Source organism: Arachis hypogaea, chromosome 12 (assembly GCF_003086295.3).
Source record: "Arachis hypogaea cultivar Tifrunner chromosome 12, arahy.Tifrunner.gnm2.J5K5, whole genome shotgun sequence".
Classification (NCBI taxonomy): Eukaryota; Viridiplantae; Streptophyta; class Magnoliopsida; order Fabales; family Fabaceae; genus Arachis; species Arachis hypogaea.
The window spans coordinates 74359904-74431992 of record NC_092047.1 but is presented as its reverse complement, the minus strand read 5'-3'; the positions used below and the strand labels follow the sequence as shown (position 1 = coordinate 74431992).

General features: G+C 33.9%; 1 protein-coding gene across 9 annotated transcripts; it reads left to right on the top strand.

Moving 5' to 3' along the window:
- Positions 1–41270: 41270 nt before the first annotated feature.
- LOC112727533 (probable 2-isopropylmalate synthase) lies at positions 41271–65009 on the top strand. Of its 9 annotated transcripts, none has more exons than XM_072209384.1 (12): positions 41273–43137; positions 49737–49950; positions 50043–50123; positions 53069–53161; positions 53275–53361; positions 58302–58414; positions 62799–62832; positions 62911–62985; positions 63206–63289; positions 63426–63560; positions 64515–64675; positions 64790–65009. In XM_072209384.1, exons 1-12 carry the CDS (start codon positions 42587–42589, stop codon positions 64875–64877), a joined length of 1716 nt encoding a protein of 571 aa, XP_072065485.1. In that variant the 5' UTR covers positions 41273–42586; the 3' UTR covers positions 64878–65009. The 9 variants fall into 9 exon arrangements, with proteins under 9 accessions (XP_072065488.1, XP_072065490.1, XP_072065485.1 ...); XM_072209390.1 differs by having other exon boundaries at positions 41274–43137; positions 64613–64675; XM_072209386.1 differs by having other exon boundaries at positions 41274–43137; positions 64527–64675.
- Positions 65010–72089: the final 7080 nt, after the last annotated feature.

Sequence of the window (72089 nt, the reverse complement as noted above, 5' to 3'; positions counted from 1 at the left end):
TTGGGATTCACGTCCTCTCCTTCCCTTACAGGTTCGGCCATGGTGATCAATTCAATGGCCTTGCACTCTCCTTTTGGATTCTCTTCTGTATTGCTTGGGAGAGTACTAGGAGGGATTTCAGTGATCCTTTTACTCAGCTGACCCACTTGTGCTTCCAAATTTCTAATGGAAGACCTTGTTTCATTCATGAAACTTACAGTGGCCTTGGATAGATCAGAGACTAAGTTTGCTAAATTAGAGGTATTTTGTTCAGAGTTCTCTGTCTGTTGCTGAGTGGGTGATGGAAAAGGCTTGCTATTGCTAAACCTGTATCTTCCACCATTACTAAAGCCTTGTTGAGGCTTTTGTTGATCCTTCCATGAGAGATTTGGATGATTTCTCCATGATGGATTATAGGTGTTTTCCATAAGGTTCACCTAAGTAATTCACCTCTGCTATTGCAGGGTTCTCAGGATCATAAGCTTCTTCTTCTGAAGATGCCTCTTGAGTACTGTTGGATGTAGCTTGCATTCCATTCAGACTTTGAGAAATTATATTGACTTGCTGAGTCAATATTTTGTTCTGAGCCAATATGGCATTCAGAGTATCAATTTCAAGAACTCCCTTCTTCATAGGCGTCCCATTACTCACAGGATTCCTCTCAGAAGTGTACATGAACTGGTTATTAGCAACCATGTCAATGAGTTCTTGAGCTTCTGTAGGCATTTTCTTTAGGTGAATGGATCCACCTGCAGAAGTATCCAATGACATCTTTGATAGCTCAGATAAACCATCATAGAATATATCCAGGATGGTCCATTCTAAAAGCATGTCAGAAGGACACTTTTTTGGTCAACTGCTTGTATCTTTCCCAAGCTTCATAGAGGGATTCACCTTCCTTCTGTCTGAAGGTCTGAACATCCACTCTAAGCTTGCTCAGCTTTTGAGGAGGAAAGAACTTGGCTAAGAAAGTCGTGACCAACTTATCCCAAGAGTTTAGGCTGTCTTTGGGTTGAGAGTCCAACCACACTCTAGCTCTGTCTCTTACAGCAAAAGGGAAAAGCATGAGCCTGTAGACTTTAGGATCTACTCCATTAGTCTTAACAGTATCACTGATCTGCAAGAATTCAGTTAAGAACTGAAAAGGATCTTCAGATGGAAGTCCATGAAACTTGCAGTTCTGCTGCATCAGAGAAACTAGCTGAGATTTCAGCTCAAAATTGTTTGCTCCAATAGCAGGAATGGAGATGCTTCTTCCATGTAAATTGGAATTTGGTGTAGCAAAGTCACCAAGCATCCTCCTTGCATTATTATTATTTTCGGCTGCCATCTCCTCTTCCTGTTCGAAAATTTCTGAAAGGTTATCTCTGGATTGTTGTAATTTAGCTTCTCTTAGTTTCCTCTTCAGAGTCCTTTCAGGTTCTGGATCTGCTTCAACAAGAATATTCTTGTCCTTGCTCCTACTCATATGACAAAGAAGAGGGCACAGAAAAAATAATAATAATAATAATAGGGATCCTTTATACCATAGTATAGAGGTCCCTGTGTGAGTAGAAGAAAAGAAGAAGAAAATCTGAACTCAGAAAGAGAGAGGGAGTTCGGATTTTTGGTGAGGAAGAGATGTTAGTGAATGAATAAATAAATAGAATAAGATGAGAGAGGAAAAATTTTGAAAATAATTTTAGAAAAAGAGTTAGTGATTTTTGAAAATAGTTTTTGAAAAAGGTTAGTAATTTTCGAAAATTAAAATAAAATAAAAAAATAAAAATAATTAGTTAATTAAAAAAAATTTTGAAAAAGAGGGAAGATATTTTCGAAAATTAGAGAGAGAGGGTTAGTTAGGTGGTTTTGAAAAAGATAGGAAACAAACAAAGAGTTAGTTAGTTAGTTGAAACAAATTTGAAAATCAATTTTGAAAAGATAAGAAGATAAGAAGTTAGAGAAGATATTTTGAAATCAAATTTTGAAAAAGATAAGATAAGGAGATATTTTTGAAAAGATATGATTGAAATTAGTTTTGAAAAAGATTTGATTTTTTTAAATCACAATTAATGACTTGATTCACAAGAAATCACAAGATATGATTCTAGAACTTAAAGTTTGAACCTTTCTTAACAAGTAAGTAACAAACTTGAAATTTTTGAATCAAAACATTAATTGGTAGTGTTATTTTCGAAAATTATGTGATAAAGTTAAGAAAAAGATTTTTAAAAAATATTTTTAAAATTTTCGAAAATAACTAAGAAAAATGAAAAAGATTTTATTTTTGAAAAAGATTTTGAAAAATATAAGATTTTTTTAAATTGAAAATTTGATTTGACTCATGAAAACATCTAGATTTTAAAAATTTTTGAAAAAGTCAAATCTAATTTTCGAAATTTTAAGAGAAGAAAAAGGAAAAGATATTTTTTTAATTTTTTTGAATTTTTATGATGAGAGAGAAAAACACTAAAATGATGCAATGCATGAAATTTTTAGATCAAAACAATGAATGTATGCAAGAATGCTATGAATGTCAAGATGAACACCAAGAACACTTTGAATGTCAAGATGAACATCAAGAACATATTTTTGAAAAAATTTTTAATGCAAAAAAACATGCAAGACACCAAACTTAAAAATTTTTCATGTATAGACACTATGAATGCAAGAATGCATATGAAAAACAAGAAAAGACACAAAACATGAAAACATCAAGATCAAATAAGAAGACTTACCAAGAACAACTTGAAGATCATGAAGAACACTATGAATGCATGAATTTTTGAAAAATGTAAGATGAATATGCAATTGACACCAAACCTTAAATCTGACTCAAGACTCAAACAAGAAATACAAAATATTTTTTTATTTTTATGATTTTATGATTTTTTTTGTATTTTCTTTTAATTTTTTTTTCGAAAATCATTTTGAAAAAGAAAAATAAGGATTCCAAATTTTTTAATATGAATTCCAGGAATCTTATGCTCTTTAATCTAAAGCTCCAATCAAAGGGTCAGGCATGGCTTAATAGCCAGCCAAGCTTTAATATGTAACTCAGACATGACACGCCTAACATGCCCTATCCAGAAGAATTAGACATGGCTTTACAGCCAGCCAGGCTTCAATATGCTTCATGAAACACTAGAATTCATTCTTAAAAATTCTGAAGAAAAAATATATTTTTTTTGAAAACATTTTTATTTTAAAATTTTTTTCGAAAACAAAGGAGAAATTTTTGAAAGATTTTTTTTTTTGAAAAATTTTTTTTTTGAAAACTTTTTGAAAATAAGAAGAAAATTACCCAATCTAAGCAACAAGATGAACCGTCAGTTGTCCAAACTCGAACAATCCCCGGCAACGGCGCCAAAAACTTGGTGCACGAAATTGTGATCTCTGGTAATGGCTCCGAAAACTTGGTGCTCTAATCTCAATTCATAATTTGTCACAACTTCGATACAACTAACCAGCAAGTGCACTGGGTCGTCCAAGTAATAAACCTTACGTGAGTAAGGGTCGATCCCACGGAGATTGTTGGTATGAAGCAAGCTATGGTCACCTTGTAAATCTCAGTCAGGCGGATATAAAATAGTTATGGAGTTTTCGAAAATAATATAATAAAATAAGGATAGAAATACTTATGTAAATCATTGGTGAGAATTTCAGGTAAGCGCATAGAGATGCTTTCGTTCCTCTGAACCTCTGCTTTCCTGCTGTCTTCATCCAATCAGTCTTACTCCTTTCTATGGCTGGCTTTATGTAAGGACATCACCATTGTCAATGGCTACTTTTGATCCTCTCTGGAAAATGGTCCGATGCACTGTCACTGCATGGCTAATCGTCTGGAGGCATCACCGTTGTCAAGGGCTGCGTTCCATCCTCTCTGTGAAAATGGTCCGATGCGCTGTCACTGCATGGCTAATCATCTGGAGGTTCTCGATCATACTGGAATAGGATTTACTATCCTTTTGCGTCTGTCACTATGCCCAGCACTCGCGAGTTTGAAGTTCGTCACAGTCATTCAATCCCAGAGTCCTACTCGGAATACCACAGACAAGGTTTAGACTTTCCGGACTCTCATGAATGCCGCCATCAATCTAGCTTATACCACGAAGATTCTGATTAAGAGATCCAAGAGATAATCATTCAATCGAAGGTAGAACAGAAGTGGTTGTCAGGCACGCGTTCATAGGGAATGATGATGATTGTCACGTTCATCACATTCATGTTGAAGTGCGAATGAATATCTTAGAAGCGGAATAAGTTGAGTTGAATAGAAAAACAGTAGTACTTTGCATTAATTCATGAGGAACAGCAGAGCTCCACACCTTAATCTATGGAGTGTAGAAACTCTACCGTTGAAAATACATAAGTGATAATGGAGTTCATTGGTCTCGGCCCCAGAGGGGAACCGGAGTAACCAAGACTACTATGATCCAAAGATAAAACTCAGGATGTCTAATACAATAGTAAAAAGTCCTATGTATACTAAACTAGTTACTAGGGTTTACAGAAATAAGTAATTGATGCATAAATCCACTTCCGGGGCCCACTTGGTGTGTGCTTGGGCTAAGCTTGAAGTCTACACGTGGAGAGGTCATTGTTGGAGTTGAACGCCAGCTTTTGTGCCAGTTTGGGCGTTGAACTCCACTTTGCAACTTGTATCTGGCGCTGAACGCCAGAATTGGGTAGAGAGCTGGCGTTGAACGCCTGTTTGCGTCGTCTAAACTCGGCCAAAGTATAGACTATTATACATTGCTGGAAAGCCCTGGATGTCTACTTTCCAACGCAATTAGAATCGCGCCATTTTGAGTTCTGTAGCTCCCGAAAATCCACTTTGAGTGCAGGGAGGTCAGAATCCAACAGCATTAGCAGTCCTTCTTTAACCTCTGAATCTGATTTTTGCTCAAGTCCCTCAATTTCAGCCAGAAAATACCTGAAATCACAGAAAAACACACAAACTCATAGTAAAGTCCAGAAATGTAAATTTAACATAAAAACTAATGAAAACATCCCTAAAAGTAACTAGATTCTACTAAAAACATACTAAAAACAATGCCAAAAAGCGTATAAATTATCCGCTCATCAGGCGACAAAGGAGGAGTTAGAAGTGTAAGAGCAAGATCAAGAGACCCCTGTACCAAGTGGAATTCCAATGAAGAATGAGGTAGTGGAGGAATACAAGCCTAGTATTTCATATCCACAGAGGCTACAAGAGGTGGCAAAAGAATATGCAAAGTCCCTCTCAAAAGAATCAATGCAAACTCATACAAAAAGGGAGGAGAGTAACTAAGGGAATCCATACTCCAATTAATCAGGGAAGTACATGGTAGTTAATTTAATTAAACCATCAATCTAAGAAGTTCTTGATGAAGGGGACACTCTAACTATTACACAACACCAAAGTCCTAAAATCAGAGAGGTGAAAGCCATCAAGGAAAGCACTGAAAAGGGGATTGTGACCAAGAAACAAAAGACAATATCCATGAAAAAGAGAAGGTTAGCAAAAAGTAATCCAACCCTTACCCCAACAAACAAAGTGGATCAAGCTAATAACAATAAAAGAAAGCTTGTTAGGAGGAATTTAAATCCGATGCACTAATTTTCTCCTATCCTCTCTTGGAGTCATTTCTTTTAACAACCTGGAAGAAGAGGAAGAAAATTTAAGAATAGCCCTCAAGCTAGTGACGTTGTAAAGAAGCGTTTGTTGGGAGGCAACCCAATGTTTGGTATTTTCTTTTAATTCTCTTTTTTGTTTTGCTTAAGATTGTATATGTGTTCATGGATTAAGTTTGGTGTGCTACACCAAATTTGCATCCCACTGGGTACTTGTTCTAGTTTTACATAGATTGTATCACACTAAGTTTGGTGTCCTCACACCAAGTTTGGTGTTGCCACAATCACATGAAACACATGAGCAATCTAGCTATTTTATACTATTTTAGTTTTCCATGAGTTTTCTTTTAATTTGATTCGTTTCTTTTGAATAAGCCTCTGCATTGCTTGATTTATTCTCACTTGCTAGTCCTATTTACTCTTATTTCCATCACCATTATTTCTCTTTTTTGTTATTTGAGAATAAGCAACCATTCTAAGTTTGATGTTGGAAGCTATGATCTACATAGCTTAAAAGGGGATACAGAAGAAGATGATGAAGAGAAAGGCAAAGAGAACTAAGGTTGTTTTCTTCTTTTTTAATTATATGCATGTGTATTTTTCCTTTTAGATAAGCATAATATAATTTTGAATTGTAACATATTGCCTTTACATCATAATTATTATCTTGAAATTTGTGAGTCAAAGCAATTAAGCATCATAATCTTCAACAAACAGGGTAATTAAAGAAGAAGCTAGCATGAGCATATGAGTATTAGAAGGCTGGCATGACTATATTTGCTCAAACACATTTGAATTTTGTTTGATTGAAATTTTTATCTAGAACACTTTATAAAATCTTTGAAATTTTGAAAACGTTGAAGAATCTTGTCAATTAATGATCAAATAAAAAAAGAGAGAAAGTGGAAAATGAAAAAGTTGAAGGCTCTGAGTACCAATGACAACTCATTAGTCAAGTACTTGTGGTGTTTATATATCAAGCAAAAAGCTTGAAAACAAAACACTTAGAGTCAAGGCTAGGCTCAAGTGCAAAGCACTTCCTCAAAGCTTAAGGCTCTGAGCATCAATGATTAGAGAGTAAAGAAAAGAAACAAAAGCAAAGCTTAAAAAGTTCTATAGTTATATGCTTTTGATGCTTATGTATTAGGTGGTAATACCTGAAAATAAAATATTTAGAGTCGAAGCTATAAAAACAAATGGTGCAAAGCACCCAAGAAGCTAACAAGAAACAAATGAAAAGCTTGTTTCAAGAAAGGAATATAAGAAAAGATTTCATAAAATTATTAAGATAAAATCATCAATCATTTGAAATTCTTTTGTGAGTGTTGCATGCATAATAAACTAGCCAACCATGAACATTAAAATTACTATTCTTCTCACCTTGGATTGTCAATTTATATTGCATGATTCTTTGTTTGCTTGAGGACAAGCAAAGTTTAAGTTTGGTGTTATGATGCATGCGCATCATGTTGTGTTTTTCTATGCTTTTTAAAGTTTTAAGTTCGGAATTGGACACACTCAATCAAGTTCGAGGAAAAAGAATTAACAACAAAATTCCCAGGAGTACGGTTCTAATAAAAAAGAAAATGCTTAAAAGTAACTATGACAAAAAAACCAATTCTTCCTAACAAATTTCATCGAAGAAACTCCCGTCCTTGTGTCACATCCTATTCTTGGTCAGGACCCTTCAGTCTTTCATGATTCGGGGCACTAGTAGTCCTCTTCCAACACTTTTCCATGGGATGAAGAACCGGTTCTGTTGTGCGGGGTGAACTAAGATCTGACGGGGTGCTGAAGTGGGAGAATAGGGCACATACTCCACCTTTGGACTTTTACAAGAGGTTAACTCTTCCTCTGGATCCTCCTCCATTGGGCCCTCCTCCTGGCTACGGCTGTCGGACTCCTCTTCCTCTGTCTCAGAATCTGATTTGAGGTAGACCACCTCGTGTGACTATTTCTTGGGTGCTGAAATGTTCGTATCTAGGAATGTTATGACAGGCAATTGAAGATCTCCTTCTACGAAATCTTGACCTAAGTAGATAGTTTGGAGCACGGTAGTAGTGGTCATAACTACCCACGCGTGCTTCGAGGGGTCATGCTCAGAAGTTACCTTCGGGGGGAGCTGTGTCGTCTCTATCCACTGTGCCATGTTTCTCTGGAGATAGTATGGGTTAAAGAAGGGATCAGAACTTAAAAGATTTGAGTAGGAGTGCTATGTAACACCGCCATATCTATCCCCAGCCCACATATGGAATTTAAAAAGATTATATGGCATGGCATGTATTATAGACTTTTCTTGTAAAACATAAAACACGATAGACATAAAATAAAAGTATGTAACGTTGACATAGGCAAGTCAAATAGAAAGGATAATAACTTATGAAAAATCAACATAATCATAACTTAAGAAAATAACCTTAAAAATATAATTATAATCAAATTTTTCTTTATACTTTTTCTTTCTTAACTTGTAGCCTTTATTGGAAGGTATTAAGCTCAAACCAGTATAAAGATGGGAGTTTCTTCCCTTATCGAAGGTTCTTATCCCGAACGTTTTGGTGATCACCTTCCCTTACCGAAAGATCATCTCGCTCGATCACCCTCCTTTACCGATGGGTCGTATCGATATCTTGTCTTTCGGGGTCACCTTCCTTTATCGAAGGATCATTCCCTCAATTCAATTTACAAATAGGGTTGTTTAGGCATACACAAGAAGAAAATCATGCAAGAAGATGGACAAATATGATGATGAAAGGGACATGTGAAATAATGATACCATAGTTATATGGCACAAGATATGCATGTACTCTCTAAAGAGATATTAGTAACATAATGGCATAAAATAAAAGATCATGTTAAAGCACATAAAAATAGGACATATTAAATAATTGAACAAAGTTTATAAAAGGGTATGTACTCTTGACCTAAAGGGATATTAGTAACATAATCGCATAAATTAAAGGATCATATTAATGCACATAATGAAAATAAGACATATTAAATAATTGAACAAAGCTTATAAAAGGGTATGTACTATTAACTTAAAGGAATATTAATAACATAATGACATAAATTAAAGGATCATATTAATGCATATAATGAAAATAGGGCATATTAAATAATTGAACAAAACTTATAAAAAGGCATATACTCTTGACTTTAAATTGTTGCTCTGTTGTGCTTTATTTGCACTATGTACTCATTGTTAATTTCACTAAATTGACTAAGATTGAGTAAAATTGTTGGTCTGTTGTGTTTCTTTAACTTAAAAATTAAAGTTTAATCTATTATAATTGTACTAATCTTTGTGTTGGATGTAATAAAATGAAGATGTTATTATCTCTGTTGTTGCAATATAAATATGAAGTGTTATTTTTACTACCATGAGAAGTTTAAGTTTATGCTAAAATTTTTCAAAAAGAATGAAAAAGTTTGGAACTTCTCATTTTGATGTCCATTATAAATGTTTAAAGTTGATAACAAATGACACTGTGTGAATATAGTAGACAAAGCATAAGTGATATTTACTCAAATAAAGTTCTAGCATTAAGCTTATGTTACTACTAATAAGCCATACGCCATACATCAGTAGTAATATCGATAATCAAAATGAGTATCAACACATAAGTTTTAACATAAGTATCAACACATGACCTCAGTTAAAGCCAATATGAACACAATAATACCAATAGACTATAAATAATTTCCAGAAACCAAGTTAGCTGCACATGGTCTATATAATATCCATGTACACTAAGCAAAAGAACAAAAAATCTTTAATCCCCATGTTCAAAATATATCAAAATTTCAATCCATCCTATATCCTAATTAGGTGTGAAATTGCTACTGCCACTAAAGAGTCCATTTATTCGTGCTCCAAGTCGTGGAGTTGGCATAACTTGCATGAATCTTGCAACAGTTTCATCACTAACACCGTGCATGGTTTCTTGGCTAATAATAGGCTTAATTAAAGGGTTGTTTATTGAAGGAAGCCTTGCATTATTGAATAAAGTTGGTTAAGGTCTCTTTGTGTTCTTCTTTTTTGTCAGATTCTTTCTATTGGATGGCCTAATCTACATTAGAGGTCTGATTGTCAGTAGCTTTATTAGTTTTGGTTGTTGGCGGCTAATTGACTTGAGGATGTTGCTATGGAGCAACATTTATAGGAGGGTTCATAGTTGGTATCAACTGTTTAGAGATAATTAAATGAAATAAAGTTACGAACTAATTAAATCTGATAAAGTAAAACCAAACAATCCTAGTTGTTAAATTAGAACAACACTTGAGGATAATATATTGTTTGTTCATTCTAATTTATTGTTGTGGATGCTGGATGAGTTTTCATATTCTCTTCTAATTCATCCACTACCCACTTTCCATCAACTGATTTGCACTTGTTGTCTCTTAATCAAGTGTGTTGATCAACAAAGGTCTTTACTTGATAGGTAGGGGATGAGTTCTTCGTGCATAATAAACTATTATGGATAGCTTTTGTAATAACAAATTGCTTTTGATTGCTTCGGATCAACTCTGGGGAAGAAAATGCTCCTTCCAATGGCGATGTTATACTTTCTCACATATTTCTTGAATAATTCCATGCTCTCAAACTCCATTCCTACCTACAAATGATCTTGTCCAACTGGAGCATCTGTATTTCCTTGTGTCTATGTTGTTGGCTGGTCATCTTCTTTATCATTGGAAATGCTATCAGAACATTCAAACTCATAACCGTGATATCTAAGATCATCTAATGAATATTCTTCTTCGTCAAGTGGTAAAAACATGCATAGAACTTTCATTAGATCTGGGTTTTGAATAAAGGTTTGACCCATGGGAAGAGGCCTTCTAACATTTCTAACACTTTTCTTACTCCTATCCACTCCCTCCTTTGGAGTGCTATCTGTTCCAGGTTGAGGTTGCTTTCAGAAACTAAGGCTGAACTTAAAGCAAACCTATCTTGTTAATGCAGTCCAACTAAAGGTTCAGGCACATATTGTGTAAGCAACTCATTTGTGTCATTGGATGTATTTGCATACTGCTGAAGGTTAAGTTAATAGTGTTGCTTGATCCCGGTTCAATTTTGGGAGGTATATGGAATGTAGGAGATGTAGCATATTGTGTAGTTGGTGCTTTAGTGTGGGTTGTAGTGGATTCTTAAGATATTGGGTTAGAAGGATTAATGGGTGTAAGTGATACTTTAGTGGGCTGTGTGTGGGATTTTATGGTCTTAGACACACATATATTGGACTAGGATAAAGCTTTTTGGTGCACTTAGGCCTCCTTCTTAACATATCCATTATCATCATTTTTCTCTTCTATTCTGCTCTTTATCTCCTCTACAGTGACATTTTAACTTCAACTACTACAACAACATCTTCACTTGATGTTACATCTTCATCCTTAGGTAGAACATAAAGACCAATTGGGTGCTCAGTAAACACATCCATTTGCCTACCATGACTGATGGCAGCTTCATACATCTCAACTATGCCATTGTTAGACCTTAGTAGCTTCAACCCATCTTTAAGCTCCTTACCAAATTAGAGCCAATAACATTTATTCACAATAGTGTACCCAATATCCTGTAGGAGACCCTTCATTTAAAAGTTGTTTAGTGTGTCAATGTTAACATGTTTGACTTCGTTAAAACCACCTCCAACATAATCAACATTTTTATCAGTATATCTTAGAAACCTTCCACCATGGTGTATGAACAAAGTTATCTGATTGTTGCTAACATCTAAACTTAAATAATAGAATAGTAAAACTTATGTAAGACAAAAATTCATCATTAATTATTATTCATTGAATCACCCATATTCAAGCTAAAGACTTTAACAAAATCAAATCAAAGTAGTCAAACAAGCCCCATATTCAAAACAACCATAAAAATCATCAACATCCACATAAAATTCTAGACAAATATAAATACTATCTCAAAAAAGATGAGTAAATTTCTAACTAACTAGAATATTACAATCTTCCAAAGAATTTCAAACCAAGACTTCAACATAGTAATGGTTGGGGGAAGAAAAAACAAAAAATGAATGAGTAAATTAACCAAAAACGATATTTGCATGATCAATGTGAATAGAGAGAAAATAAGAGCATCTAAGAGAGAAATGAAAAGAGAAATATGTTGATTATTCTAATTGGTTTTCATTGTACAATATCATAGTTGTGATTCAAAGCTAGAAATATCATATTGTTAGTGTATCCTTAAGGCAAATTCAGAAGAACTATTAAATGTGTTTAATGTTGATTTTTATCCTACAAATTTAAAAATTCAATTAGCTAGAGCTAGAAGAAGTTAATGCTTTATTCCGTTAAGCAATTTACATTTTTTTTTTGACAACGTACCACAATGTTGTTAGTTGCAACAATTGCAATAGTAGCAATAGTTAGGACCTTTTAAAATTTTATGAACTATTTGTTTCTTGGTATTTTTATTTGGAAAAAACAACTGATGTTAGGATCCCAAGTTTTATGACCCACAAATTTTTTTTAAAATCAGAACAACTCTAACAATTTCTTACTTCAAATATAACATAGATCATCAACCAAATCACAAATTAAAAATAAAATATATATATATATATATATAATAAAAACTAACAAGAGCAGTAACAACGCAAATCCTAACCCCAATTATATGCACAGGAGAACAGATGAAAAGCATTCAACGAATCACTTAAACTAACTACAAAATCAAGTGAGAATAAAGTTTTAGACCTTACCTTATGTAACACCCTACCACACAAAACTTTACACTTAAGTCGTAAAATATAGGTGGTGAGGTATTATGACCTTTAAAAATAATTAATTAATATATATATAGCAATAGTGGGAAGAAAATTTTATATTCGAGGAGCCTTGAAAGGAAGCTTAAGCAACAAGTCACAAAAAGAAAAGTGCATCGCTCGCATGAACATAAACTTGCGTACGGAGAAAATTTACAACACAAGAATATAATGAGAGTAAAGGGACAAAAGATACATAATATCATACTCCTGGCTCGACCAGCAAAGCCAAGGTCGGTCGGAGAATATTTACATAAATATATTTATACATATATGACACAGTAAAACCAAAATACATAAGCATACATATATAAGAATATAATGAGAGCAGAGAGACAAAAGATACATAATATCAAACTTCTGGCTCAACTAGCGAAGCCAAGGCCAGCCAGAGAATATTTATGTAAATATATTTATACATATATAACCCAATGAACCCAAAATACACAAGCATACACTTAGTTCCCTCCACCCAAAAGCCTCTAAGATGATCAAATTCAAAATATATAGAAATATACACAGAGAACTTGTCTAAACTTATATACACATAGCAAAATATAAAATCCAACATCCCAACTTCGCTTTCTGAGTAAATCTAGATGCCTAGCGAAGTGCCTCTCGACCTGCATCTGAAAACAACAAATATATGTGTGGAATGAGAACCGGAGGTTCTCAGCATGGTAGTGGTGTGATAAACCTATATTTTATGATATATTTTGTGCTTAATTTGAGTGATTTATTCAATCCTTCACCCACTTAACCATATTAATTGCATGGTTTTACTTTTTCTTCCTTATTATGTGATGTATGTGAAAAACATGTTTCCTATGCTTTAATATTAATTATTTTAATTACCTTTATTTCCATTCGATGCCGTGATTAGTGTGTTGAGTAGTTTCAGATTTTCTAAGACAGAATGACTTAAAGGATGGAAAAGGAAACATACAAAAATGGAAGGAAAGCACAAAACGGAGCTTCTGAAGAAACTGGCATCCACGCGATCGCATGGACGAAGCGATCGCGTGCCAAGCGCGAATCAACAGCGACGTGGCCGCATGACTGACGCAACTGCGTGGCAAGGAAATGCTCCGAATGACGCGACCGCGTGGCCCACGCGGACGCGTGACAGAGGCCACGCACCAGAAATTGCAGAAAATGCTCAAAGCGAATTCTGAAGCCCTTTTGGCCCAAATCCAAGTCCAGAAGGCATAGACCAGAGGTTATGAAGTGGGGGAATGCATCCATTCAGGGGGAGCTCGCCAATTTTCACTTCCCATGATTTAGATTTAGTTTGAGAGAGGTTCTCTCCTCTCTCTCTTAGGATTAGGATTAGGATTTAGGACTTCTCTTAGTTTGTAAGAGTGACTCTCGATCCAGGTTTAATATTTACTTTAATGCTTGTATTCGTACCTATAAATGTTGCCAACTTGACTTGTGAACCCTTTCCATGTTATGATTTGAATTAATGATTATTTGAGGTATTTCAGTTATTGATTGCTTTCTCTTTAATTTGTGTTACCATTGTTTCCAATCTGAAGATATTCTATTCCAGCAATTTGCTTTTTCTCTTTTTGGTCTTGGTTAAGAAATCAGTAACTCAACAGTTATCAAACTCAACATAATTGATAATCGTTATCTTGCTAATTGAACTGAACTTCAATAATCCCAACTTTTTCTTAGGAAATAAATAGGATTCGAAGCTCAACTAATTAGTCCCTTGACTTTCCTTTGCCTTAGTAAAGGTTAACTAAGTGGAATTTAGATTCAACTTTCATTATTGTTGAGAGAGATAACTAAGTTGGACTTCCAATTTCTCTTACCTTGCCAGAAGTTTGCTTTACAGTATTTATTTATTTTAATTGCCATCTACTTTACTTGTCATTCAACTCACTTGCTTCTCACCTTCTAAACCCCGATTACAACCTCCTTAACCAATAATAAGAACATACTTCCTTGCAGTTCCTTGAGAAGACGACCCGAGGTTTGAATACTCGGTTAACAATTTTTAAGGGGTTTGTTACTTGTGACAACCAAAACGTTTGTATGAAAGAACTTTTGAAGGTTTAGAAACTATACTTGCAACGAGGATTCATCCACAATTTTCTAGACCACGCAAAAGTTCTCTCATCAAAATGGCGCCGTTGCCAGGGAACTGCTAACGTGTGCCTTATTATTGGTTATTGTAAATATTTTTCTTTTGCTTGTTTCTTTATTTTTGTTTTCCCTTTTCATCTTTATTTGCTACCATGAACTCTCACCCCTCTCGCTTTGAGTTTGGTTCTAACTTTGTTGAAGGAAATAGAAGTTACAGCAGGAATGTGCATCAAGGTCAAACCAATCAAGGATGGATGGAGCCAAGAGGATCTAATCAACCCTTTATGCAGCAACACCCTCCGAGATATCCTGGACAAAGACCATTCTACCGTGCATACCCAGCTGAAAGATATGGTGGACAACCTTGTAACTACCAACAAGCCCCACCCCGTGCATATAAACCATCCTTTCAACATAACCTCGAACCACCACACTCACGAGCTTCTCTTCACCATTCGCCACCATATGATCCTTCCTTACCCCAGTACCAATCCAATCACTCCCAATCACCACCACTTTCCTATGTATCATGCCCAAGTCCGGCAACCCGAGAAGCAGAGGTTCGCCTAAAGGAAACAATAAATAAATTTCAAACAACCATCCAACAACTGGAGCAAGTAGTAATTCAATGGGTTTCTAGACGCTCAAATACACAAGGATTAGCCACAGCCCCATGTGAACAGTCTAACGAAGAGCATAGCATGAAGGAAATACCAGAAACTCCAGTGGATAAGACAGAGAATGAATTCGTACTAGAACAAGTAGAAGAAGCTGTCATTGTTCAAGAAGAAGAGTTGGTTGAAGATCTAGGAGATGCTGAACTTCCATGGGAATCCAGAACTGAGGAGAACTCCGTCAAGGACGCTACAGTTGATGCTAAGGAGGATATTGTACAATCTCCAAGGCAAGTTGTTTATGAAGAATCAGACGGAATAACCCAGGACACAAATTCCCTTGATGATGATAGTCACAAGTCAATTTCTCTTAGTAATGAATTTGCATCCGCAAGTGAATTCTCTGAGATCAAAGAATCTTCCCCAAGTGAATATGAAGATGATGCGGAGGTAGATTTCTCTCAACCTCCAATCTATGACTCAAGTGATGAGGAAGACATAGAAGACTTTGACCAGGACACAGATACAATTGTAGAACCTTGCAAGGAAGTGGAGAAATTCACAGAAGAGAACAAGGGAGTGGAACTTACAGAACCACCAGAAACACCTACCCCAAGGCCATTGCCACCTAATACAAGCTTCAAGTGGGTACAATCCTTAACCTTTAACTTTGCTTATTCACTTGAATATGGTTTGCTTGAAACAGATGGCTAGCTTAGAGCTCTTTGCGGCTTTAAGAGTAAGAGGGAAATGGCTCGTACTCAGAGCTGGTGCACAAGGTTCAATAAGGTTCCACGCTTCACCTCGAAGTACATGGATTGGTATCATGCTCAATTGCACAGATCACAGAGAACGTTTGGTCACCATGGTGAGATTCTACTTTTTAAACCGCCCGGATGGAAACATGTAGATCAAGACGGAGGCTGATTTAAAAACAAACAAAGCTTGGGATCCTGGAATCTTTTCTGACATTCGTCACCCCGGGAGCCTGAAAATTTGTCTGAAGCTGCTCAGAAGCTTTACATGCCAAGTATGGGACCCCGGAGGCTATTGGCATTCCAAGCACTGGTGGAAATTTCTGGATGAATTTAAACACAAGCCACCATAACAGGAAGCCCTTCCAATGTCCAACTTAAGGACTTTAACTAAAAGTGCTAGGTGGGAGACAACCCACCATGGTATGTTCGTTCCTTTTGCAATTTTAATTTTATTTCATTTTGTTTGTTTTTGAATTTTATTTTTATTTTATTAAACCTGGAATCATGCATAGCATTCACATTAAGCACTGCATCCTGCATTCAGCTAAAAAAAAGGAGGATGCACGACGCGACCGCATGCCCCATGCGATCGCGTCGTACTGCGAATACACTATCCACGTGACCACGTCATCCACGCGGCCGCGTACCTTAAAGATCGGCGTCAAAAATCCAACGTCCAGAGAGTTAGGCTGGAATCATGTGGCCCTTGTGCGTTTTGCACAAATTGGCCCACGCGATCGCATGCCCCATGCGATCGCGTCACTTGCACAAAACCAATCCCACGCGATGGCGTGAGCGACGCGATCGCGTCGCATGGATGGCACAACACCCTAGGACGAGACAGAGAGTTGCGCTGAAACGGTGCTGGAGTCGTGCGTTTAGCACAATTTCCAGCGACGCGATCGCGCGACCCACGCGATCGCGTCATCCCCTCTCCTATCCTTCCCACGCGATCGCGCGACCTACGCGATCGCGTCACCCCCATTTTCACCCCCACCACGCGACCGCGTCCCCCACGCGATCGCGTGGATTTGAAAATATAACCCCCCAGCCACACGAACCCTATCAGTCGCGCAGCCCCCCACCCAACCCTATTCTCCCTCTCTGCCCCTCTTCTCTCAACCACCACCCAGCCACCATTGCCGCCGCCCCGACCACCACCCAGTCGCCGCTGCCGCCCAGACGCCGCCGCCACCGACCCCCTTCCTCCCTCCCCTTCTTTCTTTCTCCTTCTTCCTCTTTCTCCCTCCTTCTCCGCCACTGCCCTCCACTACTGCCCACCTCACACCGCCGCCACCAACCCAGCCGCGCCCCCCTCCGCTACCCACACGCAACCCCCTCCCTTTCTCTATCAATTACCCTAAACCCTATCCCCATTACCCCCCTTCTCCACTGCCCCCCCCTCAGCCGCCACCGCGCCGCCGTACCCCTCCACCGCGCCGGACGCTGCCGCAGCCACCACCCAGCCGCTTTCTTACCCCGTTCTACTCCTCACGCCTACCAGGTTCCGATGAACGCCGCCTTCCTATCCTTCGCAGTTATTTTACAATTTTTTCTGTTTCTGTTCATAATTAGGATAGATAGATTTGCATGCTGTAGTGGATTTTTAGGTTGTTAGGTAGATTAGGCTGTGGTTAGTGGATTTAGGTCTGTTTACTTGCACTGTTCATGTTTCTGTTTTATCTAAACTGCAATTCTGCTGTTCTTGTGACCTTGTTCATATGCTGTGATTTCCTGCATTTGCTGCTTGTTACTCTGACTTTTCATGTTTCTATTAATTATAGATAACTGCAGCAAGTTTTTTTTAATTCATATGAACTGCCTTGTTTGCTGTTTATTTTCCGGGATAATCCAATTTTAGCCGGAATGTTGCCCAAATTTTTTGAATTATTTTCATTAATGTTTTGGTTTGGCAATCTGAACTCTGTTGTCCTCTGCTTTACCCAAACCATTTCATGACTGCTATGGCAGACTTTCTTATCCTCTTTGATTTCCTGGTTTATAATCTGCATTTGTGATATTCTGATTCCAGTTCTTGCTTTCTTTATATCTATTAGAATCAACATCACCCTATTTTCCTTGTTCGGTTGTGAGTTAATTCTAGTCATAATTGTGAATCCTTGTTATATGGAATATTTTCTTTATGCCACTTACCTTAAACCACATTTTATTGCCTCACTAATTTTAATTTACTAACTTCTTTTTCAACTTCTAACCATACTAACTTCTTTTTTTTAAATCTCTTTTCTGATTTTTCACTTTCCTCTAACTTTCTAACCATGGCATACTGACAATTTTTTCTATTTAACTTGGATTCTGATACATTTTGGATTGTAAATTCTTACTTTCCAAATTTTAAACTACTAAACAATCCTTAATGCACATTTACTCGACTCATTTACCTCATTCTAATTCTCCTTTGCCGCTTTGAGTTTTCTTTGTTTAAATTGCCTATTTGCTTCCCTATTTTATCCATATCCTGGTTTCCCATTTTTCAGGATATCTGCCTCACAAAGGAAAGGAAAAGGCAAGGCTACTGGCAAGCGCAAGAGAGGAGATTACTCCCAGTCCATCATTGCACTCATGCATGATTCCTCATGGCGGGAGAAGAACTTTACACAGCAGGAAAAAGCTGACCAGCTGCTCCCTACAACTAATCCAATAAAATTTGCAAACCGGTACTATGAGCTGAAGTACCCGGCTTTTGCAAACTCCAGGAATCTATACCTGGAGAGAACTCTGAAGAATCCAGAAGCACTCCAGCAGTACACCACTGAGCAAATCAAGCAAAGGGGCTAGTTCTTTCTGGAGAGAACACTGACAGAGGTCAACGCATCTTGGGTCCGGGAATTCTACTGCAACTACTACCTCACCACCCTAGATGTCGTACACCTGAGAGGAAAATAAATTATGGTCACTGAGGAGGCCTTAGAGGACATTCTCCAGCTCCCAGCCAAGTACGATCAGCCTGATGGTTATTCAAAGGCTGAGGAGGACATGCGCCAGATGCAGTTTGATTGGGATGTTGTAAAGGCTCGGATAGCTCTCGACCCGACTGTTCCTTGGGAGATGGGTCAGGACACCACCATGCCTAGAGGGATCAAGAGGGCGTACTTAAATGATGAAGCTCGGTTATGGCACCAGATCTTGAGCAATTATGTGATGCCGAGTACTCACGAGACGGAGATCCCGGCTGCTATGATCACCCTCCTATGGTGTGTGTTGGAGGGTAAGGACCTTTATCTACCACGCTTCATCCGGCATTATTTGGCCAGGGTCCACGTCCGAGGCACCCTCCCTTTCCCGTATCTGGTTACACAGCTAGGCCGTCGAGCTGACGTGCCATGGGGGGATGCCGATGAGAGACCACCAGCGGCGGACTGCGGGAAGATCATTCCTTACAGCAGGAACTTCCTAGCCTTAGGCTACAGACCACCACCCTTCACTGCTACTGATGAGACCGCCCCACCGTCTGCTAGACCCTTGTCATCCACGGCTGCCCCTGCTGCCACCACTGCACCTCCACCTGCCTCGGAGCCCGTATATTGCCTCGTGCACCGCCTGTTCTGACAGCTTGATCAGATGGAGCGCCGTAACCGGCGCCGGTATGAGAGATTAGAGCGTCGCAGCCAGCGACGCTATTTGCATCTGAAGCTGATGATCCGATAGGGTGGTGACATCCCCTCTGAGCCCGACACACCATCAGAGCCATCAGAGGAGGAGGATGATGAGCACGAGGAGGAGACTCACTTCTAGGAGGATACCCATCAGCAGGCAGCCACAGAGCAGGCTGCCCCGCATCAGGAGGTTACGCATCAGATAGAAGCTGCAGATCCGGAGATCCCGATCCAGTTAGCCCCGCCTCTACAGCAGCCAGATCCTCAGCCCACCACCACCACAGAGCCTCCAGCTACCATCCCTACCAGTGATGACACCCCTTCACACCCGGCTTGACTGAGCATCAGGGACGATGCTTCATTTAAGTGTGGGGAGGTCGCCATCTCTGGCGTTTTATTTTGGTGAACCACTACATCTTTTTTTTCTTTTATTTTGGACATTTTTCTGTATTTTTCTTTTTACTGTTATTTTCTGAGTACTTATACATTTCTACTTGTGTGTATTTTTTTACTCTATTTCTGCATTTTGCATTTTTAGTTCATATTTTTAGTTATTTAGTTTAGTTGGCAATTCTGACTTATTAGTGGATTAATTAGTATAGTTTACCCTTTTTAGCATAAGATAGCATAGTTTAAATTGAAAAATATAAAAAGGAAGTAAGCTAGGAAATTGAACATAACAGATTTAAATCCATAAACCTTGTATATATAGCATTACATCACATAGTTAAGTTGACAACATTTCATCAAGGAGGAATATCAAAACTTTAAAGGCTACCCTAAATAATTTTTTTATGAGAATAATGGGAATTTTTAACTAAACCTGCATAACAGATATGAATGATATATGATGCTTGAGTTAGAGAACACACAGCCTGTGAGTGTTGAGCTTAATTGTATGGTTGCATTCAAACCATAATTTCATTCCTGTGTGTTTCGCTTCTTTTTATTCTGATGTTCTTTACTTTGCTTTAATCTATATGTCCGATTATAGAATATAGATACATGCCAAAAGAATGATTGAGGCCATCATTTGATTTTAGCTCACTTACCCCAAATAACCCACCTTTCACATCACCCTTGTTAGCCCCTTGAGCCTTTAAAATCCCTTTTATTCTATTTAGCCACACTAATAGCCTTAAGCAGAAAAACAAAATAAAATCCCACGTTGAATCCTTGGTTAGCTTAAGATAGAAAATTTTGAATAGATTGAAATATGGGAAACCTATTGGGAACATGGATGATAGAAACAAAAGGTAGAAAAGTTAAAAGAATTAAAATAAAATTTGGGAAGCATGCTCATGAGAAATCAAAGTGACTCAGTTACCATGTGCAATAAAAAAAAAGGAGTTATTTTTCAGCATTCAATAAAAGGGGATACAAAAGAATCCCCCAATGCAAAATAAAAGCAATGCACATGGGATAAAAACAAAAATTGAAACATGAGCATGTAACAACAAGTGGGATAATATGGGAAAATTGGTAAAGAAGCTTGTTCTACTAAATATGTATGTTAGGTGAGATCTTAGTCTAATTAAGGATTCACTTATTAGCTCACTTAGCCTTATACATATATCCTTACCTTTACCTTGGCCCCATTACAACCTTAATTAAAGACCTCATGATTTTTGGTATGACTGTTCTCTATAATTGTTGATTGGTTAGATGAAGAACAAAGTTATAGAAAGTAAGAATAAAAAGAAAAGTAGAGTGAATAAACCCAATAAACACTGAGTGACTAGAGGGTAAACACAAAATCCAGTGAGGGTTCAATAACTCATCAACATATATCTGTGCTTAATTTACTAAATGTTTTGAAAGTTTGTACAATATTTTTATTTCCCATCTCATTTGCTAAAATGCTTTATTATTTAAGGGTTGGCTATATATATATATATGGCTCCTTGAGAATGTGAATTAATTTGACTACATGTAAGCTTTATATATGAGTGGATAAATTGGAATTGCATGACTCATTTAGGTAAATGCATTTAGAATAGGTTGCATTGCATAACATTCCACCACTTTCACCTTATTCTTTACCTTGGATTTAGCATGAGGACATGCTATTGTTTAAGTGTGGGGAGGTTGATAAACCCATATTTTATGATATATTTTGTGCTTAATTTGAGTGATTTATTCAATCCTTCACCCACTTAATCATATTAATTGCATGGTTTTACTTTCCCTTCCTTATTATGTGATGTATGTGAAAAACATGTTTCCTATGCTTTAATATTAATTATTTTAATTACCTTTATTTCCATTCGATGCCGTGATTAGTGTGTTGAGTAGTTTCAGATTTTCTAAGGCAGAATGACTTAAAGGATGGAAAAGGAAACATACAAAAATGGAAGGAAAGCACAAAACGGAGCTTCTGAAGAAACTGGCATCCACGCGATCCCATGGACGAAGCGATCGCGTGCCAAGCGCTAATCAGCAGCGACGCGGCCGCATGACTGACGCGACCACGCGCCTTAAGCAGAATGCACATGACGCGGTCGCATGACTGATGCGACCGCGTGGCAAGGAAATGCTCCGAATGACGCGACCGCGTGACCCACGCGGACGCGTGACAGAGGCCACGCACCAGAAATTGCAGAAAACGCTCATAGCGAATTCTGAAGCCCTTTTTAGCCCAAATCCAAGTCCAGAAGGCATAGACCAGAGGTTATGAAGTGGGGGAATGCATCCATTCAGGGAGAGCTCGCCAATTTTCACTTCCCATGATTTAGATTTAGTTTGAGAGAGGTTCTCTCCTCTCTCTCTCTCTCTTAGGATTAGGATTAGGATTTAGGACTTCTCTTAGTTTGTAAGAGTGACTCTCGATCCAGGTTTAATATTTACTTTAATGCTTTTATTCGTACCTATAAATGTTGCCAACTTGACTTGTGAACCCTTTCCATGTTATGATTTGAATTAATGATTATTTGAGGTATTTCAGTTATTGATTGCTTTCTCTTTAATTTGTGTTACCATTGTTTCCAATCAGAAGATATTCTATTCCAGTAATTTACTTTTTCTCTTTTTGGTCTTGGTTAAGAAATCAGTAACTCAACAGTTATCAAACTCAACATAATTGATAATCGTTATCTTGCTAATTGAACTGAACTTCAATAATCCCAACTTTTTCTTAGGAAATAAATAGGATTCGAAGGTCAACTAATTAGTCCCTTGACTTTTCTTTGCCTTAGTAAAGGTTAACTAAGTGGAATTTAGATTCAACTTTTATTATTGTTGAGAGAGATAACTAAGTTGGACTTCCAATTTCTCTTACCTTGCCAGAAGTTTGCTTTACAGTATTTATTTATTTTAATTGCCATCTACTTTACTTGTCATTCAACTCACTTGCTTCTCACCTTCTAAACCCCGATTACAACCTCCATAACCAATAATAAGAACATACTTCCTTGCAGTTCCTTGAGAAGACGACCCGAGGTTTGAATACTCGGTTAACAATTTTTAAAGGGTTTGTTACTTGTGACAACCAAAACGTTTGTATGAAAGAACTTTTGAAGGTTTAGAAACTATACTTGCAACGAGGATTCATCCGCAATTTTCTAGACCATGCAAAAGTTCTCTCATCATGGTGCCTACACAACTAACATATAATGTCCCAAAAAAGCCAGAGGCAATCCTAGAACTTCCGACAATAGATTCAAACTTAAAATTTAATTGAAAACCATAAACAGAGTAGGCTATCTAAGGTTCTTATTTCTAATTCCTTTCTAACTTGAGCCCTAATTTCTTCCTTCCTCTAATCCTCCAAAGCTCCGGTGTACAGACAAGCAATACAGACATAGCAAACAGAAGTAGGATACAAATACAGCAAACAGAAAATATAGCAGTTAAGCATGAATATCAATTATGCAAGTCCAAGAATGCAAAACCAAACAAGACAGGAAAATTCATATGATGCATGCCTTTCCTACCGGCCGTGAGTTCATGTGTCAGTTACTTTGCCAGAACCCGACACATTCGGTAGCTAACCCGGATATCGTCCTCTTGAAAATCGGTGGGCGGTATACCACCATGAATCCCATCATTGCGAGCGGTACACCACCACGAAGCTCACAAAATCTTCGATTGGAAAAAATAACACTCACGTAGGCGGTAAACAACCACGATCCTCACCTTCTGTGAGCGGTAAACCACCACGATCCTCACAGACATTTCGACACTGGACAAGCAGTAAACCACCATGATCCTTGACAATTCCAAGCCCAAAATAATTTTATTTTCAAATTCATCATAAATCATTCATAATCATTCATTATGGCCATATTCGTTAGATACATATCACATTTCTGCACTTCTCATTCATAATTCATTATGTCTCAAGCTTTCTTCACTTCCAAACCAATATTTCACTCTTTAAAACAACTCAAAGGTATTCCAAACAATTCCATAACTATTCTATCTCCCCCACAACATTCTAAGATTCAATTTTCCTCAATTCTAACCCACACAATTCAAAAACAAAACAACGTCACTCATATATATACTTACATATTCATCAATGTCACAATTAACAATCATCATCATCCTCTTCACTCATTATCACAAGCTCATAACAAATTCAATATTCCACCAAACTACTCACATTAACAAGTTCACAACATTCAACATAATAATCATTAATCATGGCACAATCTCATCATCATTCACCCATCTCATATACAAGATTAAATATCACAATCGTAATGGCATCAACCACAACCTCGAAGTTACTATCCCTCATACATATCAACCAATCTCAATCATCAACATCATTAATAATTTAATCTTATCTTACGGTTAACTAACCTAAGTTTTCACGACACATTATATTTTAGTTGCAAATAATCGAAACCATACCTTGGCTGATTCCTCCTTCAGCCTAGAACACCTCCATTATTCACCATTCCTCAAGCTCCAAAGAACCAACTCCTCACCAATTGAATTTTTAGCTCCCAGAATTCAATTCCAAGCTTCCAATATCTACCAATTTAACTCTAATTCAATAAGATATACGATCTAATCCATACAACATCACAATAATTAACATTGAGCTCACTAAGTTACCAATTCACAAGGGTTAGAATTTTTTTACCCTTACCCATGAGTCAAATGGATAAAATCCAGTAATTATCCACCGCTAGAATATCCCTAAACCATCAAAATTACAAAATCTCTCAATACTAAAACTCAAAATCATGAATTGAAGAGGGGAGAACTAGGCGAGAAAAATGTATTCCCTTACCAAATTGTTTAATGATTTTTATAGAGAATTTTGACACGAATGTGTGGCCACTGACGGCTCGACAATCGGAGTTCCGGATTGAAAGTTACGTTGGATTGAAGATTTGGGTGAGGGTTTGGATTTCACATGCGTTCTTCCCCCTTTCTCATGCAAGCTTCAGCAATTTTCATCAAATGGAAGAGAAGAAAGAGTTGAGCTCTTTCATTTAAGTGAGTTGGGCTGGGCCTTGGGCCTGTTATGGGCCCGATTCGCTCGGTTCGGTTCGTTCGGCTCAGTTTTGGGATAAAAGCTTTAAAATTAGTGTCAAAATTCATATTTTAATTATTTCTACCTCATTAAACTATAAAAATTTAATTTTATAATTTCTTTAAATAATAATTAATCTATTTATTAATTATTTACTAATTACTCGAGGTTTACATACTACCCCCCTAACAAAAAGTTTCACCCTAAAAAATTTGCTCTCGAATCTTCATATATGCTTCCTCAAATTCAACCGACCTTATGTCATTCATTCTGCCATTCTCCAAAATCAATTCGAATACTAATTCACAATCTCCATTCTCATGTACAAGATCATAAACTTAACTAAATTCAACCTTAAGTCATGCCCATTTATTTCACTCTTAGCTTCGTCTAGCTCTTTCTCAGTAACTACACTTTCTCTTACCCTTTAAGGTTTCCATCTAAATCAAAACAATCTCAAATGCTTCTCACTATCTCAAACACTAAACAATTCCTCAATCTCTTAGTCTAATTCAACCCGCTATAACCTAAATCACACACTCACACTTTTTATTTCTTGATCCTACGTCAATCCTCGAAACAATCTCCTATCCCAAGACTCTTTTCTCACGTCACTACAATTCTAGAGCCACCAAATCACCGTGCTTCTGCAGTGCTACTCAAATTATAAATCACTAAGAGCTTAATCCTTCACTCTCTTCCACCGAACATCTCCTTGAATATTTTTACCTCTCTAACTAAACAGCATTGTCCTTTATTCTAGTTGCACGAGTTCTAATTCCTTGGTTTTCTTTACCACCAGGTCCATTACCGCCTCTATCACCGTTTCTAGCTTGTTGTCTCAACCTGTCAGCAATAGCCTGTATAGCAGGAGCCCTATCGTCAACCGTATCACCTCACTCGTGTTCACAAGACACCCTTTGGGTCATGTCCACACCGAACAATCGTTATTAAGGTAATCAGTATTAATATCACAAGTCTAGTGGTTCGAATCTCCAAAATTATGCTCATAAATATTTGTGCTATATATGTCAAGAAGGCATCCTAAATAGCATATACATACACCCAGAGTATGCTCAGAAGCATAGTCAGTCCATTCCTCAGGCTCTACAGGAACGAACTGCTCTGATACCATAGTGTAACACCCTGCCACACAAAGCTTTACGCTTAAATCATAAAACAGAGGTGGTGAGGTATTACGACCTCTAAAAATAAAAAATATATATATAGTAAAAGTTGGAAGGAAATTTTATTTTTGAAGAGCCTTGAAAGAAAGCTTAAGCAACAAGTCGCAAAAAGAAAAGTGCATCGCTCGCGTGAACATAAACTTGCGTACGGAGAAAATTTACAACACAAGAATATAATGAGAGTAAAGGGACAAAAGATACATAATATCAAACTCCTGGCTCGACCAGCAAAGCCAAGGCCGGCCGGAGAATATTTACATAAATATATTTATACATATATGACACAGTAAAACCAAAATACATAAGCATACACTTAGTTCTCCACCCAAAAGCCTCTAAGAGGATCAGATTCAAAATATATAGAAATATACACAGAGAACTTGTCTAGACTTATATACACATAGAAAAATATCAAAACCAGCACCCCAACTTCGCTTGCTGAGTAAATCCAGACGCCTAGCGAGGTGCCTCTCGACCTGCGTCTGAAAAACCACAAATATATGTATGGAATGAGAACCGAATGTTCTCAGCATGGTAACAGTGCCTACATAACTAACATATAATCTCCCGGAAAAGCCAGAGGCAATCTTAGAACTTCCGACAATAGATTCAAACTTAAAACTAAATTGAAAACCATAGACACGGTAGGCTATCTAAAGTTCTTATTTCTAATGCCTTTCTAACTTAAGCCCTAATTTCTGCCTTCCTCCAATCTTTCAAAGCTCCGGTGCACAGACAAACAATACAGACAAAGCAAATACAAGTAGGATACAGATACAGCAAATAAAACATATAGCTGTTAAGCATAAATATCAATTACACAAGCCTAAGAATGCAAAACCAAACAAGACACATAAATCCATATGATGCATGCCTTTCCTACTGGCCGTGAGCTCATATGTCGGTTACTTTGCCAGAATCTGACACATCCGGTAGCTAACTCGGATATCATCCTCTTGAAAACCGATGGGCGGTACACCAACACGAACCCCACCTGGCAGACGGTACACCACCACAAACCCCACCATTGAGAGCGATACACCACCACAAACGTCGCAAGATCTTCAATTGGAAAAAATAACACACACGTGGACGGTAAACAACCACGATCCCCACCTTCTATGAGCGGTAAACCACCACGATCCTCACAGACATTTCGACACTGGACAAGCAGAAAACCACCACGATCCTTGCCAGGTCAAAGCCCAAAACAATTTCAGTTTCAAATTCATCATAAGTCATTCATAATCATTCATTATGGCCATATTCATCATATTCATATCACATTTCTGCACTTCTCATTCATAATTCATTATGTCTCAAGCTTTCTTCACTTCCAAACCAATATTTCACTCTTTAAAACAACTTAATGGTATTCCAAACAATTTCATAACTATTCTATCTCCCCCACAACATTCCAAGACTCAATTTTTTTCAATTCTAACCCACACAATTCAAAAATAAAACAACGTAACTCATATATATACATACATATTCATCAACGTCACAACTCACAATCATCATCATCCTCTTCACTCATTATCACAAGCTCATAACAAATTCAATATTTTACCAAACTACTCATGTTAACAAGTTCATAGCATTCAACATAATCATTATTAATCATGGCACAATCTTATCATCATTTACCCATCTCATATACAAGATTAAATATCACAATCATAATGCATCAACGACAACCTTAAAGTCACTAACCCTCATACATATCAACCAATCTCAATCATCAACATCATTAATAATTCAATCTTATCTTACGGTTAACTAACCTAAGTTTTCACGACATGTTATATTTTAGTTACAAAAAACCGAAACCATACCATGACCGATTCCTCCCTAAGCCCGGAACACCTTAATTATCCACCGTTCCTCGAGCTCAAAATCTCTAACTCCTCACCAATTCAATTTTTAGCTCCCAAGATTCAATTCCAAGCTTCCAATATCCACCAATCTAACTCCAATTCAACAAGATACACGATTTAATTCATACAATATCACAATAATCAATATTGAGCTCACTAAATCACCAATTCACAAGGGTTAGAATTTTTTTACCATTACCCACGAGTCAAATAGATAAAATTTGGTGATTATCCACCACTAGAGTACCCCTAAACCATCAAAATCACAAAATCTCTCAATACTAAAACTCAAAATCATGAATTGAAGAGGGGAGAATTAGGTGAGAAAACGTGATTCTCTTATTGAATTTTTTGGTGAGTTTTGTAGAGAATTTCGAGTCGAATGCATGGCCACTGACGGCTTGTCAATCGGAGCTCCGGATTGAAAGTTATGTTGAATTGAAGATTTGGGTGAGAGTTTAGGTTTCACATGCTTTCTTCCCCTTTTTTGATGCAAGCTTCAGCGATTTTCATTAAATGGAAGGGAAGAAAGAGCTGAGCTCTTTCATTTACGTGAGTTGGACTGGGCCCTAGGCCCGTTATGGACCCAGTTCGCTTGGTTCGGTCCGTTCAGCATAGTTTTGGGCTAAAACCTTTAAAATTAGTGTCAAAATTCATATTTTAATTATTTCTACCTCATTAAACTATAAAATTTAATTTTTTAATTTTTTTAAATAATAATTAATTTATTGGTTAATTATTTACTAATTACTCGTAGGGATGGCAGCAGTACCCGTACCCGCGGGTACCCGCCCCGCCCTACCCGGTCGGGGCGGGTTTAAACCCGACCCGGTGCGGGGTGGGTCTGAACCGTGGCGGGTTTGATGAGCGGGGCAGGGCGGGGTCGGGTTCAGGGTAAACCCGCCCCGGAGTACATATATATATATATATATATATATATATATATATATATATATATATATATAACTTTTTAGCAATTAGGGTTAGTAGGTTAAGGTTCTCACTTCTGATTCTCACCCACCGTCACTGAACTCCCACTCTCCCAGTCCCAACCCTCGTTGTCTCTTTCGCGTCTCCTTCAAGGTTCAAGCCGCCTGTCGCTCCTCCTCCGCGCCGCCTCTCAATCCCACATCCTCTGCGCTCCCTCCGGCCTCCAAGTCGTGCACTAGACGAGCCACCCCCGTGCCTCCTCTGCATCATAATCGAGCCTCGTCTGGCTCCTCCTCCGCGCCGCCTCTCAGTCCCATATCCTCTGTGCTCCCTCCGGCCTCCAAGTCGCTCACTAGACGAGCCACCCCCGTGCCTCCTCTACATCGGAATCGAGCCTCGTCCGGCTCCTCCTCCGCGCTGCCTCTCAGTCCCACATCCTCTGCGCTCCCGCCGGTCTCCAAGTCGCGCACTAGACGAGTCACCCCCGTGCCTCCTCTGCATCAGAATAGAGCCTCGTCCGCGCCTCTCCTGGTCCCCAAACGCACAACCTCCACCAGATTCTCCCCGCATCGAGCATCGGTACTGTTCTTGCCTCTATCCCAGCCTTTCTTTTCTTTTTGAATGATTTGATATGTTTAATCTCTGGCTAATTTTGGATGTATGATGAGAATAGACAAGAAGAAGCTCTTTTGTTTTTTGGGTGATAACAGGAACAGTATGTTTGTTGGTTTAATTTCTCATACTTAGTTGGAATAAAGCTTGAAAAATTGAAGTTGTTTTGGCTTCTTTGTTGATTGGTTATATGCAGAAGTTGTTTTGGCTCATGGTGTTCTGTTTCCTTTGTTAAGAAAATATGCTCATGGTGTTCTGTTTTAATTAAGGAAATATGCTGTTATATGCAGAAGTTGTTGTGTTCTGTTTTCTTTGTTAAGGAATATGCTCATGGTGTTCTGTTTTAATTAAGGAAATATGTTGTTATATGCAGAAGTTGTTTTGGCTCATGGTGTTCTGTCTTCTTTGTTAATGAAATATGCTCTTGGTGTTCTGTTTTAATTAAGGAAATATGCTGTTATTCTGTTTTAATTAAGGAAATATGATGTTATATGCAGAAGTTGTTTTGGCTCATGGTGTTCTGTTTTCTTTGTTAAGGAAATATGCTCATGGTGTTCTATTTTAATTAAGGAAATATGCTGTTATATGCAGAAGTTGTTTTGGCTCATTGTGTTCTGTTTCTGGCTCGCTTCTTCAGTTTTTATTTTAAGTTAATTTTGTATGATTTATTTTTTATGTTAAAATAGTTAAACTAAATTCATAATATTACTTATGATTATTGTTGATGGCTGATAATCTGATTTTATGTTGTTGATGGATGATTTTGTGATGTTAATTGTTGTTGATAATTGCTGATAATCTTACAGTGGTTTTTCTCAAACTCACATGTCGGCCCCCAAAGATTTATATTGACCAAGATAAATCCCTCCTTTGATGAATGGCTGAAGTTACTGGCTGCCATGGACCAACTCTAATTTCAATTTTTAATTTAGTTTAGACCATGTTCCCTTAACAACTAACTAGCAAATTAGTTAAACAAGAATGAAGAACCACCCAAATTTGATTTTGGCTTTACTTTTAAAAAGATTGACTAGGAACTTGGAACTTAGAACTTAGAACTAGTCTTGTAGAGTTTGCACTTGGTCTTTCGATATAACTAAAAAATTTTTGCTGGGATAACACTTGATTGGTTGTGGTTAATAGGTAAAGAGTGGTGAGATTGGTTAATATGACTCATTTTTTATATGTTCTTAGCATGAGGCATTACTGAGATTGGTTTTTTTTATTTATTATTTTACAGAGTTAGAGTTAGAGTAAATATTTTTACATAGTTATATAGTAATTTTTAATTGCATTATCATGAGAGTTATTTTATTGGTTGACCATGAAAACTATACCTATGCAAATTGTTCAATTCTAAAATAAGTGTTGACTGCTTCTATTTTTGTTACCTTTACTTTGAAATTTTAATTTGGTGTTGCTTTCATCTCAATGGTATTGCTTTTATTTCTGAAAAATTATTTCAACTTTTTTTTAAAAAATGGTGCCAAGTTATTTGGTAAAACTTTGTGTTTACTGTTTACTGATCATAATGCTTAACTTAACAAGTTTATATGTTGTGTTTTTAATGTAGGTTTGTTAAATGGTGGAAGAACAACAATAATGATTGAAGACTCTTTTGATGCAATTTTTTTATTATAATGTTAAATTTGTAGTGATTAAACATTAATATTTTTTTAATTTCAAGTTATTTGACATTGTATGAATCTTATGTTTGTATATTAATTTAGTTATGAATTTTAAGTTTTTATCTTAATTTATATATGAATGTGTAAAAATTAGAATGTTATTTAATTTTTATAGGGGCGGGTAGGGGCGGGACGGGTACCCGTGGGGGCGGGTTAGGGTAGAGCAGCCTACTACCCGCAGGTAGGGATGGGATGGGTAGTAGTGGAGTGCAAGGACGGCGGGGCGGGGTCGGGTAGGGCAAAAACCCGCCCCTACCCGCTCCACTGCCACCCCTAATTACTCGGGGTTTACACCTTACACAATCACAAGTGTTTTCTCTTCCAACATTGGCTCTTGATCCTCCTCGATGGGTCTCCTTCCTCGCAAGTGTCCTCCTGTGACTTCACAAACCTGACTCGTAAACGATGAACAACGGTTCAGAATGACGATTTTGTTGGGTTGATTTGGAAATCACCATTGTTGGGAAGCTCAATCCTCTCTTCTCGCAAAACTACTCTTTCCGTAACTCTTCTTATGTTTCAAAGCAAAAGATGGGCTAAAAACAAAAGGTTGAATATGTAAATTCTATTAATAATTATTTAATTTTTAAATTAAAATAAAATATTAACGTGTTAGATTATGATTTGTCACGTTAGACACTTAACAACCACCTAGGATTAAAACTAACAGCGTCTGTTACCAAATTAACTTTTGGTTATAACGCTTATTTAAATTAGTCACAGATAGTATTGTCGACTTCTCAATCTTTTATTGTCAAAAATGACTATTTAATCGATTTTTTTAATTTTAAATTGATTTAAAAATGGATATCATCACTCTTAAATTGATAATACTATTATCCCCAATCAAATAATTTTACTCTCCATACAAAAACACATCAAAAACAAAATTTTATCAATTTGGGAATGGCATTGGCTAACTCCCATTAAATTATACTTTAATATGAAAAAAAATTCTTAAAAAGTGCACCGAAGTTTGGCAACCTTCAGGAGGTGTTAACAAACATAACAATCTTTGCTGATCCATATAAGCAATTTGTTGCATCATCAATTGGATTAGCGTGTGAGAATTAATTAATTTATTATATTTTTTCAAAAGGGTCAATGGACATAACATGATTATATTATGTTTCAACTAACTTAATTTACTAATGTTTACTATATATTTATTTAAAATGGTTTTGAATTTAGTATTTCTAAATTAATCAAATTATGCATTTGAAATTTTAACAAGTTTCTATTGCATACATGCTTTGATGTATAATTTTTGTTTGAAAATATTTTTAATTAAAAAAATATTACTACGATTGAACTTTCCTCTTCGTAACCATTTCTCCTATTTTAGGATAGCCCTGAAGATGCTTTTTTTTTTTAAACTATCCCTACTTTTTCATTACTAGATAAATAGATTGATTGATTTGCTTGAATGTGATTAGTGAATGAATTCACTAAAGTGAGCAAGACATGGCATAGTTAAAATTAATAAATGAGGTTATTCAATGACAATGTCCAATATAAATTGAGCATGATGGAATTAAACCAGATTAGCAAGTATAAGAGGAGAACAAGTGAGAGTACTCATTTAATTGAGTCTTTATTATTGTGCAAGAAGTGGGAGATGCTAGTCAAGATGCAACTCTTTTAATTTTATGAGAGAAGGATAATAAGTCATTGACCTTTTATCACAAAAATTAATTAATCTTTTAAGATTAAAAAATACGAAAACGTCTCTAACTATTTAAGATGTAAAACATTTGAGTCTTTCCATTTGTTTTGTTCTCTAAATTTTAAGGTAGTATTTGTTTTGAGGTATTGAAACAGAGATAGAGAGACTAAGACTCAGTATTATATTTGTTGATCTAGAGATTGGTATTAAAATTTCAGTTTTTGTCTCTAAAATTTTAGTATTTCAATACCTCCAAAAAATAAAGACACAATAGACTGAAATTTTTGGAAACAAAAACTGAAACTTTAATAAAATTTATAATTAAAATACCCTCATTTCAATTAATTAATTCTAATTTTATCTTTTTTGCAAATTAAATTAAAATTTTATTTATATTTCAATCCCTGTCTCTCACTTTATACCAAACACAATACTAAAACTTATATCAGTCTCTGTCTCTCCATCTTTGTCTCTCAATCTCAATCTATTTGTCTCTATCTCTTTTCCAAACGCTACTTAACAATGTAACTGATGTGGCCGCTAAAATAACCACGTGTCCACGATGATGCACGCAAAAAGGGTAAAAAAAAATAAAAGGACATTTAGATTCCTGTTTCTTTTCTCCCCCTCCTCTCTCCCATCATCATTTCTATTTTTTTCAAAAATAGCAAAACCTCCTAATTCTTTAATATTTTTGAAGTTTGTCTTAGAAACAAAACATAAAAGAGGGATTTTATTTTATTCAACACACTTTTATTCACTTCTTATTTTTTGTGCCGCTGCTATTTGCTATTCTTGTAATCCTTTTATTTCATTGGTAAGTAGGAGGAATGTAAAGACTTTGATAGAAATTGAGGGTGACTGTCAAAATGAGTTAGGATTTCATGTGTTTACGTAATTATTGAACATTTTATCTTCAAAAGGGAAAAAGATAAAGCTTGATATAAAGCTTTCAACATCAGGTTCGGCTTAGCAGGGACAACTTGAAAAGTATCCATTCATTCTCTCTCTCTCTAAGTGTATTTTATATATTGAATAAAAAATAGAAATTTAGCAGCCAAATATTGAGTCTTTTTTAATATTGAATTGAATATGTGCTAACTACTAAGTAATAATTCTAGGTTGCTACCATAATTAACAGAGAAATTAATGGCCACATGTCAAATTACCTGAGATTGCCGCTCCGGTTGATTTTCCAACTTCACAATGTTAGGATACATGTCAATTTATGGTTGGCTTATGCCTGATGTCGTTGACTGAAATTTGTAGAATAACAACAATAAGAGGTTCAGTAGTTTTTGAGACACATGAAAATGGTGATGTGTAAGAAAAGGTAAAATATAACCTCCTACTACATAGAATTTTACGCTTAAATAGTAAAGTAGAAGTGGCAAAATATTATGACCTCCAAAAAAAAGATTTATATAAATATAATTAAAAAGAATTTTATAACTAAAAACCTTAAAAGAAAAAAAACTAAGCAAAAACAAAAAATAGAAAATCATATCACATTCGTACGAATAAGCATAAAACAGATAGATAAGATCAAAAGAAGGCAAAAATATAATATACAGATCAGAATTTCAAAACACATATATCAAACTCCAAACTCGACCTGTAAAGTTAAGACCAGCCAGAATATATAATTATATATATATACAACTCAATAAAACTTAAACTACAGAATAAACACCTGTTTTTTCAAGTCAATCTCTAGGAGGGACAAAATACAAAATTTAAATGCGGAGATTCTATAAGCATATATACATAGCCTAAACAAAATATAACAGTCCAAAAGATAGTTCTTCGCTTGTAAGGAAGGTCTCCAGATGCTCAACGAGGTGCCTCTCAACATGCATCTGAAAATAACAGAAATATGTATGGAATAAGAATCGGGGGTTCTCAGTATGATAAAGGTGTCCGCATAATTAATATAAAAAGTTTCGAAAAAGCCAGAAGCATTACTAAAACTCCGACAATCAGATTTCAGCTTAAAGATTCAACTAAACCAGAAATTAAGGTATTTCAAATTCTGAATTTAACTTTAACCTAACACTTTACTTTCTGTCTCCTCCAATCCTTCGAACCCCTTCCTCACACCCCCGTCAAGAGGGGTTTTTCAGAAAACAGACACATATAATTCAAACAAAAAAAAACACAGACAGAAGTGCAATTACAACAAGTAGAACAAGTAGCAGATAAGTAGAGTTAAGTAGTTAAGCAAACTAAAACAATGCACACTCAAACAAAACATACAAATGCATATGATGTATGTCTGTCCTATGACTGATAAGTCTCATCTATCGATTATATAGCAAACCCAACATATCCTGTAGTTAACCATTAGACAGTCCATCTGTGCGTGCATCCCCAAGCTCAAAAATAATATCCATGGAGTCAAATTTCAAGCTCAAATATAATATTCCATGGAGTCAAACTCCAAGCTCAATAATATAATATTCAAAATCCATATATATGCATGTCCATAGGGAACTGGGAAAGTCAATGTGCCTAGTCACATCTTGCAACAGAAGGTCAACAAATTGTCTCAAATATACAAGCCACATAATAATCTTTTTCTTTTTAAAATAACAACACTTCAAATCAAAACTCCAATTTTTATAGAAATTTCGGTAGTATCTCCTCTAAATTGAATTTCTGCCACTCCTCAAGGGTCCCAACCACCAAACTAAACACCTCTCGATCACTCAAATCATTTCCAGTATCAAATCATTTTAAAATCAAACCAATTCCAATATCAAATCTTTTTCCAAAACCAACCAACTCCAATAACAAATCATTTACAAAAACCAAACCATACATCATATACCATATACACAATTCATCAATAATTCATTCAGTTCGTTCTTATCTTAAGGTCATCTAGCCTAAATTTTCACGTGACATTAAACATTAACTACGAGAAACTAAAATCATACCTTGGCCGATTCATCCCTAAATTTGAAACACCGCAAAAACCTCTCCTTTCACAAGCTCCAAGCTTCCAAACGTCAATTCCTCAAGTTTAACCACCCGGATTTTGTTTCAAACCGCCTAATTGAACTTCAAATCAACAAGAACAGAATCTAATTCATATAATATCACTATAATTATCATATGATTCACAAACTCAATGATTCAAAAGGGTTCAACAGTTTCTTACCTTATCTATGAATCAATTAGAGAAAATTCAGTGATTTTTTGTTACTAGAGTTCACATAAACCATCAAAATCATTCAATTCCTCAATACACAAACTCAAAACCCACGAAATTGAGAAGGAGAAGAATTGGGTAAGAAATTCAAATTTCTTACCACTTTATTCGGATAGAATTGAAGAGAATTTTGAGATAAATACGTAACCGCTGATAGCTCGTCAATCGAAACTCCGAATTAAAAGTTACATAAAATTAAAATGTCTTGACGAAAATTTGGGTTGTTTTACGTTAATCTTCTCTTCTCAACGAGGGTTTGCAAGAAATAATGAAAAAAGGGCTCGTTTTAGTTAGTGGTTTTATGAGTTGGGTCTGGTTTAATCAGTTCGGTCTATTGATCCAGTTTTACATCAAAATTTTTAAAATAAGTATTGAAATTCGTATTTTTAATATTTTTACTCTTTTAAATTATAAAAATTAATTTTTTTAATTTTTTTGAATAATAATTAATTTATTGACTAATTATTTATTAATTTTACAGAATTTACATTAAAAAAAAAAGACAAAAACCTAGATGTTTTTTTTTACATGTGCCACGTATAAAGCATTAAGGACAAGTGGCTATTCTAGCAGCCATGCAGCCTATGTCGTTAAGGTTTAGAGAGCTAAACGAACAGAGGGACGGAGTTAATTGTCTCATGTTTTAAATGGTCCAAGGCATTTTTGTATTTTTTTTATTGGTTATAGACTAATTTGTCCTCATGGTTAAAGACTAATCCCTACATTCTAAATCCTAAAATCTTAACCCATTTGTCTATAATCAAGCATTTTAGTATGATTTGACTTCAACTCTATTTTGTGCCTTGCCAAAATTTGGGGCTAGCCCATTGCTACAATCCCTTCCCCCAAAACTTGCCTTCTACAGTAGTTCATGCATCTAACCTTATATTAATATTTTTAATCAGATAAATTAAGAATAAATTTACTGCAGATCTTTAGTTCTATTTAAAAATTTGTTGTTAGTCAATAAATTAATGTATATATAAAACAAAATTTAAAACTTTTAATACTTATTAAATAAAAAAATGAACAAATTATTCCACCAACCTAAATCTATTTAAACTTGTTTTTATTTGACCTTACTTAGACTCTGCCAATGAACGGATAAAAAAAATATTTGTCATAATTGTGACATTCAAATCTCACTAAGATTGGATCTTAGACTAAAATAAAACAATTAAAGTGTTATCTCTCAATTCATGTTCTAGCAAGGATTATATAAAACAAAGAAAAATATAACTTACCCAGTCAATAATAAAAAATTTGTCTTCATTCCACCAAAACTAGCTCCACCTATCAACATGGCATGCTATAATTTGCATTTAGAAAAAAAAAATAAATAGACAAAAATATACATAAAAGAGTTTGTCGAGAATAAAAATACACAGTACACTCTAAAGATTGATTTCGTTGGACAAAAGTGTCATATTAATTAATAGTAGGTGCGTCAGATTTGAAGTGTACTTTTATTCAATAAAAATAATCTTTTAAGTGTATTTTAATATTTATAACTTTTTACTGTGTTTTTGTCCATCTCAAACTTTTTTATTTATACTTTTGTTCATTTACTCTAAAAAAAAAAATGAAAAATCTATGGGGCAAGAACTCAAATTGAATAAAAGTTATATAACAAAACATAAAATTGTTAACATCCAAGTTTCTCATCCCAAGTCTTCATCGCGTAAGGGTTCACCTAATTCACTTGACACAATGTTATTTCTTATCTTAAAAATATAAAATCTCAGTCTAGGGTCTTTCTTAAAACCCAACAGTACCTCAACCTCTGTTATCTCTACAAACCAGATAAACACAAATAATTTATACAAATTTACCATACAAAAAAGAAAAAAGATAATATAATTCATTTAGCACATAGTTACATTCATAGCAATCACAATCAAATGCATATCCAAATAATATGCACAAATTCACATGATGAATATTTTTTCTATTAATCATAAACTCATGTATCGATTATATAGTCAGACCTAATCAAATCTAGTAGTCATTCTTAAACTTTATTTTGTCGTTCATCTTACACGAGGAACAACCAAAAATTTTTAAAAATTTGCCTTAGAAAAAGAGTATCATGTCTCTTTTTCTTAGAGAAAAATTATTCAGAGATTATGTGCTTAATCACCCTTACAATATAAAAGAATTCACATACAATCCATCAAGTGTCATAAATCGTCTAGTATAATCATATCAAACATCATTATAAGACCATAGTGAATCTCGGCATCAACCTTATCATCTCATTCCCTATCATTTTGTTACAATAGACCATCATTGTCAATATCGTTTCCTGTGTCATCATTATGCCACCTTAGGCCCTCATCATAACATCATCTAAACATTTCATATTTATTCATCACACGTACCCTACTTCACTCTCAATAACCATTAATTGTGATTTAAGCTGTTAGATACAATTTGAGGATCTAAGGTGAAGGTAGAGGAGTGTTAGGGACAGCAAATTTTGTAATTTGTAACTATTAATTAATTATATTATTAGTGTTTTTAATGGTGTGAGATTTCTTCTAATGGTGTGAGATTATTTTATTTTCTTTTGATGATTAAGTGATTGCCCTAAGCTCGCGAAAGCGGCCTTCTGCTAAAATTCCCGTATATGAAATTCCTTCACATACATGGCAGATCACCTATGCTAATCCCTTGCACCTTTTAGCTTTCAAAACCCAACTTTCAAAGTTCACAATAATTTACATAAAAATTGTATAGTCTCCTTCTTCAAAAACATGAAACAAGACATAATGAATATCTTAATAAGGCAAATCCACCTCAAATAGAGCTCCGAGAACTAACTTATGGCTCGCCAAAATGGCGCACAGATTTTACAAGATTAGGCCTTCCTTTTTTCATTTTCTTTTCTATCCTCCTCAGTTAATTTCTTCAATTTACTCAAGCTCAAACTAATTCTACATTTCACTTTATTTATATATATATATAATTCTCGTGATATCTTAGATTTTAATATAATATTGTGCTTGTTTGGGCGTCATTATTTTGATAAGAAAAAGATCTTTTTTTAATAAAAAAATATTTTTTTTATTTTTTAATGTATTTGACAAATTTCTAATAGTAAAAGTATAAAAACACTAGAAAAATAAATAAAAAAAAATATCTTTTTTGAGAAGCTATAATTTATATATTTTTTTAAAAGATCTTTTTTCTTTAAAAAAAGATGTTTTTCATGTAATAAATAAACAAAAAAGTACTTTTATAAATTATACCCAAACATAATTGATAGATAAAAAATTTTTTTGTATGAGATACCCAAACATAAAATTACTTTTATTTTTTCATAAAATCTTTTAAAAAAAGATAACTCAAAAAAATATTTTTTTAAAAGTTCACCAAACAACGAGTATTTATCCAAAATCAAATCCTATCTTTAGTCTCGATTAACGTAGCTCCTTAGACGTTAAATTTGAGCTCTAGTTGCTCCCTATCAAATTAAACAACTCAATTAAGCTTAACTAACTATTAGGATTCCCAAAATTAAGGGAGAATCAGAAAAAATGTTTTTCTTATCTTTATACTTTAACAACCTAATGCTTAGGACTTCTAAATGTCAACCCATAACTCTCTTCAAGAACCAAATTTAGAAGTCTTAGTTTGGGTGAAACTCTTACCCAAAAATGAGGAGAAAAATAGAGAAGAGGAGGGTTTTTCCAAATTCTTATCGATGAACATTACAACAAAAATCATTTTTATTGTTAATAATATAATGATAATTATATGTCTTATTTAACCATATTTTTGCAGCAGTTATATATTTGTTATTATTATTATATATTATAATAACAATTATATAATTTTTATATCCATTAAAAAAGTCTTTATCGACAATTGTATAACTGTTGTCAACATATTTTAATAAAATAATATAAGATAACTAATGTCTAATTATCATAAATATATATTGGTGGTTATTTTTATTATTATTAAAAATAAAATAAATAATATCCGTTAAAAATGATTTTTTTTTTGTTATAAAATGAGGCATGGTTAATGGTTATGTAGAGAAGAATGCAAATAAATGTTTTTTTGTTTGAACATTATGCAAATAAATGTTTAATCGAAACGAAATCTTGATTGGAGCACTAGTGTCTCGTTTCTTTCTTCTCTCAACATTGTGTTCTCTTCTCCAAGAAGAAAAAGAAATCCAAATGGAGATGAATTAGAAAGAAGGGTCATAGGGTTCTCTTTCTTTAAGTGGGCCAAGGGAATTTTTATCTTTTTGTCCTTTGAGCATATTTTGTAGCCAACATTTAATATTATGTGTTTTCACCATTTTTCTGTTTAAATTTTTATAATGAAAACAAAAAGAGAGACAAAATCTTAAGCATTAGCAATTTTATTTTATATTAATCAATATATTTAGTTATTAGTCTAATATTTTTAATCTAATAATCAAATAATATATTTTTAGTTAATATTTTTAAATATTACTAGTTAGCTGTTGGTCAAAAATAATAAATTTTAATAATTCTTTAATATTATCTTAAAAAATAATTAAATTTGATATTAAAAAAATCTTGAATTTTTTTTAACAAATTCAATAAATAAATACATTAGTCTTTCTGTCTATAAGTATAGCTGTATAGGTCACTTTTAATAAAAGTACATGAATTAAAAAGTCGTTATCTTCAAAAGTATTTAACGTGTTTAGAATAATTTAACTTTGAAAGTTTTAAATATTTAGTGCATAATTAAGTATTTTATAATTTATAATGAATAAGGATATAAGTGGAAAAGGAGAAACAGGACATCCTTAAATAAATTAAATGATTTATATTAATTAGACAAACTTTTAGATAAAATTGACCTGAATTACTATGCATGGACTGAGTGTAAGTTCTAAAACTTCTCAATTTGAATACTACTACTCTCAAAGACGCTTGTAAAGTTATAATTGGATCAATGACTTCAATTAAAAATTGATCTCATAAAATTACTTGAAAATAAAAAAGTATTGGTGACCAATTATATATGCAGTTAACTAGAACAAATTTTAAAAATTTTTAAAAATTTAATTTTAAAATTTTTAAAATTTAAATTTGCATTAAAAAAATTCTTTTCATAAGAAACGACGCAGCGTCATTCCTCTCCTCTCCTAATGCGACATTATTTTTTCTTTTCTCCTATCGTGATTCGCCGTCTCCATATTACGTCACGCCGCCATTCTTAAAGGGATCCTCTCATGCCGCACCGCTTATGCGCATCGACGTCAAAACTCTTCTCGCAGAGTTGCGATCTATGCACTCCCAACTATTCAGCACGTGGAGTCGCCGAGTCGGACCACCCTTGACCACATCTTCTCGCGTTGTCATGGTGCTGCCCGTGGGAATTCTATTGCCACAACGACGACGCAAAACGCAATAGCGCAGCCACCCTTTCCATCTCTTCACGCAAGAACACTTTGGCCTCTTCCCTCCATCTCGTCATACTTCTTCATAATTTTGGATAATTCTTTTTATTAGTTTTGAATGTTTCTTTCTCTTAAATTTTGGATGTTTTCATTTTATGTTTTAAATATTCTTTTTTTTTGGGTTTTGGATACTTTTTTTTTAATAGTTTTCGATTTTTTCTTAGTTTTTTTTAATATTTTGTTGTATGTCTCGTTTTATTAAGTTTTAGAATTTTAAAAAAATTTTGAATATCTTATTTTTTTACAGGTTTTAGATGTTTTTTGTTACATTTCTGATGTTTTTTTTATTATGAATTTTTAAAATGATTATTTTGGATGTTTGTTATTATTTGGTATTAGATTTTTTTAGATGGTTTTTTTGTTATGTTTTGAATGATTTTTTTTATTAGGAATTTTTAAAATAATTTTGGAAGTTTTAGAATGAATTTTAGATTTTTTAAATGAATTTTGAATTTTAAAAATTATGTTTGAAAATTTTAAAATAGATTTTAGAATTATGATTTTATAATGATTTTGGATGTTTATTATTATTTGGTGTTAGATATTTTTTTAGATTTTAGATTTTTTTTTATTAAATTTTGAATATTTCTTATGATAATTTAAATTTACATTCTTCCATAAAAAATTAAAAAAATTACTAATTAGCTGTAATTAGTAGCATCACCCCTAGTTAATTAGCTAACGGAATTGTTAAAATATATGTATTACTCCTTCACTTTATATTTTCCTTCACAAGTTTACTTCAAAATATTCATTTTTTTTTTTTTTTTGCATTAGAAAAACACACTATTTAACTAATCCAAGCTACTATTATAATGAGGTTTATTTTTTGTTCCTCAAACAACTTGTGTTGTCACTATATATATATGCATATGCAGTGTGTGCATTTGCACTCTGAATCGCTCTAATAAATATTTCTTTACTTGCCTCTACAAACGCTAAACATTCTAACTTGCTGATTCCAACCATTATAATTTAAAAAGCATCACATATTCAATTATTATTAAGTAAAATGACAACAATCCCTTCTATGATTCCTTCTCCACAACAAACTAAAAATTCTATTGACATGCGCCCAATATACATTCCCAATTATATCCCTAACCCTTATTATGTTCGCATTTTTGACACGACACTACGCGATGGGGAGCAGTCTCCCGGGGCTGCAATGACATCCCAGGAGAAGCTTGACATCGCACGCCAGCTCGCGAAGCTTGGCGTGGATGTCATAGAGGCAGGATTCCCTTGTTCGTCTCAAGACGAATTCAAGGCTGTCAAGATGATAGCCGAAGAGGTCGGAAACGATGTTGATGACAATGGATATGTTCCGGTTATTGTTGGTATTGCTAGATGTAATCAGAAGGATATTGAAACTGCATGGGAGGCTGTTAAACATGCCATGAGACCAAAGATTAGCACGTTTATTGCTACAAGCCCAATTCATATGGAGCATAAGTTGGGTAAGAGCAAGGAAGAGGTTCTTCAGATTGCATGCAAGATGGTGAAGTTTGCTAGAAATTTGGGTTGCCATGACATACAATTTGTTCCTGAAGATGCTACCAGGTATTAGAATTTGATGTTATAAATAATAAATTAAATTATTACTTTTGGTTGTTAATGATCTTAGTGCCAGGCTATTCTAACAACGAAATATTGGTAAACCATTAAAATTGTCTCCGATTTTTTAATATATTGAAAAAAATACCTTCTACTCTTAACGATAAAAATATCTTTAAATATATATTATTAAACGTAATAAAAATAACTAAAAAGATATTATTTTTTATAAATGACAAATGAATATTTGATTCAAAATTTTGTAAAAATATTTAGATAACTATTTTAAAAGTACAATAAAAAAAATAAAAATTTGATCTCTAAAATTTTTTATTTTTTAACTATTAACAAAAATAAATAAAAAAATCTACTTAACATAAAATTACCAAAATTTAAGAATAAAAATATTTTATTTTTTAATCATATTTGTTAAAAACAATATCAAAATTCAATCTTTAAAACATTATTTATAATATATATTTAAAGTTGGGTATTTTTATCACATTTTAAAATATTTTTAAGACAATTTTTTTATTAATAGAAGTAGAAGATATTTTTGCCGACGTATTCAAAAATCAGGAATATAATAATTTTAATAGTTTACCCATGAAATATATAAGCTAATTTGGCCTCCATAAAAAATTGGGTTAGCTCAGCATAACTTCATAAAATAATGGTATTTGAAAATCTCGAAATGTGTTAGATACCTAAAACATAAAATAAAAAAAGGACGTCTTTTAGTGGTTTCAAAAGTATTTTTTAAAGGACAATTTATTTTTTGTTATACAAATATCACATCTTAAATTATTATATATAGAACAGTTAACAGATAATGAAAACATAAAAGAACCATAAAATAGCATGAGATTTAAATTTGTTATTCATTTGAAACTCAAAAGTCCACTACTACCTCATAAACTAATAATTCAAAATGAAAAACTAATATTTGATTATTAGAACACAAGTAACGCATCATAAATCTAGCATCAAGGAATAGATGTCGGCACGATAATGCTTTTCGAGAATGTATATCCATTTAAATTTGTGGACAAGTAAAAACTCTTATAAATGATTTTTATGGATATACTTTTAACACTATATTTGAAGTACTTGTTCATAAAATAGTATATCATCATCAACTTTGTTTATAACAAATTGATCTATTTTTGTGTCCCAAAATCTATATATATTGTGAATAAATAAGTATATATGAATTACGGTTTACAGCTCAGTTTATTTTAATGATTTAACTTCCATAAGAATTAAAATAATTCAATGTGCCTCTTGGGTGGGAAATTAGATAAATCTTATAGTTATTGTAATAATAATAAAAATCTTTTGCATAATGATTTATATATAATTTTAGATATTTCATAAACACTCTAGCCTAGATTACATGGGTTTATTTTACAACATAGGATTTAAAAATGCTAAAATACGATTTTTATCTTTACAAATATTGTAAAATTTGGTAATGACCAGGTCTCTCTATATGTTTTTTGTATTTGTGAGAATCTAAATATTTTTAACTATATCTAGCATTAAGTCCCCACAATTATCAGGTTTAGATGATTCTAAAGATGTTTTAGTTTTTGCACCCATATACAATATATAAAAGCTATATGCTTGTTTGAAATTCCTAAAATAACACATTTCTTATAATGTACAATGATTTTGTTCAGGTTCTCTCAAATAATAATGTGAGGCATTTAATTTGAAATTAATTTATCATAATTTTGGAAGTACTCATATAAAACCAAATATTTTAGAAATATTTGGACTTATATCAAAGGAAAATCTTCTACGGAGATCAAAATCGAATGTCACTCGATTTCTTATTCATAATAGATGTTAATTTAGATATTTACAAACGAACTAGCTAAGGAGCTAGTATTTAATTTGCTAACTATGCTTATTTAATCATTTATTAGTTGCATTAATATATTTTTTTTTATTATTCATAAAACGATATAATGGATAAATTAAAAAATATTCAATAAATTTGTATTGAAACCTAATAGATATTTACATCAAAATTAAATAACTTATCTAATTTAGAAATTTTTACTAATCAAAGTGAGGAAACATTTAACTTCACAGATATGTCCTAGATGTAGGAGGTAGTGTATACAAATAAATAAAAATAAAAAAATCTTTTTTGATAAATAATAATTTGGGTTTTTTATTTAAATAAATTTTATGGAAGATAAAATTACTGGATTTTCCTGAAACGAATTTTGAAATGTGATTACTCTGTTACTCTTAAGCTATGTAGGGGTATATAATATGTGAATCATGTCAACCTAAAACGATTAATACATGCATGGAGAAGACATAAATCGTGCTAGAGTGCCTAAGGTTAGTAATAAAGCATAAATCGTTCCACCCCCTTAGGTTTCACGTGAATTTTGGCCAACCCTCAATAGGATGCCACGAATTATGCTCTAAGAGGACCCGACCCAGCCTAGCACGGTTTATACTTGCTTCAGTAACCCTCATTAGTGTCCCACGATTTATGCTCAACTTAGTAATCCTAAGGTGGTAACGACGATTTACGAGGGCATAAACTCTATAAATAAACGAGTCTGAATGTAACGAACCACACTTGAGATTTATTGAGCATAGAGAGAGATGGCTGAGAGTATTTTTTTGTTAGTGCATCACCGAGAAAAAATTGATGAAAACACAAGTGAGAATGTAGCTTTGTCTAACAAAAAGCAGATAGGTATATTTGTAAATCTGTCAACGACTTTGATAGAATTACATAGTAGTATATTACAGAAGGCAGGAAAGTGCGGAAAAAAACATGTGAAGCAATTATTTTTTCGTATTCCTATATCATTGAGGCAAGGTTATGTTAAGTTTGGGAAGTACGAGATGCTGGACAATGACGACATGCGAGTTATATTTCACAGTCAAGCAAGATTTTCCGACTTGGGTGCTATGGAATTGTTTGCCAGAATGGCTGATATAGAGGGTAGCTCTGGTAGATCCGCTCCGAATCCGCCAACTGGCGTCATAGAAGGGAGTTCCACCACTATTCCAACTGGGCAACCAGTGACTCCCTTTGTTTCATCCCTATCATTTGCGGCTGATTTACCCGTTCCGATAGATGACTTGGGTGATGGGCGTAGCTTTGGACAGCTTGCAGCTGCAATGGGAGCAGCACCTATAGTAGACGGTGCACCGGCATTCATGGAGATAAGAGAGAGAGAGATCCATTTGCAGAGGCTATAGGCAATGATGGGTCGGATTTGGAGCCACCAATTATTGGGGATGAGAGCGATGAAGAAGAAGACACCGCACATGCTGGGGGAGCACAAACCCATACAAGTAGTCAAACACAGCAGTACCCTTGACATTTTTTCACTTTGGACCTTGATGTAATGAACCAGCCTACATTTGTAGATCAACATCACCCTACTATTCACGGAGACAGGCCTAGCATGATTGGCACAGACGAGTTTGAAATCAGGCAACGGTTTGAAACCAAAGACAAAGTTGTACTGACAATCAAGAGTTATAATATTCGTCGTGGTGTAAAATATAAAGTGTTTGAATCTGACCAATTGAAGTATTATGGGAAGTGTGCCCAGTTTGGAAATAGATGTAACTGGCTTATACATGTGACTATGAGGAAGAGGAAAGGCTACTGGAAAGTTAGAAAGTACAACAGACCACACACATGTTTAGCAACTGAGATATTGACAGATCACAGGCAGATCGATTATCATGTCATCTGCGCTTCAATTCAATAGTTGGTCTTGGCGAATGCATCAGTCTCCATTAAGGTATTACAGAATGTGGTGTCGTAAAAGTTTGGTTTCAAGCCCAGCTACAGGAAGGTTTGGATGGCCAAGCAGAAGGCCATTGCTCAGATATATGGAGATTTGGGAGGAGTCTTACAACCACATACCAAAGTGGATCACCGGGGTTCAGTTGTATATGTCGGGCACTATAGCGGTGTTGCGCACTTCACCAGCGAGGGCAGGTAATACGGTGGATGGAACGAAGGTTTTCTTTCATCGATTATTTTGGACGTTTCCTCCGTGCATTGAGGCATTCAAGTATTGCAAGCCACTGATATCCATTGATGGTACTTATTTATATGGGAAGTATGGAGGTACTTTGCTAATGGCTATTGCCCAAGATGGAAACTCGAACATTCTCCCAGTAGCATTCAGGTTAGTCGAAGACGAAAATACAGATTCACGGAAGTTTTTTCTTAGTCACCTTCGGCAGCATGTCACCCCCCAGCCCGGCATTTTAGTCATCTTTGACCAGCACAATGCCATCAAGGCTGCCCTGCTTCCGGAAGACGGTGGTTGGCTCCGGCCAACGGCATACCGTGCATTCTGTGTACGACACATTGCCACTAACCTCGCGCTATCCTTTAAGTCTAAGGATTCCCGGAAGATCCTCGTGAATGCCGCATATGCAAAGACTGAGGAGGAGCATCGGTATTACATGGTCTTCCTGCGGAAGGAAGACCTGCAATGGTTGATTGGTGTGACAGGATTGGATTGGAGTTATCGACTCAATATTGAGATGGAGATCGTCGATATGGTCATATGACGACTAACATTTCTAAGTCTATTAATGCCGTGTTGAAGATGACACGTAGCCTACCGGTGGGTTCACTAGTTAAGTCAACATATGGGCTTCTGGCCGAGCTCTTTGTGAGGAAAGAAAAGGAAGCCGATTCGCAGCTCGGGGATAGGCAAGAATTTTGTCAGACCCTTGTAAAGGCTATTGAGAAGAATCTACATGCCTCCAGGAATATGCGGGTAGATCTATATGACAGGGAAAACTCTGAGTTTGTTGTTAAGGAGTTTGCGGCGACCAGGGAAAAAATTGCAATGAGTGTCGGGTTTCTTTATCTGATTGCACATGTGACTATGAATACTTTCAAGCCCTCCACTATCCATGTCGTCATGTGCTTGCAACATGCTCGTTTTGTAGACTGGACTGGAGGACTTACATTGATGATATGTACCGCCTCAGCACCGTGTTCAATGTTTACAAGATGAGTTTCTCTCCACCTATTCAGGAAGAGTTGTTGCCCGTATATGAGGGACCTCATGTGATCCCTGATCCGGGCTGCTGTCGGAAGACCTCGGAGTACCAGGATAAGGAATAGTTTGGATGAGACAAAGTCGGATCAACCAAAAAGATGCGGAATGTGTAGGACCCCAGGTCATACTCGAAGAAACTGTCCACAGTGCCCAGGTGCTTCCGGATTGCATGAAGGAAGCAACACATAGCCGCCAGTGATTGACCCATTAGGTTATTAGTATTTGTTATTGCTCATGTGTCTTTATGCTATGTTATTTGTTTTAAGTTTATGTTAGGTTGATATTATTGTTAAATTGGCCTAATTCTATGATATTTTGTATTATGTTATTTTATGTTAAGTTTGCTTTTGTTGGACTTACATTTATGATGTGTTGAATCTTACTTTTGAGACACGTAAGATAAGATACAACAAAACATAGCATGCGCAGCATACATAACATAGCATACAATAATACAATGCAAGATAAGCAACAAAGTAAGATACAATACCCTAAAGATAGATAAACATAAACAAAAGTTTAAAGGTAGATAAGATCCAACAAAAGTCTTAAAATAGATAAGCTACATCAAAAGTCTAAAGATAGATAAATTATAACAAAAGTCAGATAATAGAGGTGATCCCAACAACTAACACATGTGTGATCCAATGTCACACTTTGCCGGCTTGATGACGCATTTCCTCCTTTATATGACCGATACAAACAGGTCTAGTGGCTGAGTGACAGGTGCGAATACCTGATTCGGTTGATAACTTAGTGAAAATTATCTTTGTCTCTGTCTCTGTTAATACTAATTTATAGGACTATATATATAACTCATTTTTTATCTTCTCTTCTCTTAGTCATACCTAGCTAAGTATAACACTACATTCTTAATGTCTTACAAAATAACATTACAAGAAAAATTAAAGGAGCAAATTTTGTTCGTTGTTATCTTTGTTTTAAATACAGTTATTTTAATAATATCTTTATACAATTATTAAATTGTCAAAGAATATTTGAAAGCATTATTCTTCGAACCAATAATTAATAAAAAAATAACATGCAAAAATATATTTTTTGACAATACTTTTAGTTTATAAATACAGTGTAAAAAATACATTTAAATACTTATTTTATAATTACTCACACAAATTGTTGTTTAAAATATTAACTATTTTTGTAAATAATTAATAATTGTGAAAAATATGTTACAAATAAAATAATTAGTTTAAATAATGAAAATAGAGGAATGCTAGGGGCCAGCAACTTTTGTGATATGTAGCCATCAAATAGCCATTAATGATGGTTTTAATGGTGTGAGATTGGTATGAGATTTTATCTAATGGCTCACTTTTCTTTGCTGGTTACATGCTGACCAGAATTTAACAAAGTTGCTGGTTCCCTAGACTTTTCCATGAAAAAATTATATTTCTAGTAAGAAATAAATAAATAAGTCCTACATTCCTAAAGTTCTAATAATAACACTTAATTTTGTATAATTGTATTTTTTTTTTTAAAAATCAATTAATTTTATTTTTATATTTTCAGATCAGAGAGAGATTTTCTTTATCAAATTCTTGGAGAAGTTATCAAGGCTGGGGTTACAACTGTGGCCATACCTGATACTGTTGGCATAACAATGCCATGGGAGTATGGAAGATTAATTGCTGATATAAAAGCTAATACTCCTGGAATTGAAAATGTTGTTCTTTCATCACATTGTCACAATGATCTTGGACTTGCTGTTGCTAACACCTTAGAGGTGATAACCATAATAACATTATCATTTAATGAATATAATAATATAATATAAAAATATATATTGTAATTTTTTCGAGCCTTGACTACTTTTAGGGTGTACGTGCTGGTGCAAGACAATTAGAAGTTACAATTAATGGAATTGGAGAAAGGGCAGGTAACGCATCATTAGAAGAGGTGAGTGTTAATTTTTTATTATTTAGTTAATGCGTTTTTTTAACCAATAATATAAGTTATTTTTCATTCAAATTTTTCCAAGAATCGATTTAAGTAACTTGCATAATCTTAAATTGTTTAAATATTTAATTTTTCAATTTACATTCATGTCCATTAATTATAGTAAGATTATTTTGACAACCATCGTACTAAGCAGGTAGTAAGGTTTATGGTTAAATTAATATAAACATCATAAATATTTATATTTGTAGATAAAGAGATTCATAATAGATTAAGTGTAAGATTCATGTATACTTAGACATGTAGTACTTAGTATCTTAGTATTTACGAACAAATTATCATTTTTAACCACAAATATTTAAAATACTATATAATGAAATTGATATTGTATACACGAAAGATACGTTTTAGTTTATAAAATTATCCAAATCTTAAAAAATTATTCAAAATTTATAAATGATCTCTTTTAACCTAACCTATGCCACTTCCAATTTCCAATCTTTTACCATTACTACCCATCTACATCCTCACTCATCCAACTCTTATCTTAGCTACCACCGTTATTATTGCTGTTGCCACCACCACCACCACTATTACCACCTCTTTCTCTTTGCCCGTCGCTACTACGGCTACTGTTGCATCCTTCTCCTTGCAATCACCACCATCACATACACTTTCTAAAATCTTGATCTAAAAAATCTCAAGGAAATGAGGGAGGCATTAGGAACCGAAGCTTGTAGTGGCTTCTTTGGAATTTTCTCAACAACCATAAACACTAACAAACAACTGTCATTGTCTGTTATGACAAAACTAAAGCTCAACCGTGTAAAGGATAATTCAACAACAAGAAGCAAATCCGCAAAGAAAAAAAGGCATTATAAAGCTCAAGAAGAAGAACAAGAACATTGATGAAGAAGAAGAAGCGTTTTGGATGAGGGCCGGGGCATGTTGTGGATCATCTCGCGGACGCGCTTGTCGCCAACGAGTTCTCAGTGTCACCTTGGATATTCCTTCTAGTAATCTTACTTTCTTCCTTGTTAATTGGGGAAAATCCTAATTTACTCTCTCGATCCCCCATCACACACCATTTTCCATAGCCACCGTCCACAATTTTTTTTCCTTTTTTACTTCAAATATTCATTAACCTAGAATACACTTAAGGTTCTCAATAATCAGACATGGCTTATATATGCTTCTTTAATCAAGTTTAGTTACAGCAATGACATTATTACTTTCTCTTTCTATTGATAAAGAGAAAGAGGTGGCCGATGGCAGCGGCGGTGGTAAAGACCGGTGATTGAAGTTGCGGTCATGAAGAGTTAAGTGGTTGGAAATTATGGAGTAGGGATTGGAGGTTGGGATTGGAGATGGACTAAGTTTCCCCAAGGAGGGTAGTTTAGGAATTTAGGATAATTTTTTGAAGTTTAGATAGTTTTGTTAACCAAAATTCATCTTTTATAAGTACAAGATTAATTTTATCTTTTTATGTATAAATTTGTCAGTATTTTAATATTCATAAATAGAAATGAACAAATAGTAGTTTACTCTAGTATTTATTGTAGGTATATATAAAGTCTTTAAATAGAAATGAATTAGATGTGACATGAAGGTTTATCAAATTCTTATACATAGTTACTATTTACCTTTTTTTACGGATAAAACACTATTTTCTGTTATGATTTTCTTCTTAGTAACGGTAAAAATTGTAATCCTAGTAGTAGTTGTAGTGGTTTGATAGTGAAAGTAACATAATAATAAGAAAAAAAATATAATAATAAAAAAAATAGTATTTTCAGAAGAAAAAACTTTTGTTTTGACCAGAAAAATAAAATTGGATAAAATAAATTTTAGGATAAAAATATGATATTTCAAATATTAAAAACAAAATTAAAACTTTGTCCAAATTTTAGAGATTAAAAATATATTTTATCCTTTTTTAACCAATGAAAAACTCTAATCCATTATTTTTATTTTCTACATCTTTAAAATTAGCTACTTAGCCATTTTTAATTAATTTCACTTAATTTTAATATAACTATAAAGCCTGTTATGGATGCAAAATGAATGAACTTGTCCTATCTAATTAATCTTTTATTTTTAGATAAATGATAATAATAACAATAATAATACTAAATCCACAATAAATTTTAAATTAAAGGATAAATGGCATTATTAGTTCTTTTTAAATTCCTTTGACATTGCCATAAAAAGAATAATGTAAGAATAATGTTTGGGAGACAATAAAATATCAATTCAAAAATCTAAAATAATTTTATTTAATGTTTATTAATTACTATTAAAATAATGATATAATTTTAAATGTAATAAATACGTGAGTATAAGTATTTTGAATGTTAAGCAATTCCACATATGTATTTATTAGTAGAGGAGTTCACTAGTTGCATTTCATTCTTCTATAATCTTATACTTCTTCACCTTAATAATCTTAAGGGAAGTGCTAGGAGAACAATGAAAATTTTGAATAACATGAACAACTACCAATCAAATGAAAATACATTACACCTTAATTTAATGCTACTAATTAAATTTACTCTTTTAATCCTATTAATTCATATTATTTACACATTGTTCAAAAATCTTATTGATTACCTATACTTTTCCTAATCTTAAAATCAAATTAGGTTTATTTGCCTTAATTATTATCATATAAAAAGTCTCAATTTTGTTTTAAATTAGATAATTAACAAATTTACAAGTCAACTTACCCAAAAAACAATTAAACTTCAAACAACTAGCTACTAACATTGGGAGAATACAATAATTAGGCAACACCTAACCAAGGAAAAAAAATAAATAACACAATTAACTAATTATCATCTAAGAATCAAAGATTAGATGCATTATTTTTATTTAAAAATAAAAATAAAAATTTATTCATTGTTATTGTTAAATTAATAATTTGTTTTATTTTTATCTTTTTCAAGATTGTGATGGCCTTAAAATGTAAGAGATACGATCAATTTGATGGATTATACACAGGAATCAACACACAACACATATTAAAGACAAGCAAGATGGTTTTATAACTCAAACTAATACTACTTTTGTTTTGTTTTTATTCTTAACTTTCTATTTTTGCTGTCACTAAAGTTATCTTTATTCAATTTATAAATTTAACAATTTTTTATAGGTCGAAAAGTACACTGGTATGTATTTACAACCACACAAGGCTCTTGTTGGTGCTAATGCATTTGTTCATGAAAGTGGCATTCATCAGGTTAGTGTTGTTAAAAATTTAATGATATTATTTGGACAATACAATAAGTATTAATTGTATTATCAAAGTTTATAATTTTCAACTTGGACATAAAGTTAACTGCTTTATATATTCGATAGTTTTACAACATAAAACAATGAAAATTTTTATAAATGATGCCAAAAAACTTTAAAATTTCAATCAAATTAAAAAATTTTTGAGAGTTAACCAAAATTACATACATTAGAATTTTTCTTTTTTATCATTTTATATTATGCTAAAATTTAAAATATATTTCTAGGGATAAATACTGTTTTAGTCCCTAAAATTTGGGGTCAAAATCGAATTCGTTTCTCACTTTTTTTTTTAAATTTAAAGTCGTTCTCAATATTTCATGTGGTATTAAAATCGTCCTTTCGACATTTTACGAACAAAAATGTCCTTGCATTAATTCTGGCCCTAATCTCATCATCCACTATCATTACCTTTACCATCACCACCATCAATTTTTTTTTTTTTTTTGATTGTTGAGTTACAAACTCGACCCAAAATAAGAAAAAAAGACACAAAACAAATCATACATCTCAGTTATATCCCCTTCGGCATTGCCATCAAGAATAATGATCAAGAATAGGATAACACTACTAATATAAAAATGCCCAAAATACAAGAAAATCACACCTAATATAAGGACTAATACCAAATCAAAAAGAAAGTTCTCCAACTAAATACTAAGGCTAGAATAACTATTGATAACTTGTCTCTATCTTTTATTGCATTATTCCATCTCCAGCACTGTATATAAGACAACTTCTCTATAATCATTGCCCCAGTTGCACACGAAAATTATTTTGGTGATCACGCAACTTTTCATTAGCACCACAAGACTTTTCTATTCTCATTCTGATTATTGACCATTTTTTTTCAATTGTTGATGAATTTGAACTCCTTATATGAAGCATATTGAACCTTAATATTATTGCAACTTTGTAGGAAATTTTTCAGTTTATTTCTTTTAAAATTCAGCCTCCAATAATTATTTCCTTGTCCTTTGGTCCATCTCACCAAGATTGCTTCATTGGTTTTGAAGACCACCCGCTCTAAAACTGCACTATACTCTTCCAGCAAGAATTGAACGGATGTTTCAATGCATTCTGCCAAAGCATTAACTCTAGAATCTGCATTCAAAAACTCACATAAAAGTACAATAATATTATTTTTAGCATTCACAAGATAGCCATCCACTGCCATACATTATTTTGAAGCAACATATTCAGCACAAATCCACCAAGAAAATTCATAATCAATGTTCACAGCCGGTCCTAGACTACTTGTAGCCCCTTGAACAATAGTTGACTGCTCTTCCTTCCTTTTTTTGTTAAGAATTTTCCATTCTTTTAGCTGGAACATAATAAACTCCCATGCATTTTCACATGATACATCCTTTCTTTCAAAAATAAATTGGTTCCTACTCCATATCACCCCTACTATTACAAACCAACAATTTATTCACCTTCTCCTTCCCACTCTCAATCTCTTTGGCCTAACTCATGTAATTCCCCCTACAACCATAGCTTTATACCACAAACGAGAAACATAGTTACAATGGATGAATAGGTGATCTATATCCTCATCATCTAAACCACATAAAGTATATGTTACCTCATTTCCATCACCACATTAATCTGTGCCAGCCTTTTCATCGTGTTGAGCTTGCCAAAGATCAGAAACCAGCCCATCATCTCCACCCTTAGAGGTACAGTTTCCCGCCAGATATTATCAAAAGTATGACATGTTTTAGGAAAGCCCAATGCTTTTGACTCCACTGAAGTGATGAACGACTTTACTGAGAAACTTCCATCCTTGGAGCAACTCCAAATGAGCTTATCTTCTGTACCTGCATTTAAACAAACTTTTTGTAATAATACTAGTAATTTCTCACAGTGTTTACACTCTCACTCAAAAAAGCGTCTCCTCCATCTCAGGTTCCAGACCCACCTAAAGTCGTCCCAAAAACCACATTTAACAATAGTTTCTGCTTGTTGGGTAGAAATTAAATACAGCCTTGGAAATTTTTCTCTGAGCCTAAAATCACCCAACCACTTATCATCCCAGAATTTTGATTTTTCACCATTTCTAACGCACATTCTAAGGCCCGCTGAACTTAATTCTTTACATAGTTGGTTACTTTTAACTCCATTTATGATATCCTTCCATGGTCCGCTAGACTTAGGTACATTATGCTCATTGATCGGTTCATCTAAAGGTACCACATTACACGAGGATACAATTTTCTTTCACATTGGTTTATCCTCTGTTGAGTATCTCCACCACCATTTAAACAGCAAAGCAGCATTTTTAATAGTGATATCTTCCACTCCAAGCCCTCTATGCTCCTTTGGCTTCTGTATAGTGTCCCATGCTACAGTTAGTAACTTTGTTCGCCCTTCTTTTGTACCCCAAAAATATTTTGATTGTAGGAAAATGATCTTCTTAGCCACCGCCTTAGGTAGTTTGAATAAACTTAAGTAGTAGATCGGTAAATTATTAATTACCGATTTAATAATTGTCAACCTACCCGCTCTTGACAGTAATCCTGATTTCCATTTTGACAATTTCTTTTCCATCTTCTCAATGATCGGCTTCCAAGTTTTAATACGCTTGGGATTTGCACCCAGAGAAATACCTAAATAAGTGATTAGTAGTCTCCCAAGCTGACAGTTCATAACCTCTGCCAAACCATATGCAACTTCCTCATGCACATTAATAGGAATGAGGGTGGACTTCTAATAGTTAATCACTAGTCTCGACATCATCCCGAAAAAAGCTAATATGCCTCTGAAATTTCGTAAAACCTTTCTATCTGGCGGGTAGAACAAAATTGTATCGTCGGCAAACTGTAAATGCGATAGAAGCACCTTGTCTCTACTAACTTCTAGGCCAGAGATGCTTCCTATATCCCTTGCTCTTGTAAACATCTGATTCAAAACCTCTGCCACCAAAATAACGAGGAATGGCGAAATTGGAACCCCCTGATGCAATCCCCTCTCCATGGCAAAAGGCTCTATCGGTGATCCATTTACAATGATCGACATGGCCGCTGTATTGAGCATTCCACTAATCCATTTCCTCCAAATATCACCAAAACCCATAATTTTTAGAACCTGATCCAAGAATGACCATCTGACAGTGTCATATGCTTTCTTGAAGTCAAGCTTAATAATTACCCCACTCTTCTTGCCTTTTTTCAACCAAGAAATGGTTTCTGACGCGATTAATGCACCATCAAGAATCTGCCTATTCTGTATGAAAGCAGATTGCACTTCCCCTACCAAAGAGCTCATTATCTTCTTCATCCTTAGGACCAAAACCTTTTATATTACCTTATATATGCTTCCCACCATGCTTATTGGTCTGAAGTCCTTCATTTCTTCTGGCACATTTATCTTTGAGGGTAGGATCACCCATGTCATGTTTAAGTTCCTATGTAGAGATCCCATTCTGAAGAAGTCTAAAACTGATTCTGTGAACTCCATCCCAATGATCTCCCAGGAATTTTTCACAAAGAACATGTTGAATCTGTCAGGGCCGGGTGCTTTGGTAGAACCACACGACCAAACAGCTTCTTTTACTTCATTATAGGATGGCATCAACTCAAGTTGCATTCTTGCTCCTCAGATAATCTTGCAACCAATCCCTCTTGGACTCTTATAACCAGCATCCTATCCTGGTGATAGAGATTTTTGAAGAATTTTCTTGCTTCATTCTTAATCCTTCTTGGATCTTTGAAACGTCTGTTCCCGATCTTGATTTCCTTTATCTGCTTCTTTCTCCTTCTGATTGTTGCCATGGTATGAAAGTATCTTGTATTTTTGTCTACCTCCTTGATGTATTTCTCCCTTGACATTTGCTTCCAATATTCTCCTTTTTGTTTATACCATATATCAAGCTGGCCTACCAACGCCTTCCTTCTACTCAAGTTTATTTCTGCCTCAATGTTTTCTTCTAAGAGGACTTCCACTTTGGCAATTTCACTTTCTAACCTCCTGATTTTATCATCAATGTTGCCAAATACCTCCCTGTTCCATTTTGAAATATTCTTCTTTATTAGCTTTAATTTCTCATGCTTCGGTAACTCTCCTAAAGCCCTCCATTCTTCTCCTAACATTGGTAAAAATTTTGGATTAGAGAACCAAATGTCAAGAGCACGAAAAGATTTCGAACCCCATTGCAATCTATCCGTCATCAGGCATAAAGGTACATGGTCTGACTTTGAACATTTTAACACATCAATTCTTAATTCCGGAAACTTTTGTAGCCATTGAGGATCCACACAAATTCTATCAAGCCTACTGGCCTGGCTTCCCCTCCTCCAAGTAAATTTTCTGCCCTGGAGAGGAAGGTCTACCAGGTTCATATCTTGAATCCAGTTGCCAAAATCCCTCATCCCTGCTATACTTCCTCTTTCGCTACACCTTTTTTTCCGAGCATAATACTTCATTAAAATCCCCGAATACAATAAAGGGCCTCATCAGGCTATTCTTTAAAGCCAACAGTTTATTCCATAACTCTCTTCTTTCACTGACCGAATGATTTTCGTAGACAAGAGCAATAGAAATTTTTCTACCAAATTGTCTCAGCATACCAATAATACAGATCTATCTATAACCTTTATCTCTTCTAATTACCTCCAACATCTCCTTATCCCATATACATACAAGGCCACCATTACTCCCCTCACCCCCAAAATATTCCCAGTCAAAGTCAGAATTTCCCCACATCCTTTTTATTATATTCTCAGAAATACTATCATTTTTAGTTTCAACAATACCTACTATTATCAAATTAAATTTTCTCACAAATTCTTTGATGCATCCCACATTTCCCCTACTCCCTAACCCTCTACAATTCCAGCATAAAATCATTGATTGTGATTTGAAGCTCCTACCTTTGTTTTGTAGGTTCTCTTTCTTCCTCTTATTCTCTTGGTGACATTAATATCTTCCATCACATTTCCTCCCTTCAGATCCTTCCTGATGAAGCTCATAGCTTCTTCCTCATCACTGCATTCCAGGTTCAACTGCGATCCCAAGATCCAAGCTTTTGTTGCCTCACTTATGGCGTCACTCTCCTCACCATCACTATTTTCAGAATGTTGATTTTCTGTGCCCCTTTCCTTTGTTATTTTGAGATCGCTCTTCCTCTGCCTCATTACTTTAGCACTATTCTCACATTTCTTCTTTCTTTTTTGTGATTTGATTGATAGTAGCACTTTCTTCGATTTTTCTCCATACTTGGAAGAGTGTAACCTTCTTTCTTTTAGCGTTGGGGCCAATAGAGGCTTCTTTGTTTTTTAGGGTCTGCCCTAACCATCCCAGTTTCATGCAAAATGATTGTTTCTTCTTTTTTGCCTTGATCTGCAAGGAGTTATTATTAACAAAGTCTTCAAAACCAGGTGGAACCATAGGGCCAGAGTTTGATTCAGAGTTCACCACATAGTTATTACCCACCATCAAGCCCATTTCCTCCTTCTCCCCTTTATTTACTAGCCCACCCTGCAGGCCCAATTGTGTTTCTTGAATGATTTCCTTGGTGTTTCGATCATCATGCCAACATTTTATACAATTTGAATCACCCTGGTGGTTGACCACTTCAAGTGATTGCATATCTAGAACCGTGCCACTGTCATTATTTCTTTCTTCATTCCTATGCACAACAACCTCTATATCATTAAGATCACCCACTATTTCATTATTGCACTTGTCTTTTCCCATGCAATATGCCACATCATCTTCCCTAACCTTGTGTCCATGTGTTTGAAAATTTGGTTGGTCACCACAAGCATTTTCAGATGCAGCAATGGCCTCCAAATTAATGAAATCAGCCCGATTATGCTTCATGGTGTCGGTTTTTCGACTTTCTGTACCATATTCCTTCACAAATATTTCGAACTTACTTCCATTCAATAATTAGATCATGGATCATAGGGAACCACGTTGTGTCGATTGGAGAAGGAGGAGAAAGAGAGAGTTGCTCTTATTCTCTGAAATCAGTAATAATCAAATTTTTTCATCAATAAGTAACACATTAGTGACAAATCACTAACAGTTACTTAATCAATAACAAATTTCAACAAAATCTAAAATTCCTAAATCACTAAAATCACAAAAAATCAGAAATTTTCTTCAATTTCATAAAATATTTATAATAAATAAAAGATAAATTTTAAAAAAAATTAAAACCAAGAGCTAAAATTTACCTAGAAGAAGAGGTCATAGGACTAGCGCCTTGCAATGTAGCCACATTGACGGTTTTCAAAGTGGTGGTGCCGACGGCGCGTGATGGACAACCTCAAACTCTGCAAGCTCCACTATCTTCAAGGGCGCCACTACCAACACAACCAGAAGGTTTCGGAGTCGCTGAAGCTTCAGAGAACAACGAGCACCAGGACAAAAGGGCAAAATAACACTACTTTCGAAAATGACACCGTTTTGAAGAGCACCAAAATTAGGGCAAAAGTTTTAAAGTGGATGATGCTCAAAGATGTGCATTTGGAACTGCTAAGGAGGGTTCTGCAAAAGAGAGGACAGCCAAACAAAGAGGATGATAAGGGGTATCTTCGTTATTTAGAAAAATATTTTATTCAAAAGGATGATTTTAATACCAAATGAAGCGCTATGAATGATTTTGAATAAAAAATAAGGTTATGGAAGATTTTGATTTTGATCTTAAATCTTAAGGACCAAAACAATATTTATTCCTATATTTTATTTGGGTTAACATGAATACATTTTACATTCAACAATATAATTATTTTAACTAATTTTTTGGTTTAACTTTAAGCGCTCAACAAAATAATCCTCTAAATTTGGTCAATGAAGTTATTTTTTATTTTTATTGTATGACTTATTTATAGGATGGATGGTTAAAACATAAAGCTACATATGAAATAATACTTCCAGAGAGTATTGGGATTAAAAGATCTAAAGGTGATGGTTATGTATTAGGAAAGCTTAGGTAAGCAATTAAACTTAGCTTCTCATTCTTTGTCTTTAATTGTCTTAGCTATTATAAACATACAAAAATATTTGGTAACCGAAGAAAACTAATTTTTTTTTTGTCTTCATAACATTACCAATAAACATATAATTGGATCTTTCATGGCCTATTCATCTATGAATATATGCTTCCGAAAAAATTCAAATTATCTTCTATTAAATTTAGAGTAATGCCTCTAGTATGAATATTTCAGTCAAAATTACATGAAATTAGTAAACATGTTTTCGTTTATTGTTGTATTACTATGATACTCATGATCATGCTTTGTTGTATAATTATAATTACATATTATCATTCACACCCATACATAGTTTAGTAGAAAAGGAACACCTCATCTCTTGTAATTGCCATTACTTGAATAGTGTCTCATATGTCTAAAATCGATTTTGAGCCATCTACACCATCCACCCACCTATATTTGCCAAAAAGAATTTGCAATTTAATTTGTATTAAGTTCTAAAAAATGTTAAAAGTTTTGCCAGAATTTTTTCAATAATTAAGACCCTCTAATTTACCAAATTTCAAGTCTATTGTGTATTTCAATATTTAAGTAATACATTTATATAATATAGATAAATAATTTGTAATTACATTATTTAATCCTAGCCTTTCTAATCGTCTTATTTCTCACAAATGAACTACAGAGAAAACACAAACAAACAACAAATCTCTACGTCCACACAAAATCATTTCGCCTTACCCACCCTATAACTCTGTCATAGGGGATTCAAGTTTCTATCCTAAACATGCAATAATTTCTAAAATAAACACTTTTTCAATTAACATATTAGTTTCACTTATTTTAATTTATTATTTTTAGTTTGAATTAAAGTTTAATAACAATGGAAAGACAATTAGATAAGTAGATACTAACCTTATGCAAATTTATCTATAGACGCCTCTGAAAACAATAATTTCAATGAACCATCTTCACTCTAGCAACAGCCACAATCTCCCAAAGGTTACAAGAAATATGCAAAAATCAAAACTGAACTCAAAGTGTAGAAAAATGGGATACAAAAAAATAATCGAAAAAACTTAATAGACCGCAAAAACCAAATTGATTAAATTGAGGAAAAACTTACCACAAACATAATGACATTGACGGAATATTGGTCGAAGCTTTGAGAAAGGAGAAAACCTAGAGAGAAGGTTTGGTGGTTGAGAAAGAGAGAGAGAGTGTGTGTGTTTCTAACATGAAATGCTGTGTTTTATTAAATTTAAATGGATATTACTGTCATTTTAGCGACGGCTAATCTGTTAGTAATATTAATGGAGTGTGAATTGTTAAAATTTCATTTTTTTATTGATCAACACATGTATTTTTATTTTTTTAATTTTAAAATAATTTAAAATTTCATTTTCGGCTGTTAGTAAATTAACTTAAAAAACTTCCATCAAAACTTATCGACGCTTTGGCTGTTGGTAGTTAATTATAAAAATAATGTTTAAATTAAAATAATTTATTTACTAAATTGATAATAGAAATAAAATTAAATTTGCATTCTTAAAAAATATTATTACACGTGTTGACATCAATAATATTATTATACGTGTAATGCATTAGATGTGTAATAGTGATTGGATGTTTAATGCATTAGCTAGTAGGCAATTAAAGTGTTCATATTGCTAACATAAATGATATAATTAAGCACAAATCACACTAAAAGTTTAATCGTTTGGTGATATTCATTAAGATCACCTGCTATTTTTAAAATGTAAAAAAAAAAGTAATATTCATATCATTGTCATCTTTTGTTGTTTTGTCTAATTAGAATATATTTTGTTCTAGGATAAAAATGTACCATACATTTTTATAATGAAAAAGTATATGAAATCAAGAGGTGATCAGCCAAAAGTAAATAATTTAACTAATTTATAATTATATTTAATTAATTTTATTTGTTTTTAATTTATAATATTTGATATTAATTGCTTCTCATTTTAAATTAAAATTTTAAATGATACGTTAGAGAAATAGGGGCGGGGATCACGGAACTTCCAACAATTCCGATTCTTAGTATATAAAAAAAATTATAAAATATATAAAAGAACATCCATTTAGTATGAAAAAGAAACATTCTGATACTTAGTAGAAAAAACATCCTAATGCCTAGCATAAGCATCATCCACGTAGAGGTTTTGGATTCACCCAGAGGCATTTGACTGGTTTTTTGCTAGTACCCTCTTGGTTCCCTAGCATTATTGTTTTATAATAGATTATATAATTTTACATATTAAATGTATTCGTGGAATTTTTCATCTCCTTTTTACTGCTAATCGAGTGTACCCTAAATGGTGAATTTTCTTGTTTTTAATCCTCCAAAATATTATCTAATTCATTTTTTGTCTTTATATCTATAAATAACGTTGAGTTAATTATTGTACTATTGATACAGTGGAAGAGCTGCCTTAAGAAAGCGTCTTGAAGAGGTATTAAATAGTCATATAAGTTTGATAGTATATTAACTATTTTCACTATATTTGATGAGTTTTTCTCTTTTATTTCAGCTTGGTTTTCAACTTAAAGATGATGAAATTAACAGGGTGTTTTTCAATTTCAAAGCCCTAGGTGATAAGAAAAAGGTAACTAAGAACTATTAATTCAACTTATATATCTTTCTGACTTTGATTTTAATAATCAACTATTAATTATTTTTATTTTTGTTTATGTCATCCATTTGTCAAAGCATTTTACTACAAGACTACTCGTATTATTTTTGTTTATGTAAAATTTTAATTTGATTAATATTGATAGAATTTTAACTTTTTTATGTATTAATTTATTTGATCTTTGGTTTCTCAGAGAGTTACTGATGAAGACCTTAGAACATTAGTATCAAATGAAGTTACCCATATAGAACCTATTTGGAAACTTGGTGACTTACAGGTAAATATTGATATGATAACTTATAGGTAATTACATTTTTAAAAGGATGATTTTGAATTATTTTTTATGTTTAATGTAGTGGATTGGCATGTGACTATAAAACAAAAAAATAAAAAAACTTTATCTGTTAATGCAGGTAATTTCTGGAACATTAGGTCTTCCATCAACAACAATCAGACTCATTAATATGAATGGAAGCACACATGTTGCATGTTCTATTGGTCAAGGATCAGTGGATTCAGCATTAAAAGCAGTTAATTTTATTGTGAAGGTTTGAATTCAAAAATAACTAACTTGTTGCTATAATGATCATGATCTTTTGAATTTTATAAATTTTGACACAATTTAACTTTTAATTTTTTTTTTTGTATTTTCGACCCAAAACTTCTTATTTTGTTGGTTTTGTCATAAAAAAAAATAAAAAATGGTACCACTCATTTTGCTCAATGAAATTTTATTAAATGGGTTCGACTTTTATTCATTGGTTAATAAACACTTGATATATGATTGATACTAACCTGTTTAACTAGTTAGCTAAAACAAATCAGGTTAGCATGTTTAATGGTCTTAATATATAATTAATATGAATCTGGCAATTGAGCCAGAATACAAATATAGAGATAGAGAAACAAAAATATCATTTTTTCTTCCAATTAAAACGATAGAGAATTAAAGAAATTTGTATCCTACACATTTTGTTATTGTAATTATATCTAGTTTCAAACATATTTTTGTGTTTCTCTATCTTTATATTAGTGCCTCATTTCACTACGAATTGCAGCATGAAAAAAATATTCATCCTGTTATGGATTTTTTCATGTATTTGAAATTGTAGTTTTCATGAAAAATAAAGTCTATAGGATTAAATATAGATTTATGTAGTTGCAATCATAATTACATTGCAATAATAAAGAAAATTGTATCGTTCTGAGTATCAAATCGAATTGGCTGGTTAATCGATTTAAAATAATAAATCATAAAAAAGACATTTAAAAAATGATATATTTATACATAAATGTATTATTTTATTATATATCTTAGAAAATTGTAAAGCTATATAGGAGATAATTTGCAATTATTGTTACCATCGTATCATTATATTGGGCACTATAATCATAGTAAACAATTGGAAGTTTCTTGGATTGTAGCTATTCTATATGAATACATTTTTTTTCTCTTTTGAGTGCATTTAATCTATAATATTTATACTAATATGTTGAAGAAGGAATTAATGCAGGAACCCATAAAACTTGTTGAATATTCAGTCACTACAATAAAAAATGGGATTGATGGTATTGTTACCACATATGTTGTCATTTGTAGAGAAAACAGCAATTATGAATCTACTTCTACCTTATCACAAGAAAATGTTCATCCAACTTTTAGGTATAATTATATTTATAAAGTATAAATAGAATTTAATTGCTTTAGCAACATATGTTTATTACAATACTCAATTCCGAAGCCATTCATTAATTTTTTTTTTTTTTTTTGTGATAGTGGTACTGCAGCAGGAACAGATGTAGTTGTTTCAAGTGTTGAGGCTTACATTGCTGCATTAAATAAGATGTTGGGTTCTAAAGAATAAGTTATATATCAGTTAAAATAATAATCATTTTTATTTATGCTTGAAAGATTTGAAAATCAATGTTGTTATTTTTTATAGTTGTTTTATTTTGTAGTTTCTAACCTTCTAGCTAGTTAAACTACAATTTTCTTATTACTTTCCACAAATTGCTACACCAAATTAGGGGTGCACATGGGCCGGGTGAAGCCAGGTTTGATGTGACCCAGACCCGGCCCGAAATATACACCGGGTCTATTTATTAGACCCGAACCCGACCCTAGACCCGATGAAACCAATACACTTTCGGGCCACAATTATACCGGGTAAAAACCGGGTGAAAACCGGGCCGTTAACATTATATTATGTTGATACCTTCTTGTAAGCTAGCATGTAAAAATATCCAAATTTTCAAGACTCCAACCATTAGTTAACATGGTAAAATTCACTTAGAAAAATATAACAAGAACCAACCCTTCTTCAAAATTAAAGCATAACCACAATCAATACTAATATTGTCTAATAATACCAAATATTTAAATCAATACAAATAACACAATCTTATGTATTAGTCTAAAGTCTTATGCATTCTAAACATAAAACATTAACTTATAGTCTTATAATGACTAATAACACAAAATATTAAGGTTTACAATACTTAAATTCCACATAAGAATAGTCATGATCCATCACTAATAACACAAAATATTAATTGTGTATGATGACCGGGCCACCGGGCCGACTTCGGGTGACCCGAGCTATGGCCCGGACCCGACCCGAAATAATGACCGGGTCTATTTTTAAGACTCGTACCCGACCCTAAACCCGATGAAATCACACCAAATTAGTCCCTAAAGTGTTCGGGACCGGGCCGAACCTTCGGACTGGGCCGGGTCATGTGCACCCCTACACCAAATAATTATAGCTATAATTAAAAATTATTTTTGAATATAAATGTATCAATAAAATATATGAAATATTCTATCATGAGACTTTCTTCAAAATTTACAAATCATAATAATATGAAATATTAATATAAATATTGAGTTACATATATCTTTTTATGTACTATTTATTAATCACACAATTCTAAAGAAAAATAAATTTTATATATATGGTGCATCCTACTGTGATGATGTTCCTGTGCATGTTCACATGAAAAAATGCATAATAGTTTGACACATATTATTTTTTGTAGTTAGTGTTGATCTCATTATACAAATGAAAAGATAGTTGCCAAAAAAATTGTCTTTTTTATTGAATTTGTTAACAACAAATATTAATATAAGTAACTAATATAAAAAATAATATTTATTGTTATATTTGACTTAGGCTAAGAAATCTAAGTTGAAGATCCTCAAACAAAAAATAAAAATGGGCGATTATGAAAACAACAATTATAAGACATTCGTCAACAATAAATATTATTGTACTTCATGAACAAAAAAAGAATAAACATTATTATTATACTTGTTTTATTAATAAAATACTTAATCAATCTAAATTTAATTAAATTTAAGTGTATGAACTAACTCTTCATTTTTCAAGTTAAAAATATTTATGAATTAATATTCTTTAAGTTAAGCACAATTTTTAATTACATAAATAAAAAACTACATATATAAAATAAAAAATATAGAAATAATTAATTATCAAACACAATATTTTTGCCACACAAACATACAAGAAGAAGTATAAGAAAGAGGAAGAAGAAAGGAAAACACAAATTTTGGTTGTTTGTTTATAAAATTATGTGTTTATTGTCAAAGAGAAAAAAATGAAACAAAAAGTTTATAAATATGCAAAAAGTGAAAAACACAAAAATCTGTAAAGTTGGACACAAAGATTTATAAAGATAAACAAAAATTACTACATAGACAAAATATAAATATGAAACAAATTATTGTAACTTGTTTCGAACAAATCAATTTCATAAAAAAAAACTGTAAATTCTTAAACATACTAGTGAGCTTAAAATGAATAAGGATAGGGATAACAATGGGACCCATGCAACAGGGACATGCCTCCCGTCCCCATACCTCGCCCTCACCCCTGCTAAAAACCCTACCCGTCCCCACCCCCACCCCGTACCATACCTATAACGGATAACAAAGACCCCATTTTTGCCAGATATCCGGATTGCGGATATCCATGAATTTGAAAAACAAATGAATAATAGGGTTAAGTACGATTTTGGTCCTTAATGTATAGGTCAAAAAATTTTTTGTCTCTAACTTTTTTTGCATACAAAATCGTCTTTCGGACAATTATACCTTTCTCATTTTTCACCAAAATACTCAGCAACAACAATGAATCAAAAGCAAAAACAATGAAGCCATCTCTTCTTTTTTTTATCTTCATCAACAACAATGAAGCAAAAACATCTCTTCTTTTTTTTCTTCTTCAGCAACAACCATGAAGCAAAAACAAAAGCAGAATTGAAAATAGAAGAAACAGAAGCATAAGCAGAAGAAACAAAAGCATAAGCAGAATTGAAAACAAAACTAGAAGCAAAATTAGAAATAGAAATAGAAGTAGAAATGTAAGCAGAATCAAAAGCATAAAAAACAGAAGCAGAATCAGAAGTAGAAGAAATAGAAGTAGAAGAACAATCGATTAACAAAATAAGAAACAAAATCAAAATTGGAAACAATATGATTAACAAAATCAGAATTAGAAACATGTGATTAATGTAACACCCTAATTAGCCTAAGCCTTACCTCGCGTCGTAAAGCAAAGGTTAATCAAAGGTTACGATAGTTCTAAAGCTCATACATATACTATATAGAAAGAATTAATATAATCTAGAAGCCCGATGAAGGATATAGTTCAAAAACAGGATTTGAAAAGCACAAAGCATACTCACGAAGCTACAAACTTAACGCACAAGATATAGAGATGATATAACCAAAAATAAGGGTATAGTAACATAAGGATCTAGCCACGGCTTGCAGAGTTTAAGACGGCTAGCTACATACAGACCATGCAGAAAATTGGAGGTTTAAAGATAGCTTATACAAGTTTTTCTCTCAAAATAAGCCTCTAGGAAAAAGTAAATATAAAAGTGAGAGATAATACAAAATAAGCAAAACGATTCCAAAACTAATAGAGAGCCTCCACTCTGTCACCACCAGAATAACTCACCGACGTGGGTTGCAACCTGCATCTGAAAAATAACAACAGAATATGGTATGAGAACCGGAGGTTCTCAGTATGGTAATAGTGCCCAATAATGTAAGATGTAAAGATTCGGGACGCCGAAGGCAATCCTAGAACTTCACATCGCATACGGATATTCAAGCTTAAAACAGAATAAATAACGTAAACCATATACAGTAAACAGGGTTATCTAAACTTAGAGGATTTCTGACTAATGCTAAACACACCGCTGTATCCCACAGACTTCACCAACCTAACCTCCGTGCGATCCCATCGCCACCGCCTACCTTCCTCCTCAGCACTAGACAATCACAATTAATACAAGCAAGTAAATCACAAGTAATATACATGTACAGCAAGTAAAACAACTAGCAAATAAGCATATTATTCATTTAGGCAAGATATGCAATTAGGCAAAGCAAACAAAACACATAGTAGATGCACATGATGAATGCCTGTCCTATTGGTTCGTGATATCACTTGTCGGTCTATGAATGCCAACTCGACACATCCTTCCGGATGTCGCCTTTCTGCCACGTCCGAGGATATAGCGCCTTGCACGCTTTTGTTTCGAGGATATAGTGCCTGACACACTATCGTTCCGAGGATATAGTGCCTGGTGTAACATCCTCACTATCAGAAGTCACGCTTCCGGCTGCGCTACTCTGATAGCAAGAAGTATTACGACTACTTTATATACTAAATATTAAAATAGGATCCTCTGACTCAACACCGTTTCGCTAATCACTTTATAAACCGGAAATACATACTTCATCTAAAATAAAAAAGCAGGCATATATTCATATACAAGACTTCTTACATAATATTTTATAATATAATATATATATATATATATATATATATATATATATATATATATATATATATATATATATATATATATATAAAACATACAACTTCTATCCCTCTCACAAAATTGTAATAATAAAGACGAGGGAAGAAAATAATCTAATTAATACAACAATATATAAACCAAACGCAGTATAACTCTTCTTAGTGCTTCTTCATTCGGTTCCTGAAAAGTAGAGCTGTAGGGGGGTGAGAACCTAACCACACGGCCTCACCATGGAGTTTCAAAGTTGTCATAAGAAGATATTTAATAGGAAAACTGTTTTCAAGCTCAGTGATTATCATTACCTTATGAATCTTTTAAAAAAACCAATAGGTAATCGTTCAAAACCTTTTCAAAGAAACAATGTTTAATCTTTCAGAAATCCGAAACCTTTCCTTTCTTATAAGAAAATCTCAATCAGAAACCAACGACGCAATCAAACAACACAATCATTAATTCAGCACCAAAGTTCAATCTCAAATGTAGCACGCCAGAACAAACACAGGCAAGGCAGACAAGGAAAGCACAAGTAGGCAGCAGTTACAGCAAATAGTTCAAGTAGCAGTTACGAACAGTTTAGCAATTAGGCAAACCAAAACAAGTTCAAACTCAAGCAAAGTATACAAATGCATATGATGCATGCCTGTCCTATGGCTGATGAGGCTCATCTGTCGGTTATCCAGCCAACCCGACAAGTCTGAATTGTACTTAGACTGTCCCCCGACGTGCATCCCCAAGAGTCTATGCATAGCTTTTTCTCAAATAATCAATATTACTCAATGGGGTAACATTCCCAGGAATTTATATAGTGCCCGGTCACACACTTACGTCGTAGGGTCAACAGAGTATCGAGTCTTCAACCTGGTACACGTGGTGGCAAGCCACGGCACTTAATCCAGGGAACCTCGTATTTCAGATATTTCAAATTCATAAGCCATATAAATAATTCATTCATCATTCATCAATATCTGAGCCATTCTCAATATCATCATCATTCGTCAATCCATATCCCATTTCCAAATTCATTCAAAAATCATATTTCAAATCAATCCTCATCATCTTTTTTTCCGTTTCGTTCACTAACAATTCTCAATCCAAAACATAACTTTTTCTTTGATAAATGAAGTAATCTTAAATCATATAATGCTTAAAATTAAACCTTTTAAAATAACTATTTCAAATGAAACTTCTAATTTTATAAAATTTCGGCAGCATCTCCTCTAAAACTCGGATTCTGCCACCCTTCTCAGGTCCCATCCAAACATTTCTCAAACCTTTCCCAAACCTCAATCATTTTCCAAGATTCAGCTAGTTCCAATATCAAATTATTTTCAAAGCGAATCAGTGCCCATAATAAATCTCTTTTTAAAATCAAACAAGCTCAAATACTAAATCATTTATAAAGTCATTTATAAAGTCACTAACTCAAAATTAAACCATTTCCAAAGCCAATTCCTTTACATCATCAAAAATAGCTTCAAAACCAAGAAAAGCCATTTTTCATAATAATCAACTAAATAACCTTTCAAACTAATTTCTTTTGAGCAATCACAAACTACTCAAGCAATCAAGCAATCAGTCATTCAGTCTAGCAAACAACCTCATTTAGAAGATAATTATAATCACAGGCATATGTTCTCTCACTTTAATATCTATTTATCACAACTCTGTAATATAAATTAGATTTTAAGGAAAACTCCTACCTCGATTTAGTCAAAGCTCAGTAGTTAAACATGTCAATTCCTCTTTTATTTATTTTTAATTTTACAGCAGCAGCAGCAACCTTGTTTATTTTCAAGCAATATCAACAGCGGCATCAAGAATAGCAGCAACAACACTTTTCTGACATAAATTGGGATTTAACGCGAAATTGATATTGAGCGAAATTAGAACAAAATTAGTAATGGAATATTACGGTAAATTGAAACTGAACCAAATAATCTCACCACGAGAAACAAAGCCGCAGTGACCCTCTGAACCAAACAGGCGGCCGCTCCGGCAATTACCTCTAGTGACGGCGGCTACCAGAAGCTCCGGTGGTTTAACAACAACCTTAATTTCGACGCGCAAATACCGAAACTCGAACCTACGATACCAACATCTCAGAATCTCTAACAGATTATAATAGAACACTTATCTCAAGGGGTTTTGGAAACAAAACGCTTACCAAGAAGACAGGAGTTCCGGCGGCGGCGTGGAGCTCTGGCGCAGCGGCAAGCATAAACGGCGGCGGGTAGATCGGCGAGGGCGGCCATCCTTCCAACAGCGGCGGCAGAACGCGAACAACCTTCCTTTCCCTGCGGACTCTCTCTCTCCTCGGCTCCACCATGGATGACGGTGACTCTGGCTTGCGGTGAGGACGACGTTGGCGACCTTAACCATGGTAGCGGTGACTCCTCTCCTGCGCGCACTTTGCTCCTCCCTTGCATGGCTCTGGTTCGCGCTCCTCTTCCTCTATCAGCGACACACGACGGCGTGGACGCATCGGTGGCGGCGACGGCTTCAGCTGCGACGAGGAGCGGTGGAACAGTCCACCAGCTCCGGCGCGTCTTCCTCCTTCCCCCGGCGCTCTTTCCTCTCTTTCTCTCTGCTTTCACGGATCTCACCCTCTCTCCCCTCCTTCCCCTGTTTCCATTTTCCTTCTCTTTTTCTTTCTTATTTTTTCTGAAACTGTTTCTTTTTGGAAAAGGGGAGTGTGGCGGTGGTGGCTAGGGTTAATAGGTTTAGTTTGGGAATTTTGTTTTTGTTTTGGGTAGTTTAGGTATATTTAATAAAATTAAGGGTATAGAGTATTAATTAAAAATTTAATTTAATCTTGAAAATTATTTTAAAATATCATTTGTTGTATTAAAATACTAATTGGTTTGAAATCAAATTCTTTAATTGAATTTATAAGATAATAAGATTAATTTTCTTTATTCCTAAAATTTGAGGTATTAAATCATAAAAATATCAATTATTTGAATTAAATCACATAAAAATTCTTGTCATTCCATAACTACTAATTTTGTAATTTAAATATAAAAAATAATTCAATAATTATAAAATTAGGTAAAATTCTAATTAATTATCAAAACCTGATTTAATTTTTGATTTAATTAACTTTAATAAAATAATTTCTGAGAATAAATTTTCTAATGAATAAATGAATTGAAATTAATTCATAATAAGATTTATTTGAAAATTCTGGGTCTTACACCTGGCACACTTGCATGCTCATTCCG

What these genes read in the sequence shown, in the direction of transcription:
- LOC112727533 (XM_072209384.1), top strand. Translation starts at nt 42,587, where the DNA reads ATGACAACAATCCCTTCTATGATTCCTTCTCCACAACAAACTAAAAAT. An exon ending in TAAGAAAGCGTCTTGAAGAG is followed by an intron (nt 62,833 to 62,910) that starts GTATTAAATAGT and finishes CTTTTATTTCAG; the next exon opens with CTTGGTTTTCAACTTAAAGA. An exon ending in GGAAACTTGGTGACTTACAG is followed by an intron (nt 63,290 to 63,425) that starts GTAAATATTGAT and finishes CTGTTAATGCAG; the next exon opens with GTAATTTCTGGAACATTAGG.